At 44.3% G+C, this 70,699-nt stretch overlaps 4 protein-coding genes across 8 annotated transcripts in view; 3 read left to right on the top strand and 1 right to left on the bottom strand.

The window, feature by feature from the left end:
• Nucleotides 1–1,454: 1,454 nt before the first annotated feature.
• On the bottom strand, nt 1,455–6,545 carry LOC146348652 (uncharacterized). 2 transcript variants are annotated; one of them, XM_084853691.1, is made up of 4 exons: nt 6,055–6,545; nt 3,291–3,415; nt 3,115–3,176; nt 1,455–1,929 (listed from the first exon to the last, which is right to left on the bottom strand). In XM_084853691.1, the coding sequence occupies exons 1-4, from the start codon at nt 6,462–6,464 to the stop codon at nt 1,885–1,887; spliced, it is 642 nt and encodes a 213-aa protein (XP_084709817.1). In that variant the 5' UTR covers nt 6,465–6,545; the 3' UTR covers nt 1,455–1,884. The 2 variants fall into 2 exon arrangements, with proteins under 2 accessions (XP_084709817.1, XP_084709816.1); XM_084853690.1 differs by having other exon boundaries at nt 1,462–1,734.
• On the top strand, nt 6,243–35,881 carry KLHL12 (kelch like family member 12). Of its 3 annotated transcripts, none has more exons than XM_084853687.1 (12): nt 6,243–6,557; nt 10,231–10,470; nt 15,665–15,818; nt 17,590–17,807; nt 21,670–21,819; nt 26,898–27,012; nt 28,696–28,802; nt 29,952–30,147; nt 31,249–31,407; nt 32,397–32,495; nt 33,184–33,370; nt 34,040–35,881. In XM_084853687.1, exons 2-12 carry the CDS (start codon nt 10,288–10,290, stop codon nt 34,164–34,166), a joined length of 1,695 nt encoding a protein of 564 aa, XP_084709813.1. In that variant the 5' UTR covers nt 6,243–6,557; nt 10,231–10,287; the 3' UTR covers nt 34,167–35,881. The 3 variants fall into 3 exon arrangements, with proteins under 3 accessions (XP_084709813.1, XP_084709814.1, XP_084709815.1); XM_084853688.1 differs by having other exon boundaries at nt 6,484–6,717; XM_084853689.1 differs by lacking the exons at nt 6,243–6,557; nt 10,231–10,470 and adding an exon at nt 15,082–15,169.
• Nucleotides 35,882–45,956: 10,075 nt separating this feature from the next.
• Nucleotides 45,957–49,318, top strand: RABIF (RAB interacting factor). Of its 2 annotated transcripts, none has more exons than XM_084853694.1 (2): nt 45,957–46,247; nt 47,444–49,318. In XM_084853694.1, exons 1-2 carry the CDS (start codon nt 45,974–45,976, stop codon nt 47,485–47,487), a joined length of 318 nt encoding a protein of 105 aa, XP_084709820.1. In that variant the 5' UTR covers nt 45,957–45,973; the 3' UTR covers nt 47,488–49,318. The 2 variants fall into 2 exon arrangements, with proteins under 2 accessions (XP_084709820.1, XP_084709819.1); XM_084853693.1 differs by having other exon boundaries at nt 45,957–46,123.
• Nucleotides 49,319–68,005: 18,687 nt separating this feature from the next.
• LOC146348655 (tubulin alpha-1C chain-like) overlaps nt 68,006–70,699 on the top strand; it is an 11,313-nt gene continuing 8,619 nt past the window's right edge. Inside the window, exon 1 of the mRNA XM_084853695.1 lies at nt 68,006–68,093. Coding sequence (XP_084709821.1) covers nt 68,091–68,093 — 3 coding nt within the window. The 5' untranslated portion in view covers nt 68,006–68,090. The remainder of the gene's footprint in view (nt 68,094–70,699) is intronic.

Consider the following 70,699-nt stretch of genomic DNA (forward strand, 5'->3'; position numbering starts at 1 on the left):
ATTTTCATATATATGTATTTCATACTTATAAGTTCCTTACTTATAATTGTGAACTGTTACCCTGGGGGAGGGAGGGGGAGGTAATTAAGGGGGGAGGACTGTTGCATATGTTCCATGTCAAGCCTCTAGGCGGCTTCTGCCCTCTGTGTACATCAGAACAGAAAAAAGCAAGCAGGAAAGTAACCAGGAAAACGAACAGGGTTGGGTGGTGATGGACAGCAATGGTGGGTCTTTCTATTTTTTTGCAGTTTCTGAAAGCTGCTAAGTACCAATACAGTCTGTGCTATTTTGGCCCAGGATGGCCCAAATACACTGTGAAAAATGTTTTTGTTGAGTGGTTTCTTTGCTTTTTAATTGACTGTGCAAACTGAATTGTGCAAATGTTACATTTTGCACGCTATTTATCTTGTTAGTGTGTCAGAATAACCTGCCCTTTGAAGGAAAAAAATAAACAAAGCAAGCAGGAGACATGTTATCCTATGTTGTTAACCAGTGTCCATATAATTAGGAGAAAAGAAATTTAGGTATCTGTTGTCCTGTGCTTCATCAGTTCAAAAAATGGTTTACACAGCACTGTAAAGCATGAAATAAAGTAATCTTGTCACCAGTTGGGGGCAAGAATGAGTGGAAATTGCCACTTTGCTCTGATTTGGACTTAGTGCCCACTCTAATTTAAAAAAAAAATCTTATAATGAAGAAAAAGCACACTTACAGAGCAATCCTAACCTCCTCTGATGGCCTTCCAGATGATGTGCAAGTCTCCCTCTGCCAGTGGAGAAGAGCTCCATTGGCAGGAGTAGAAATGGGAAGGCCCGGAAAAAAACTGTAAAAAAAAAATGGGGGGGGGACACCAGTTTTTTCCCCACTTTTTCCCAGGACCGTTTTTGGGTTTTTTTACAAAACACCAAACAACTTTTGATTAGGAAGTATTTTCTTTTAGAATTTAAGGTGTTTATATTGTTACCAAGCCTCCCCCCCCCCAATGATTTCTAAAATCGATGTAATAAGAAGAGTTTTATAGAAAGATTGGGGATGTAAAATGTCTGGAAATAATGAAGGCATGGGGATTTTTTTTTAAAAAAAACTTCTCTGTAAGATTTTCAGCATAGTTACTTCTTCCATTTATCATTAAAATTATTAATGCAGTGTATCTTTTACTGATAAACATTTGGGGATGTTCCAAGTTGTGCTCAGTTTCCCAGCATGTGAATAGAATCACCTTATCATCATATGGAAGAAAATGTATATTCTTGACAGTTTGGGTTTTGTTCTACAGAGTCCTGTGTTTCTGGACTTGTCTTCCTCTGCCTTCTGCTTCTTCTGGATTCTAGGATGATTCAGATGTTTCAGGGAGTACTTGCTGAAGTTTACCTCTGATCAGACATAAACTAAGAACCTAAAACATGTTATGTATAACTTGGTTTGCTCATAAAATTAATCATGTTTAGTACATTACATTTTTAAAGTATAGTTTATTCAGACAAAAAATACAAATTTACTGAGTTCACTTTTTAAAGTACATGAAGGTAGAACATCATCAGACAGCAACAGAACTGTGACAAAACAGGCCCAGTTCGCACGAGATGACAACTCATGAGTTGTTTAAACCATGGGTTGTTGGGGTCATGCAGGAGTGAGCAAGGAAGCTGCCTCCCGCCTGCTCACCACTTCGACTTTGCATCCAGTTTCTCCAACAGCCCAGGAAACCTTTCCCTCCTTAATGGATTTTCTGTGCTTAAAAAAAACAATCAGAAGCAGTGGGAAAACACAGGCGGGTTACAAATGGAAGATGACATCATCTGGTAAAATTCTGTGAATTAAGTCAGAGTTATTGCACAATTAAAGCCTTGTCCAGAAGCACCCCCAGTCAATCATGGAAATGTTTCACCTCTCCTCTCCAATCTTCAAACACTGGGATAAGTCTGCCATCTACTGGGAGAAAGGGTTCCCTGTTTAGTAATGATACTGGACCTTACAAATGCCTAATAGCCCACATAATATGACTGCCCTTAAGGTAGTATCCTGGAATGTTAAAGTCATGGTAACACCTCAAAAAAAGAAAACAAGTACTTCAATTCTTAAAGAAGGGGAAACAGGCACAGCAAGTATTCAGGAAATGCACATGTTGATGACAGATGGTGATAAGCTCTAGAAAGACTGGATTGGCAGTGTCATGACAGAAATTACTCTGGGACATGACAGGGACTTGCCTGTTATAAATGCCTCAATGTCAATTCTTAACTCAAAACTAGACCCTTCTGGTATATCTATGATTTTTTTTATAGAATCCACTCCATATTCACCCAATCAGGATGACCCTAGCTTCAAAAGTACTTATTCATAAAGGTGCTGAGATTGGGTTAGATCCAGTGCTGGTGACCTAGCAGTAAAATGGAAACTGCTGGGAGAGCTGATTTTCCCTCCCACTGCCTCTGGAGCAGATTTGGGGGAGCGGGGAGGTACATGAGGTTGTAGTGGGAAGAGCAAGGGGAAATCCCATTACATGAGTCCACCTGTGTGACGTTGGATTTAACCCATTATACATGAAGGGGAGATAAACAAAGTGCCAAACTCATTGTTAGCTTGGTCCATTAGATCTCACTGTTACACTCTTGCATAGCTGACATGGAATGTGGAGGACATTTTGAGGCTTATGCACCCAACGAAGAGCACAGATTATTTCTCTTGCCAATCTGAGCAGGCATCTCACTAACACTGCCATTAGGTCCATCTTAATTTCAGATTATGTGCCGCCTACTCTACTAACCTACAGAGAGGCAAACACAAGTCTAGTTGGCAAATGAATGCCTCTATTTTAAGGGACACCACCAGCCTCATAAAGTCAATGAAGCTACATATCTATGATCAGCTGGAACTGGAAGTCAGCAGAGCGCTATTCTGGGACACTCTCAGGGCATACTCAAGAAGGATGATTTTGTATACTTCTTTTAAAAAGAAAGCTTGGAGTGAGGAACTTCTCAACTTAGAAGACTGACTAAAACGGGGGAAAGTGTTGCAATATAATACTTCCCCCTCCTCCTTCAGTTATAATCAGCTCCTTCGTACACAATATGGGTTGAACAAACTGCACACGCAAGAGGATTTGTTGCTCACCTGTGTAAACAATCCAATTGGGAGCCAGGCAGACAGGCTGGTATATTGCTTGCATACCACATCTCAAGCAAATAGAAAACAAGACAGTTATCTCAAGAAACACTGAGCAAAAGCACTGCCCTTAAATAGACTCAAAGAAAATCAATGAAAATCAACAGAATGACTTGATTTTAAACCTGGAATGCTATGGAGGTGATGGTGAGCAGACTCCACTGTCTGATGGGCATACAGCTTTCTTGTAAAAAAAATCCCACGGCTGTCTAAGGCCAATTGGAAATTTCTTGCTCCTCCAATAGCTGCCCTTGAAGTCAAGCAGAACATTAAATTGATGAAAGGGGGAAGCCGGAGGACCAGATGGATTTAGCATGAATTCATGGCAGAGACCCTCACATCCCTCTTAGCTGGTGTACCTGATGAGGCAGTGTTTATAGGCTCTTTGCCTAAAAGCAAGTAGAAGGCACACATAAACATTATCCCTAAGCCAAGCAGGAACACACAATTTTGTGCCAACTATGGGCCAATTTCACTAATAAGTATTGATACCAAAATCCTGACTGCCACAACTAGTCACCAGACTTAGTATATTTTGCCCCTGGCCCCTGCTGGGCTTTGTCCCTAGCTAGCAGGGATCAGATCATTTATGCTTGGCATTTGGAACCATGATGAGGATGGGACAGATCTGGGGGGTGCATTCAATATGTTATTGGACTTGGAAAAGCCCATTGACAAGGAAAACTGAGCAATAAGAGATCATTACAATGCCAAGTTGTGGGTCTTTCCTCAAAACTGTCTCCTTAATCAACCTCTTCTGAGCCAGCATACCAAGTGTGCTTCTAAAGATAAGTCATAATATGATAAAAGAGTTTCATAATGATTACCCCCTCCTGATGGAGGTCAGGTAGATTCAATCCCTAGTGAGTTTTAGATATGCAGTAAAAACTGTACTGTTTTGCCAGGACTTTGATGGATTTTAGTATTATTTGGCTTGTTTTAAATAATGTTTTATTTCTGCTTTTATGTTGAGTTCTAAGAGCTACAATGCAATGCCTTGAGGCTACTTAACTGAAATCAAAAGGGCTTAGAGCACAATCCTAGGCATATTTAGACAGATATAAGTCCTACAATTCCCAGCATCCCCCAGCCAGCTATGCTGGCTGGGGAATGTTGGGAATTGCTGGACATTTCTATTTAAATATACATAGGATTGCATCCTTAGATGTAAATATTTTGGCAATCCTTATCCACCTTCCATTCATTTCTTCATATAAGAAGCTTGCATTCAACATTCAGTGCCAGTTGAAGGGCTTCCTGGAATTAATCTATACATATCATTACTTCAATCTAAATCAACATTAAGACTGCAATCCTGTACACAGTTATTTACAAGTAAACCCAATAAACTCACTGGGACTTACTTCTGAGTAAGCATACATGGATTTCACTTACTGCTTTACACTTTGTCTTGCACTCCAGCACAACAGTTTCTATTGATATGGCTGCTTTTTGAAACACACAGAACGCCTCCCCCAACTCCACTTTAAGGCCTTTCCCACAGCAGCAACACCTTCTAAGCCACACACAGAAACACTGCCACCAAGACCTTTACCTCAGGTCCAACACCTTTATTTCTCACGATGTGACGACACACTGGCTTTTTATTCTGACATATTCTCTTTATCACTTTTACGCTTTGGTAGGCACAACTCATAGGCATGGGATTTTCAAAAGAAATATGTATTTACAGAATTAAAGTGTAAGACAGTTACTAATCATTTTACTCTCCTGCACATAAATAATTGAGGTATAGTAATTAATCACTTTAAAACCTTCTATATACAAAGATCCTACGCACTCACTGGGGATCTCTACACCTCAAGTTTATTGCGCATTCATGGTTGCTCATACACTGAATTGTGCGAGTCCATTACATGAGGTTGTCCTTGTCCGGGCATTATTCCACTATTTCCTCCCACCTATCCCGTGTTTTCCTCGATCAGAAAGAATGGGGCATTTTTCCAGAGCGCCATGTCCTCCCCGTGGATTTCTCCCCTAGCATGAATGAAGTGCTGAGCGTGGTTGCTGGTGGCGTAGTCATGATGTCGAAGGTGGTGACGAAGGTCTGATGGGCGTTCAGCCTTCCCGCGCCTGAGCCATTTTGGCTCCTCTCCATTTTCAGCTTGCTTGTTCAAAACAGCGGCAGCGAGGGGGGGCGGCGGAGGGGCTGAGAGGCAGGGTCTGGCCAAAAGCACGGAAGGAGGAAGTGGGGCCCAGGGAGATCGGGGGGGGGGCTGTCCGCGCGTCAGCCCCCATCCACCAGTAATGTGCAAGGGGAGGGAAAGGGGCAGGAGCCCAGGAGCAAGTATCGCTGAACCTGGAGCGTGAGTAATGCCTCTTCAGGGAAACATAACGCTGTGGGAACGGCCATCTACAGAGAAGGAAGCCCGTGTAAGGGGAAATCAGTTGTGATCCTGCATTTTAAACGGAGGTGGAAAGCCCCGTTTTAAATGCAGGATTTTAGGCTGGTGAAAGACTGAAGGCAAAAGGAGAAGGGGACGGCAGAGGATGAGATGGCTGGATAGCATCACCGATGCAATGAATATGGACTGGAGCACGCTCCGGGAGAGAGCGCAGGACAGGAAGGCCTGGCGTGCTGTGGTCCATGGGGTCACGAAGAGTCGGACACGACTGAACGACTGAGCAACAACAAGACATCCCCACCGTCTTCTCACCCCCCCCCCCCATCACTCTCTTCCCTACCTGAGCCAGAGCCAGGGCTCCCTGTTTACATATCACACTTTCCACCTCCCTCCGCTCATTCGGCCAGGCATCTCACATATGCAAATACCTCCTGTCACTCATACCGCTCACACGCTAGATCCACTTAATTCAGAATCAAAGCGCTACAACTAGACATGCGACGCTACATGGAGCAAAACAAACCCTTCTCCAGCACGAGAAGAGGCTGGAAGATCCCTCCCCACGCCCTGAACTGGGCTAAACAGCACCGTCTTTAGCGCGGCAACAACATCAGGAAACCGAAAGTTCAATTCCAGGCGAAGCGCTTTCCGGTTGTTTCTATCTCTATAGAAAAATGAGGAAACAAAAGAAAACGGAAGAGCCGAACGGAAGACGGGAAGCGGCCGCTCTGCACTGTGAAGTCTATTATTGGAAACGGGCGCTTCGAACGCCGCCAGCGAGAGCTCCCTCCCGTTGCTTAGTAACCCAGACGGAGCAGGGTCCATCCGCTGAGCGTTCCTCGGGCCTCCTCTCGGCCTGCGGCGTTTTTCGCGGGGGTTAAGCTGAGAAATGGTTTTCTGAAGTCTGGGGCTAGGCGTCTCTAGCGACGTCATCTACTCGCGCCTGATGCGAGGGAGGAAGGAGTCGTGTGGGCCCGAGGAGCCGGGACTCTCTCCCCGCACGGGGAGGGTGCGGCGACGGTGGCGGTGAGTTTGGGTGGAGGAGATCGCCGGGGACCAGGCGTGATGCCCCGCCTTCGGTGTGGCGGCTGCGCAGAAAATAGAGCTCCTGCGCCGCCCCGTCGGCCCGCCCGCTCGCCCGCCGCATGCCTCCAGGTGTCCACTGGCCCAGGGGCGGACCCTGGAGGTGAATAAAGCCGTAAGAAACGGGCAGGGGCGTCCCCCCTGCCTTGCGCCACCCTCCCCTCTCCCAAGAGGCTGACGCGCATCGTTTCTTTCGCGGTCGGAAGCTGGTCCTCCCGAGCCACAGTCACAGCTCTCATTTACTGCTGTATAGCTAAAAGTATAGGTACCCCATGTTGAAGACGAAAGGTCTTGCCCTAGTGTGGATGTTGGCGTCCGGACTGGCGATGTTACCTAGGCAGCTCATTCTCCTCGCTGACACAGGTGGTTGGTTCTGTGTTAGCTAGTGGGACTCCTTGCCTGAATTGGTGTGTGTGGGTGGACTTGTTAAAACAGATGACAGTACTTGCCCATAAGGAAACCATGAATGCCCATAGGGAAACACAGGCTTCTACCTGCCTATTGGGAAACCATGAAGGGCCACTGGGAAACATAGGCTTCTACCTACCCATAGGGAAATCCTGAGTGCCCATAAGGAAACTATAGGCTTCTACCTGCCTGTAGGAAACATAGGCTTCTACCTGCCCATTGGGAAATCCTGAATGTTTCCCTATGGGCATTCAGGATCTCCCTGTGGGCAGGAAGAAGCCTATGTTTCCCTATGGACATTCATGGTTTCCCTATGGGCAAGTACTTTCATTTGTTTTAGTATGTCGTGTGTGTGTGTGTGTGTGTGTGTGTAGGGGGTGATACATGTATCCCCTTTAGGGAGTACCCCAGGAACTGTAGTTCTGTGAATGGAGTAGCTGGACTGGACAGTTCAGCGCTAAGAGAATATGCCCCTCATTCCCACATTGGAGCCAGCCTGCATGAGGCAAGGAGACCCATTAGTTAACACAACAATTTGTGTCTGTGAGGAGAATTAGCTCTGAAATGGATTTTCTTTGCTCACATATTTGAGAGCAAGTGTAGGATAGAAAATAGCTAATGAAGCAAGATTTTGCAATGGGCATGCCCAGACATACATGAACAATCTTCTTGTTGTGAATGACACAATTGGGTCTGGCTATTTAGATCCTGATAATGCAAATAGAGAGGAGTAACTCTGAAGTCAACTTGCAACACCTTCAGAAAAATACAATTCTTGGGATGCCGGGGAAGGGGAAAATGTGATAGTTTAATTGCTTTAAATGAAGTTTAACTCTGTAGTGCAGATATGGGCTCATATCTGCCAATTTGCACATCTGTCTTGGAGTCACTGCTTACAGGAGTTGCAACCAAACTCCAAGTAGTGTGCACAATAAGGCCTATCTGCTTCAATACTGATAAGCTAAGCGTAAGTAGGAGGTCTGGCCTTCACCTTGTATGTTGAAAATTGTAAATGAAGTATGTGCAGTCATGAGAATAGGAAAAATTAAACTGCTAGATTCTGAGTCGACCAACCATATGCTCCATTTCTTTGGCGTAACTCCCATCAAACTGAGTGAATCATGCATAGGACCTGGCTGTTAGGCATCTGCTGTAGTAATTTCTTAATGATGTTTAAGCTTCCTTTATAAAGCAAGGGTAGGGGCTTTCATAATAGAAACCATGTTTTTAAAAATGTGGGCTGCAAGTTCATATTTGTGCGTTTAGTTTTAGAAGTACCTATTACTATGCCCAGTCTGGTAAGAGATTCATGAAGTTGTTTAGACTGCAGGTTGGCTTCCATTTCTAATTTAACTCTCTTCTTGGTTTGTGTGTGTTAACCAGAATGAGGTCTTTTGGCATGAAATCCAAGCATTTGGTTTAAGGTGGAGAAATGCTTCCTTCTCCTGTGTTCTAAATTTGATTTCTGGTATAGTGGCTAAAAGTTTGAACTATATGTCATTAAGTCCCCAGTTCCAACTGTGCTGCAGCAATAAACTGACAGGCAGGGTAATCCTATTGCTAAATTGGAGTGCTCCCACATTTCCAAAGCCCTGCTGGGCTCTTGCAGGCAGGGAGAAAGGAATTTGCCACTTGTTTCCTCCTGCTGTTTTTTCAATCTATATCTCACTTATTCTGACCAATGGGAGGGAAACATTTAGACCAACTCTTGGGCTGGTCTAAATGTTCCCTGACGTTGGGGGCATGTGAAGGTTTTGGATAGTGCATATACAGAGCTTTACTTGCTCTGCTCACATCATGCCCCTAGCTTTGATGTTGGGGAGGTAAGACCTGAAGATCTTTCTGCAGGGTCCCAGAAAGGGAAATCTGAGATCAGAGCTCCCCCTCCAAGGTTGGAACTCTGTCTCCAATCTCAAAGTGGGAAATCCAACCTATCCTATGGCCTCTGGAACTCCAGGCGCCATAGCACTTCAGCCTTAGATTCCATGCTGGCTGGGGAACGCTAGGAGTTGTAGGACTTATTTCTGTCAAAACATGTATAGGAGTGTGCGCTTAGTGGCTGTAGGCAAGCAACTATATCTTAGCCTCCCTCAGTTCCCTATCTGCAGCTTGGCATGATGATAATATTGATTTGCATTACAGGATTTTTGTAATGCTTACTGAGATAATGTCCATAAACTACTTACAATGCTTTAAAGCACTAAAAAATTTAGGTGGTACTTCACAGCAAAGTTGGCCTGAGTTCTCCAGCTGTGGGATCTGGTTATCTCTCAAGTAAGAAGATACCTACCCTTCTTCCTGCTCTCTGGCAAGCACATCCATTCTTCTGACATATTTTGGATATCTTTTGTCACTACTGCAACTTCTGAATTAAACTGAAGTAATTGATATCAGGGGGAGTTAAGTACAGTGGAAATATATGGCTAATGTTAGCCACACTGAGTGTAAATGTTCACTACTTTGGTTTCCTGGAGTAGCATTGCTCCACTTCTGTCATGCCTTGCCCTTGTACCTAATCTTTTCTTCGCTGTCTTAGTCTGTATTCTTGTATTGCTTTGATGTTCTACAATTCACTTACCACATGTTTGATAGTAAATAAATGTGTAGTAGTATGTCCTGAGACTTGTCTGTTAAAATGTTTTTTTCTAATGTAAAACTGCTCTGTTAGATAGAACTGGTAATTGGAATGCAGCTGAGTAGAACAGTCCATAAGCCTGGCTGACGCAGTTAGAAAAGAGGCAAGGTGAGCCACATCAACTGCTGCCAACCATAATGGTGCAATGGGTAGCTATCAGCAAAAGAGCCTTCTCTGTAGTGGCTACCAGTCTGTAGAATGCCCTTCCTAGGAAGATCTGCTTGACATCTTCACTGAATACATTCAGATGCCAGGTTAAGACCTTTCTCTTCCAGCACGTGTTTAATCTTTAACCTGTTGCTCTGTTTATTAACCTTACTGCTTGCTGTTTAATATTTTTAATATTTTGATATTTTAATTGTTGGATTTATTGATTTATTGTTTTGTTTTGTATTATAAACTACCCCGAGGACATCTGCCAGTTGGTGGTATATAAATTTAATAAATAAATAAACTGTATAGGTGAGAGAACTACAGCAGAGACCAAGTTCCGCATTCTCCACCATTTATCTTTGTCAAACTTGGCTATATGTTCATTAGATGCCATCAGTAAGCACATTCTTCTTTTCACAGGTTACACATACTCTGAACTTGCCATCTCAACACTCTTGTTGGCTGAAGTAACTCACTATGGCTCCTAAAGATATAATGACTAATTCTCATGCCAAATCCATTCTCAATGCAATGAATTCTCTGCGTAAAAGTAACACACTTTGTGACGTGACCCTGCGTGTGGAGCAGAAAGACTTTCCAGCCCATCGTATTGTGTTAGCTGCTTGCAGTGACTATTTCTGTGCTATGTTCACCAGTGAGGTAGGCAAGATGCACAGCATTTTTTATTCATGCAGGTTAGAAAGTTCCTTGTAATACAGCTTCAACAGTGCAAAAATGACAGTAAGGCTGCAATCCTACATGTACTTTCCTGGGGGTAAGTCACATTGACCTCAATGGAGCTTACTTCCAAGTAGATATGTTTAGGATTGCACTGCATGGCTACAGTTCTGTATCCACTTACTTAGGAGTAAAGCCATGGGACTTGCTTCTGAGTAAATATGCATAGGATTGGGCTTTAAAAATGCGTATAAAATTATTTAAATACATGAAAGCTGCCAAATAGTGAAATGAACCATCTGGAGAAACATATAAATAAAATATTGGGGCAGAAGTTAGCATTATCTGTAATGTCTTATTCACGTTCCTACTAGACTTCTTTAGCATGGAGTTGGAGGTTGCACAGTTACTTTAATTCTCATTCAACTTTACATTTTAAGTTACTATGCAACCTCCAACTTGTTGAGATAATTCTAGTAAAAATGTGAATAAGACATTATAGGTAATAGTAACTTTTTTGTCCCATGTTTTATTTAGTTATTTCTTTTTCAGCACATACCTTGGCTATTGTGAAATTCAAATATTAAATCTGGCTGGCAACTAATTTTTTTACAGGGGCTATATTCTGCTCTGCCCTCTGACTCACTACCAGTGCCTCCTTAGCCTCTCTCCTGTGTGAATAGCAGTGGAGGCTTTAACAGAGCCTTTCATTTAGGCACCCCAGTGTCCGACTTCTCTCTGTCTTGGCTTGCACACAGCGGCAAGCAGCCTAGGTGCATAAGAGCGGAACTTCCACAGTGCTTCTCTTTTGCACCTTGCTATACTTTTTTTTTTTTTTGTCCCCTTCATGGATCACTGCCTTGTTGTGGCAAAGGGGCTTGCGTAACTCAGTGAAGCCATAAGCTATGCCGTGCAGGGCCACCCAAGACTGACAGGTCATGGCAGAGAGTCCTGATAAAATGTGGTCCACTGGAGAAGGAAATGGCAACCCACTCCAGTATTCTTGCCAAGAAAACCCCATGGAACGTATCACAAGGCTAAAAGAGATGACGCCAGAAGATGAGCCCCTCAGGTTGGAAGGTGTCCAGTATACCACTGGGGAAGAGCAGAGGGAATTTCCAAGTAGTGCCAGAAAGAGTGAAGCGGCTGGGCCAAAGCCGAAAGGACACTCAGCTGTGGATGTGTCTGGTGGTGAAAAGAAAGTCCGATGCTGTAAAGAACAATATTGTTTAGGAACCTGGAATGTAAGATCAATGAAACAGGGTATGCTGGAGGTGGTCAAACATGAGATGGCAAGATTGAACATTGACATCTTGGGAATCAGCAAACTAAAATGGACACGCATGGGCGAATTTAATTCAGGTGACCATCATATCTACTACTGTGGGCAAGAATCCCTTAGAAGAAATGGAGTAGCACTCACAGTCAACAAAAGGGTGCAGCACTGGGGTATAATCTCAAAAACGATAGAATGATCTCAGTACGAATCCAAGGCAAGCCATTCATCACAGTAATTCAAGTCTATGCCCCAACCACTGATGCCAAAGAAGCTGAGGTAGGTCTTCACAGAACTGATCAACAACACCTTCTAGAACACCAAAAAAAGATGTCCTCTTCATCATAGGGGATTGGAATGCTAAAGTAGGAAGTCAAGAAATAACCAGGATAACAGGTAAGCATGGCCTTGGTGTACAAAATGAAGCAGAACAAAGGCTAATAGAGTTTTGCCAAGAGAACACGCTGATCATAGCAAACACTCTTTTCCAACAGCACAAGAGGCGACTCTACACATGGACATCACCAGATGGTCAATATCGAAATCAGATTATGTCCTTTGCAGCCAAAGATGGAGAAGCTCTATACAGTCAATAAAAACAAGACCTGGAGCTGACTGTGGCTCAGATCATGAGCTTCTTATTGCAAAAATTCAGCTTAAATTGTAGAACGTAGGGAAAACCACTAAACCATTCAGGTATGACCTAAATCATATCCCTGATGAATATACAGTGGAGGTGAGGAATAGATTTCAGGGATTAGACCTGATAGACAGAGTGCCTGAGGAACTATGGACGGAGGTCCGTAACATTGTTCAGGAGGCAGCAACTCAATCCATCCCAAAGAAAAAGAAATGCAAGAAAGCAAAGTGGCTGTCTGAGGAGGCTTTACAAGTAGCTGAGGAAAGAAGGGAAGCGAAAAGCAAGGGAGAAAGGGGAAGATATATCCAACTGAATGCAGAGTTCCAGAGAATTGCCAGGAGAGACAAGAAGGCCTTCTTAAATGAACAATGCAAAGAAATCGAGGAAAACAACAGAATGGGAAAGCCTAGAGATCTTTTCAAGAAAATTGGAGATCTCAAGGGAACGTTTTGTGCAAAGACGGGCATGATAAAGGACAAAGAAGGCAGGGACCTAACAGAAGCAGAAGAGATTAAGAAGAGGTGGCAAGAATACACAGAAGAACTATACAGGAAAGATCTTAATGTCCCTGATAGCCATGATAGTGCAGTCACTAAACTTGAGCCGGACATCCTAGAGAGTGAAGTCGAGTGGGCCTTAGGAAGCATTAGTAACAACAAAGCTAGCAGAGATGACGGTATTCCGGCTGAGCCATTTAAAATCCGAAAAGATGATGCTGTTAAAGTGCTGCACCCAATATGCCAACAAATTTGGAACACTCAGCAGTGGCCGCAAGACAGGAAAAGGTCAGTTTACATTCCAATGCCAAAGAGGGTTCAAACTACCGCACAGTTGCGCTCATTTCACATGCCATCAAGGTTATGCTCAAAATCCTACCAGCTAGGCTTCAGCAGTATGCGAACCGAGAACTACCGGAAGTACAAGCGGGGTTTCGAAGAGGCAGAGGAACTAGAGAACAAATCACCAACATTCACTGCATCATGGAGAAAGCAAGAGAATTCCAGAAAAACGTCTATTTCTGCTTCATTGACTACGCTAAAGCCTTTGATTGTGTGGATCACAACAAACTGTGGCAAATTCTTAAAGAGATGGGGGTACCAGACCACCTTACCTGTCTCCTGAGAAACCTGTACAAGGGTCAAGAAGCAACAGCAAGAACCGGACATAGAACAACCGATTGGTTCCAAATTGGGAAAGGAGTACGACAAGGCTGTATATTGTCGCCCTGCTTATTTAATTTATATGCAGAGTACATCATGAGAAACTCCAGGCTGGATGAATCACAGGTCAGAATTAAGATTGCTGGGAGAATTATCAACAACCTCAGATACGCAGACGATACCACCCTAATGGCAGAAAGCGAAGAGGATCTCAAGAGCCTCTTGCTGAGGGTGAAAGTGGAGAGTGCAAAAGCTGGTTTGAAACTCAACATTAAGAAAACTAGGATCATGGCATCTGGCCCCATCACTTCCTGGCATATAGAAGGGGAAGAAATGGAAGCAGTGACAGATTTTACTTTCTTGGGCTCCAAGATCACTGCAGATGGTGACTGCAGCCATGAAATTAAAAGACGCTTGCTCCCTGGGAGGAAAGCTATGGCAAACCTAGACAGCACAGTAAGAAGCAGAGACATCACCTTTCCGACAAAGGTTCGTATAATCAAAGCTATGGTTTTCCCAGTAGTAATGTCTCGCTGTGAGAGCTGGACTATAAGGAAGGCTGAGCGCCGAAGAATTGATGCGTTCGAACTGTGGTGCTGGAGGACTCTTACGAGTCCCCTGGACTGCAAGGAGGTCCAATCAGTCCATCCTAAAGGAAATCGACCCTGACTGCTCATTGGAAGGACAGATACTGAAGCTGAAGCTCCAATATTTTGGCCACCTAATGCGAAGAGAAAACTCCCTGGAAAAGATCCTGATGCTGGGAAAGATTGAAGGCAAAAGGAGAAGGGGACGGCAGATGATGAGATGGCTAGATAGCATCACCAATGCAATGAATATGAATTTGAGCACACTCCGGGAGAGAGCAGAGGACAGGAAGGCCTGGCGTGCTACGGTCCATGGGGTCATGAAGAGTCAGACACGACTTAACGACTGAACAACAAAATACTTTTTTGTAACACAAGAAATTTTACACATAATACAGTCAACTAATCACAGATTCCACATAGTATTATTCTATTAATAATTTAGTCTCTTCTGCAATACTTAATTTGAACCAGAGACTCACTGCCTACACTCTTATCAGCTATTGTTACGCTAACTGGTACACTAATGTGCATTTGAACTCTACTTACAGACACTTGGCTGTATCCAGTGTTAGTCCTACTTAGAGTAGGCTCGTTGAAATGAATGGGACTTAAATTATACCAGCATTGGATACAACCCCTTTTATGTGCAGTGTTTTTTAAAAATTCCTGTCCTTTGTTCACAACTCATAACCACGAGACCTTTAGAAAAGAGCTTTGATGGAAAAATAGCATATTCTACAAAAAGACTGAAATGAATAAAGAAAGACTACCTGGTACGGCTGAAAAGAAGCAAAGTTAAATCGCATACTTCTAAATTCTTCAATGTTATATACAGATTTGCTTTCCTGGATAACGGTGCATTTTTTATAATTGTTATAGTGGTTACAAATCCATGCTTGTAAATTGCCACTCATCTAGGTACCCATTGTGTGTACAGTCTTCAGATGACCAGAGAGGAAGCTTTACAAATGTTGGTGGTTCTTGCGTAGTTTTGGGCCACAAATAACTATTGCAGGTAGGTCATGGATAAGCCTACCAAAACACATTTTTGTGGACTAGTAACTTATTTGCAAAGCTATATTAATTTATCATCTCAACCCTGAATTTAGTACAGTAATAACTTTGGTGTAATTTGGATTTAAAACAGATGTGAATCTTAATTAGTTATGGTGAATGAATATTCTTGTCTCTTAAACAGATTTTAAAACATGTTATCTAAGTCTTTGCTCTGGTCTTTCAAACTGTACTTTTAGGACTATTCTCTTTGCATCAAGAAACTCTGTTGGGTATTTGTTATACATTCCATTTGCTGAAATATACTTCCTTTCTCTACCCCATTGTCTAAATTTATTTATAGTGTTTGTAGACCACCCCATAACAAAATTCTCTGGGAAGTTTAAATAAACAATTTATACTTGAGCTTTCCAGGTTAGACTTCACAACCCAGTAAAGGCCATTAATATAACTCTCAGGAAAAGAAAACAGTGCTTTTCTCATTTGTAATGTGCAGCTTTCAGAGAAGGATAAACCCTATGTGGATATCCAAGGACTAACGGCCTCAACTATGGAAATATTGCTGGACTTTGTTTACACGGAGACTGTTCATGTAACAGTGGAAAATGTTCAAGAGTTGCTCCCAGCAGCCTGTTTGCTTCAACTGAAAGGTAATGGCAAAAACTGTGTAGATCAGGGATGGAGATCTTTTTGGAGTCCTTGAGGTAGGGGTGTGTGTGTGTGTGTGTGTGTGTGAGAGAGAGAGAGAGAGAGAGAGAGATTGGGTGAGCCTTTTCAGTAGAGTGAGTTCCACAACACAGGTGATGTGGGGAATGCCCCACTGCAGATCCTCATGGCTGATACAATGGGATGGGATCTGGAGAAAGGCCTTGAATCTAGCTCTCAAAGGGTAGAGGCGTCATAAGGAAGCAGAAGGCGCTCCTAAGGAGATTCATCAAAAGTACAGCTTGGTTAACAAGGGAAATCAAGGACAGCATAAAAGGCAAGAAGGCTTCCTTTAAAACAGGGGAGCACAACCTTTTTAGCTCTCCAACATACAATTTGCTGGGTTGCGTGTCACATGTAAGCCACTTCTGCTTTGCATAATCGGCTCCTGATCGGCCAGATAGGAGGTTGTTGCGTGACGTGTGAACCCAGACGCTGTGGGTTATTCTTGGGTTAAACAACCCAAAGTTAACTTAAGAACCAATTGCAGGTTAACTTTAAGTTGTTTAATTCACAAACAACCCATTGGCCCCATTTGCATGTGCTGCTGCCATTTTGAATATGCAACCTCCGATTGGAGGTTGCTCCGTGACAGCTGAACTCCAACACTATGATCTGGTTCTCATGTAAAAATAACCCATTGGTTTAAAAAAAAATGATGGCTGGTCATGCACAAGACGTTGGCCTGCTTGCAGTGAGCCCACCTCTTCCGCTTTAGCACCCAGCCCATGGATCTTTGTAGGTTATGCAGTGTGACATGTGAACCCAGACCACTGGGTTGTTTAAGGGCTAAACAACCCAGCAGTTATCCATTGGTTTGTTTTTGGATTAACCACTGGGTTGTTTAGTCCCTAAATAACCCAGCAGTGAGGATTCACACATCATGCTGCATAACCTACAAAGGAGCTAATTGTGGGTTGTGTGGTAAAGTGGAAGAGAAGGGCACACTGCTGGTACACCACAACCCATTGGTTTTTAAACCAATGGGTTTTTTAACCGATGGGTTGTCGTTATATGTGAACAGGGCCTGTTGGTTAAGCATGGGTCTAAAAACCCACAGTTAACCTAACAACTAATTGTAGGTTAACTGGGGGTGGTTTAACCCATGATGAACCCATAGTGTCCAGATTCAGCTGTCACGGAGGAACCTCTGATTGGGCTGATTGGAGGTTTAAAATGGCTGTAGCATGCACCTGGACATGCTACAGTTAATTAACCCATGATTTGCCACTGTTACATGCAAACCAGGTCATTGTGCCCAGGTTTGCACATCACATGACAGCCTACAATCAGGCTGATTGGAGGTTGATTATGCAAGGTGGCAGCAGCTTGCAACCCGGCAAATTGTGGGTTAATTCACCCACATTTTGCTGCTGTTACGTGCAAACCTGGTCATATTCTCCCCAGCCCCACACACATACCTCTCCACACAGTGTTTAAAATAGCTTTAAAAAATGTATTTTACTAATGTCACACAGTTTCTAGAATTCATGACTGACAAAATCCAATAATGCTAACTGCCAAGTAAAATGGAAGGCTAGGGAGATGGAGAACTTTATATTTACCAGAGTTGGTGTTCACTAGAGAAACTGATTTATTTTTATTGTTGCGTGGTTTATTTTCTCACTTTCAAAGCAGAATTTGGTTCTCTGAAATACTTTTCAGAGCAGTGGCTTAGCCATCTGAAGTACAAATCATTATTTCATTTTCTCACAGGAGTGAAGCAGGCTTGCTGTGAATTCTTGGAAAGCCAGCTGGATCCATCCAACTGTTTGGGGATCCGAGATTTTGCTGAAACGCACAATTGTGTTGACTTAATGCAGGCAGCAGAGGTCTTCAGCCAGAAGCACTTCCCAGATGTAGTTCAACATGAAGAGTTCATCCTCCTAAATCAAGAAGAAGTGGAAAAGCTAATCAAATGTGATGAAATTCAGGTAAAAGCTATCTTGTTACTGCACAAAGTAATAAGGGAGTGCTACTTGGTTCTTGCATGTGACAGATTGGAACCAAACACCACCCAAGAATTAACTAGTGAAATATTGGTTGGGATTCTGAGAATCCCGGGTTTCATTTAAAAATAAAGGCACGTTTCTAATGCTCATAGTTACCATGACAAATATGCAATGACAAAAAATGCTAATATATTCCATAGTTTTGAACATGTCAACTAGTGCTGGAATATCTTTTTATCCCAACTCTACTGAGTTAGGCTTTTTTCTGCTGTAGCACTTAGTTTGAAAGCTAATGGAGAGTATTTTCTTCTATTAGAACTATGTCTTGAAGAATAAATTATCATTTCCTGTTAGATATTATAATAGTGTGCATATAAAAACAAGAAGCAGAACAAAATCTACTTTTGTCTGTGGAAGTGAGAAGTAAGATACAGTTAGTGTAAAGCAAGGAAATGTCATGTTCTGTTCTCACACTCAGCAGTATGCCTACAAGTTGAATTGGTCTTTCAGAAGGAAATTATACATCACCTGTAAGTGTAGACCTGTTTTTATATGCTTTCAAGTCAATGTAGAAAACTTACTGCTCTGTTTATTTTCTAGGTGCTACTGAAAAGAGAAATAGCAGTAAGCACTAGAGAACGTTTGGGGTCTACTGTCTAATAAGTACACTGTTTTCTCATGTACTTTAGTTTCAGAGGACACACAAACATAGAGGTTACAAACTGAAGGATTTACATATGCTTGTCAGGAATTTTGACTTTTTTTCTTCTCCCCTGCTCTTTCATGCTATAGTTGAAATTACTTTTCATATCCAAGGATTGTCTTTTTGATCAGAAGAGCTCCAGTGGAAGGGAGTGAGATCCAGTAAAGGTTCTTGCTGCAGGAAGGGAAAGTGACTTTTGCCAGTTCCCCCACCCCCTGCAGCCCCTGTACCACTTCCAGAATGGCTACAGTGGGTCCCCCAAACCTTCAGAGCAGCTTTTCAGGGGGCTGTGGAGGGAAGAAGGAATTGGCAAAAATCCCACCCATCCCAAATCCCACTCCCCAGTGGGAGTATCTCGTGAGCAGGTTTTCACTCATGGGAGCTCTGGATGCTAGTCCTAGACCTATGTTTATGGTAACATCATATGGCATTCCCTACACTCATGATTTAAACTTTTGGGGAATGCTAACTGGTATATTCCTGTTAACAACAGGGCCTCAAGAGAACCCCAAATTTCATAAGAATTCTTCAAGTGGAATTTGAAAAAAACAACAACCTTGAAGGTCAGGTTAAAATAGGCACTTAGGACAAACATGCTGGGGGATACTGTGGGAACCAGAATGCTGGAATACATGGACTATTGGTATAATCCTGCAGGGCTCTTCTTGTGACTGGATTCAGGAACTCAGACAGGCATGAAAAAGCCTGGATTAAAAACTTTCAGCATCTCATCTGGAACCAAGTAGTACTAAGAACAGAAAAAGAAGGTCCAGGAATAGAAATTCCAAAGCGGTCAGGAAGATATACTTAGGACCAAAAAGGACTAAAAGATGCGAAGCTGAAACTGAGGAGTCTGAGCAGAAGAAGGGAGAGTATGTAGGATGTACAAGATGTAGGTCAGGAACAGTCAAGGTAGATTTAGTAGAAGTGTCCTTCAAAGGCTCGAAGAAGAGCTATACCTGTCACTGCTATCAAGGGGAGATCTGGGCTTGCTTCTCCAGGTGGGATAAAAGGCAGAGAGAAGCTTAGGAAAAGTACTATGCAGTGACAAATGCAAACAAGGGCCAAAAAAATGTTGAAATGAAGGTCAGAGCAATCCTAACTGGGCTGGGGGAGCAGAGTGTTGGATCATCTGCCACATCCAAAGTCCTGCCAGCTCATGCTGGCAAGGGTGGAAACGGGGCAGTTTTTCTGGACTTTTTAGCCTTCCAGATCTTTATCTTTTGAAATACCACCCTCATTGAAACCAATGGGGGAGGGCAATTGACTGTGCCAGCTCCAGGCTGGTGTAGTTGAAGGACCCAATGCTTGGGCTTCTGAGGGGAACAGAAGGTCTTTGGTTATAAAGTCGCTCCCAAAACACCCTGTTTTAGGGCATACTCTTGGAGAAACATCCATGGGCATAACTGGGACATCTGGGGCAGACATGCCCACCCCATCCCCTGTGCATACACAGAGCTCCTCTTCGCCATGGGAGGGGCACCTCAACCCCATCTTGAAATCCTCCAGTTGACAGACCTGAGGAATAGGATTGTGCTGAAATAGGATTGTGCTTTTCTTTTAAAGGTTTTTTCTCTTCTGAACTAATCAGTCAACAAGGAACATATATCACCTCCTTGAAGGTGCATTACAAGCATGTAAGAGCTATCATTCAAAACCTCTCCAGCATTTTGCCCAGTTCAAAGCACTATGTTAAATGCACCAGTAATTCATGGATGGAGCTTACTGAAATTCCCAGGAATCTCTGTGATCTCTTAATGTAATAATGCATAACCAAAGTTGGCAGCATTTCAAATTAATATGGACCTGAAAATGTATTTCGGCGGTGGAGTCTTCACTGTAAGCCTAGCGAGAAAGAAAAAATTACTGGAAGAAACATAGGAATTGGTTTAAGGAGGGAAGTCTGGAGTACTATTCCTGAGTCTTCCTGATTATTTATGGAAGAATGTGATTGCTTAAGAGTTGGTGAAATTAATTAACCCAGCCTTCCCAAACCTGGTGCTCTCCAGATGTTTTGGATCAGCTTCCAACAGCCCCAGCCAGCATGGCCAGTGGTGAGGAATGCTCAGAGTTGTAGGCCTAAACATCTAGAGGACACCTGGTTGGGGAAGGCCGAACTAACCCATCTGGATGAAACTGTGAGGCAAGGTTTTCTTGAAAGTAGTCAGCCAGTGCTCATGAGAGTTATGAATGGATATTTATTTTTGTGCTACAAAATCATTATTGCGAGTAAATGAGTGAGTTAAAAGTTGTGGAAGTTGTTGAAAATAGTCAAAGTGAAAAAGACGGTAGCAGCTAAGAAAGTATCATTTTGCTATTTACTTTAAAAGCTTTAGAAGCATTTCGTACGCACTGGAGCATCATTTAAAAACTGTCATTGCTAAGGCTACAATCTTAAGCACACTTAGGGTTTGTACAGATGATCTTTTTCTGAGTAATGGGAGAGAGTCCCCTTTGCACTATGGTCAGGCTAGTTCTATCTTGTTAATGCCTTCCCTAACCATGTGCCCTCCAGATGTTTTGGATTACAACTCCCATCTTGCCTGACAATGGGCCATGCTGGTTGGAATTGATGGGAGTTCTAGTCCAGCAGTCAGGAGGGCACAATGTTGGGCAAGGTTGGCTTAGGTTAACGTCATGGGAGATCTTTTTTTCATGACCAAAGTCCTTTTTGTCCTTCTGTTTTAGGAGGGTGGGTGGGGAGAGAACAAAGAGGTTGTGTGCTTCAGTGCCTAAGAGGAGTGTGCATTCTTTAAATATGTATTTTTTAAAAAACAAAAGTTCTTCAAATGGTTAATTGTTGCTTTAGTGGAACAGGTAGCATATGTTCACCCTTTAGAGAGGTTCTTTAAAAGAGCCAAAATTACACTGTTGTGATAGGGATTATGTCTGTTGTCTTCAGTTATACCACATCTTGGGCATTACACACTAGGTTCTTGTGGCAATCACACAACAAAGTTACAACTTCCCTCACTAGAGAGATCCTTCTACTAGCTTTGAAGAGAATCGTGTTTTCCCAGCAACCATTGCTTGCCGAGCAAAGGCAGCTTCCTCACACCAGAGGCACGATCTGTGCTTGGACCTAAAGAAGTCTTTCCTCAGTTTTCCAAAAACTGATTAGTGTTATGCCTTCTCTTATAGGTGGATTCTGAAGAGCCTGTCTTTGAGGCAGTTATTAATTGGGTAAAGCACTCAAAGAAAGAACGGGAAGCATCCCTGCCAGAGCTTCTGCAATATGTGCGCATGCCACTTCTCACCCCGCGCTACATCACTGATGTCATAGACACTGAGGTAGGGCCAGTTGCCTTATTAAGCAGCTCATGGAATTGGTCTAATTTAATACTACAACTGCTGTATTATAAATTACGTACATTTAGAATATGGGAACATTTCTCCTGGTTCTTCTCAGAAATGCCTGTCATTCAGAGTGTTAACATGTATTGAGGAATATGACTTAGTACTTATAAAGCATTTGTTTCACCCAGTGAGATCAGTGGTCTCACTGATGTCCCAGTGGGTTGGGGCATCAAAGTGGAATGGGCCACAGGTGTTTATACACTGTTCCCCTTCTGCCCCCCTCCTCTAGCTCTTATGTGCCTGGTAGCTCATCGACTGAGCCCTCCTGTCTTGTGGTGCTGCTATTTAATGCCAGGCCAGTCCGTAATCATGGATGAGAAAGCTGACCTGGCATGTATTACTGAGACTTGGGTGGGTGAGCTGGGTGGGGTTGACCTGACTCAGCTATGCCCACCTGGGTACTTGGTGCAGCACCAACATAGGTTGGAGGGCCGGGGGTGGGGAGTCACTGTGGTTCATAGAACCTCCATCTCTATCACCAGGAAACAACTCCACCTTGGAGCAGGCCTTGGGTTTCCCCTGGTGTTGGGCCATAGAGACAGATTAGGGTGTACTGCTGGTGTACCCTCCACCTTGCTGCCCAGCATCCTCTGACTGAGCTGGCAGAAGCAGTATCGAGTGTGGTATTAGAGGAACCCAGGACGATGGTTCTGGGTGACTTCAGCTTCCATGCTGAGGCTATCTCTGGAGTTCCAGCTTGGGACTTCATGGCCTCCATGACAACCATGGGACTGTCTCAGTTTGTCATTGGCCCAACATATGAAGCAGGGCATACCCTTGATTTGGTTTTTGCTCCATGTTGTGAGTTGGGTAGTCTGAAGATGGGGTGTGTGTGTGTCCAGGTAACCCCATTGTCATGGTCAGACCATTTCCTGGTGAGATTTGAACTCACAGTGCTACTTCCCTCCTGCAGGGGGGGGGACCCATTCAGATGGTTTGACCCAGGAGACTGATGGAACCCAATGAATTTCTGAATGCTCTTGGGAATTTTCCAGTGGAGAGAGTTGGTGATCCAGCCTAGGCCATAGCCTCACTGTGGAATAGTGAGATGCGGAGGGCCATTGACTTGATTGCACCTGAGTGCCTTCTCCAGCGCTGTAGAGCCCGCTCCGTTCCTTGGTATACTGGGAGTTGCAGTCAATGAAACAAGCTGGACATTGGCTAGAGCGCAAATGGCGTAAGACTCAAAGCGAAGATGACCAAGCATGTTCTAGAGCACATAATCATGCCTGTTACTTGGCAGTGCAGGTAGCAAAGAAGGCTTGTTTTGCTGCCTCCATTACATCCTCGAGTAGCCATCCAGTGGAACTCTTCTGGGTGGTCCGGAGTTGTTAACACCCTCCCCAGCAAATGGGGCCTCGGCCCTGGCAAGGACCTGCTGTGACCTTTTTGCATTGCACTTTGAGGACAAAATCGCTTGTTTCCGCAGCAAACTTGATGCTGTTGTTAGTGCAGTTCCAGTCGAGGTGTCTGATGCCCCCATCTGCCCAATTTTGTGGGATCAGTTTCAGTTACTGCAGCCTAATGATGCGGACAAGGTGCTTGTAGCAATGCAGCCGACCACGTGCCCTCTTGATCCCTGCCCCTCTTGGTTAATAAAAGCTAGCTGAGGGGGTATGACTGGGTGGGTTCAGGGAATGATAAATGCTTCCCTGCTGTAAGGGGTGATTCCTGCTGTTCTTAAGGAGGCAGTCGTACGACCACTGCTGAAGAAGCCCACTCTGGACCCAACAGTATTAGATAGTTACCGCCCAGTCGGAAATACCCCTTTCTTAGGGAAGGTACTTGAGAGGGTTGTGGCGGAGCAACTGCAGGTGCTCTTGGAGGATACTGATGATCTAAACCCATTCCAGTCTGGGTTTCGATCTGGTTATGGGACTGAATCAGCCTTAGTCATCCTGATGGGTGACCTTTATTGAGAGAGGGACAGGGAGAGTGTAACCCTGTTCATTCTGCTTGACCTCTCATCAGCTTTTGATACCGTCGGCCATGGTATCCTCCTGGATCGACTCCATGGGATGGGTATCGGAGGCACTGTGTTACAGTGGTTCTGGTCCTACTTACAGGGCCCATTTCAGAGAGTAACATTGGGTGACTATTCCTCAGTCCCTTGGCAATTGAGCCACGGGGTGCTGCAGGGTACCATCTTGTCCCCAATGTTGTTTAACTTCTATATGAAGTTGCTGGGAGCTGTCATTAGGCGATTTGGAGCTAAATGCCATCAGTATGCTGATGACACACAGCTCTGTCTCCCTGTGACAGTTGAATCAGGAGAGGCTGTGCAAGTCCTGGACCAGTGCTTAGACTCAGTAATGGGTTAGATGAAGGCCAATAAACTGAAGCTGAATCCTGGCAAGACAGAAGCCCTGTGGGTGAGTAGTTCCCGGGTCTGAGAGATAGGCTCATTGCCTCTTCTGGATGCGATTGCACTCCCTCTGAAAGATCAGGTTCGTAGTCTGGGGGTACTCCTAGATCCATCATTGTCGCTGGAGGTCCAAGCGGCTGCAGTAGCTTGGAGTGCCTTTTACCAGCTTTGGCTAGTTTGCCAGCTACGGTCTCTCCAGGACAAGGATAGCTTGGCCACAGTGGTACAGGCATTAGTAACTTCAAGACTGGATTACTGCAATGCACTCTATGTGGGACTGCCCTTAAGGCTGGTCTGGAAGCTGGAGCTCATGCAGAATGCAGCAGCTTGGCTGTCGTCGGAGCTGCCCCTTTTCAGCATGTAACTCCTTTGCTGAGGGAACTGCACTGGCTGCCTATTCGCTTCCAGGGTAGGTTTAAGATATTAGTACTAGTGTACAAAGCCCTAAACAACTTGGGACCAGGATACCTGAGAGAGCACTTTCTTCTTTACCAACCTGCCCAGTCACTGAGGTAATCAGAGGGCATGTTCCTGGTGGTTCCACATGGACCCATGGCCCGGCTGGAGTCCACCAGGAAAAGAGCCTTCAGCATGGTGGCCCCCTTCCTGTAGAACTCCCTGCCTTTGGAGGTCAGGCAGGCACCAACGCTGTGTTGCTTTCGGCGCCTCCTGAAGACATTGTTATTTCGAGAGGCCTTCCTTGAGTGACCAGCTGCAGTTTATTAAATTCAGCATCTGTTTCTTTTAAAATGTTTTAATTGTTTTAATATGGTATTTTATTCTTTATCTTTGTTCACTGCTCTGAAATCTTTTCATGTGGAACGGTATATAAATATATTGTAAATAAATAATAAATAAATGGTAATTTTTTAAATTCACCTACAGTAAGTACAGATTAATTTGTGTGCAAGTGTTCCTTAAGAGTAATCATAACCCTATCTACTTCACTGTGTTGTATATGAACTCATAAAATATTTGAAATCAGTGAACTGAAACAAATGCCCTTATAACCTAACCACTCCTCATCCTCTGCACCCCATAAGAATGCACATTAACAGTGGAGGTAAGCAATGAATCCTGTGAATCCCAAATGCAGAAATCACAAAGACATTCCAGTTCAGGGATTTCTAGATACTAAGAGAGCTGGTCTACGCTTTGTGGAGAAAGTGGGGAAAGTCTTCTGAACTGTACTAAATTGGTTTTATTTTTTTAAATCTCATATAAAATACTTACTGTTTGTAGTTCTAAATTAGGGCACAGTCCTATGGAGATAGTTGGCCGCCTCCAAACTTGGAGGCGGCCAACTATCCAGTGCAGGGTGGATGGAGCATGGAGAGGATACTCCCCTGTGCACTCCGGCTACCCTGCATTTGCGGCTAGACAGCCATTTTTTGCTGTCTAGCCGAGGCGCGTTGGAGCAGAGGGGAAGGCCAGATGGTGCAAAGGAAGCATCATAATGATGCTTCTGCAGTCTCCTCCCCGCCCCTGGGAATGCCCCTTTTCAGCCGTTCCGTGCTACAATTACAAGCGCGGAGATGGGAATGAACCCCACCACCTATGAGGTGAGGGGGAGGGGCAAGGAATGAGGTTTCTGGGAACCCAGCTCGGAGCTGGGATTGCTAGCAGCCATATCTAGCAGCCATAGGATTGCTCCCTTATTTGTTTTGGCAATAGGCCCTAAGTCTGAATATAACAAAATAACAGCATTATAATAAACATAGAACATATGTCCAATTTTCAGTCTACTACACAAGTATCAAAATACTCTGCAGCTGCCATAGCAAAGTTGGGCTACTTTCAGAGTAACTTCCCTACTATTAGCAAGTAGGTAATCAAGTTTTTAGTAAAATTTCTGTCTCGGCTCCTCAGAAAATAAGATGTACTGTCTCGTGTTCTGAGAACTGTGAGTGGAAAGAAACTCATGGAAAGAGATTTTCCCATCCCTTTCTCTCCCCCGCTCCCACAAGTATATGGGGAGGGTTGGAGGACCCGAATGGTTTCTGATGGGGTATGGAGTACTGCTGAAGGAGCAGGGAATTAGCCAAGTCAAATTAACAAATCAATATCCATAGTATAGTTTTAAGTTCAAACTAATTAAGCTAATAAAAAGACCCCCTGGAAACAGTGTTAAATGTTCAGCCAGGAGAGTTGCACTTAAATTAAGGTTTTTTCTGCATACCTTGCCAGCATGAAGTGCCTTTTCTATATGATTTATACTACAGCATTATACATATTTAATCTTTTTAAATTAGTTCTTTCCTTCAATGCTGTCTTTCTTAATATGTGTTTAATTTGGCCTAGAGTTCATGAAATAGATGTATATGAATGTTAAAAGTATTATTTTATAAAACTTAGCAATGGTGTTAAGGAATGATTTAAAACTGGTTCCCTCCAGCTGGCATAACGAGCTTGGAACCTCCTGTATTGCATATTGTATTGGTCTCTCTTCTAACTAGAAGAATTAGAATTAGAGTTCAGAATTAGATACTACTTGAGTACAGGCAAGAAGGTATTCAGTTGCTTCTTGCAGCAGGTCACTATGCTAGGTACTATTTTCAGTGTACTATTTGTTACAGAATTGTTTTGAGGAACTGTAAAACTTGTATAAATTGCAAAAAATTGTACAATGCCCATATGTCTTCCCCAGCCTTTCATTCGATGTAGTTTACAATGCAGAGACCTTGTAGACGAAGCTAAGAAATTTCACCTAAGACCTGAGCTTCGGAGCCAAATGCAAGGTCCAAGAACTAGAGCACGTTTGGGTAAGCAGCAGAGGAATACATATCAAAATGACTGGAAAATTGTAAGGTATTAGGAAATGGTGATGTTCCATTCCTATGTTTAATGTCTTCTGTTGTCTGGCAAGCTCAAAATGTTTAACCCACAAAACAGGGGAGAAGATCTTCTCAAGTGCCTGAAAATGCTTTAATAAGCCCGATGCATTTTGGAAAGATATTTCCTTCCTCACAGACCACTCGTCTTTCTCTGCATGTATTTTGAAAAATCTGACACTTCCTCTGTTTCTGACAAAAGGGCTGCTTGTTTTTCTATGCATATATATTCAAAAATCATACTTCCTCTGTTTCTAACTACTTGAGTAAAGGAAGTATCAGTAAGGTTTTTCAAAATATACGCAAAGACGAGTGGGCCATGCGGAAGGAAATAACTTTCTGAAATGTGTCAATCTTATGAGGGTGTTTCCAGGCACTTGAGTTTATTTTCTCTCCTGTTTTTTGACCTAATTTGTGCCTTTCCCTCTTGTTTTTTTCTGAAATGTTTAACAGAATCATTACGTTATGTTGCACTGGTGCAACATATTTGAGGACTTGGTAGATTAAAGGGTATGTGTTTTTCTAAAGGGCGGCTGTGTTTTTCTAAAGGATAAACCTTATCTTATATGGATAAGTTGTACATCCTATGCTCCATGCATGGTTAGAAAGTGAAATGGCCATAATTGTTGTAAGTTGCTCGTTTTCTGCCCTCAAAGTCTGGGGTGTAGGCTCCTGATCCAAACCACGTAATAGTTCAAGAGTCATAGAAAACAAGCAGTTAGGTGCCAACTATGATGTTGCAAAACATTTGAAAAATACAATATTCTCAGGATGTTCTAGAAGTAAGCAAAATGACATCTGTTGTATGTCAAAAGTTGCTACTAGTTCCTGAAAGATCCTTGTAGCTTCAAAATTTACTTCCTAATTGAAGCAATTAAGTGGAAATAATAGCATGAACTCACCAAGTGCAAGCATAGAACATAGCAGCTAGATTTATATGGCACAAGCTAAACATGAGGGAAAAAAGCAAGGATCATTTGGCTTGGATTAACAGATATGGAAGTTTAATTTTTGCTTTTCAATTTTGCATTAAGCTATAATTGTATTTTTATTACCACGCTGATCTAGCCTTGAAAATGTCAGTATGGGTGGAGGGTAGAATTTTCAAAACGTTAAATGACTCTTGATATAGGGTTCACTATTTTCCACAATCATAAGAAGAATGAAATGCAGTGGCACACTCCAGTGCTTAGTTATGCTCGCTTATGTTCTACTGAAATAAATGGGACTAGCATGCTTTAGCTTAATGATTTGCTGAATGGTATCCTGCGTGTTTTAAATAGAAGCAGTGCAGATTTAGGCAGAATTCATGGGAGGGGGGCATGGAAATAAATTGCTTAGCGAAATAATCAAGTCTCTTGCTTGGGCAGTCTGTCAGGATTGGTTTAAGACTAATATATTACTCAACTCTACAGTTCTAGACTAGCTACTTAGGTTTAAGGAAAACATTTGAAATGCCAATAAGGAAAGTTAAAAAAATGTACTCTGAGATTCTGTTGTTCATGCTTAGGGCCCCCTCTTCCCCTCTTCAAAATAGAGTATACAAACTTGGCAGAGGATTTCTTCTGATGACCTACTGGAGTATTAACATTATGGTGTTCCATCTTCATTCAGGTGCCAATGAGGTTCTCTTAGTAATTGGGGGCTTTGGAAGTCAGCAGTCACCTATTGATGTGGTGGAGAAATATGACCCGAAGACACAGGAGTGGAGTTTCCTACCAGTATGTAATTGTCTGCTTTGTCACATTTTTGCAATAATAATAATATACCAATTACATGTTAAAGTATGCTTGTCTTGTCTGATTATGCATACTAAGGGTCTAACTGCACGTTACTAACTAATGTATATAACAGTGCCTCAGCACCTCTTTTTAAAAAGTGAAGCTGCCAGAGGAACAGCTTCACAAAGTTGTTTTATTACACATCCCCTCTACGTAAGAAAAAATATGAAATCTGTACACCATTATTTGTGCACAATGAACCATGTTTCTCTCTCTCCTTCTGTAATCATCACAGAGAGTGGAATGGTGACTTCCCACTGATTGTGTGGGTGGCAGTCCATGTGTGCATGCTTTAGGGTAATGATTAAAAGAATGAACTGCAGGTTAGGAAGTCCCCAGTTCAAATCTCAATTCGCCCATGAATTTACAGGGTGTCTCTGAAGCCCTCCCAAGTTTCCTAAATCCTCCCTCAAAACTAAAATATTGAAATAATGCTAGTCTTGCCTTCTGGGGAACATGTGGCTCTCCAGATATTGTTGGACTGCAGCATCCATCAGCCATAGCCAGCGTAGCCAATGGTGAGGGATGATGGGAGTTACGGTCCAACAACCTTTAGAGAGCCACATGTTCTCCACTGCTGTTTTACAGGACTATTATAAGGGTTACTGAGAACGCATGTGAAATGGGTTGAAAACATTTTATTCATACAAGTACCCATGTAGGAAAGACATCTTATGTATAGCAACCTGAGATGAAGAATCAGAAATATTCCAGATGAAATTTCAACTTGCTTATACCCCCAACACCATCCAAAAGTCACATTAATGCTTTCTAAATCTCCTAGCGAGCCATGCCCTTTCTGTGTGTCAAAAGCTGTTGATATTTATTCACTGCTTTCATTGAGGCCATTTTTGTCTTGTGTAGGAGAACTGAAATGTGTGCTGCATCTTAAAGGGAGAGCATGTGAAATTGAATACTTCTGTCATCATTGAACTGGATACTTAGAGATGATCAGCTTTGTTACATTAGTTCATTATGACTTGCAGCACCTTATCTGTATTAATAGTTCTTTCTCTATCTGGTAGCACTTGATACTTAGAGACACCAAAATTTATTGGTTCCTTTTTTTCTGTCTTTTAACATGTGTAGAGCATCAGCCGTAAAAGACGCTATGTTGCCACAGTTTCCTTGCATGATCGGATATATGTAATAGGTGGCTATGATGGTCGTTCCCGTCTCAGCTCTGTAGAATGCTTGGATTACACATCTGATGAAGACAGTATCTGGTATTCCGTAGCTCCCATGAATGTTCGACGGGGCCTAGCAGGGGCTACTACTCTGGGAGGTATGTATTGGTTAATGAATTGTCATCTTCCTACCGATGATCCTTGTTGTAAAAAATATAGGTACATTGAAGAACTGGTTATTCCCTGTTATTTGGCCAAGATACATAGATACTGCTAAAATATGAATTGTAAATACTGTGATTTGTTTCAGTTCACCATGATATGATATATAGGCAGGGGATCTTGTGTATCTGCCTCAAGAAATCTAGCTCTTAGCATCAGCATATGTTCACTTAATAGGACATCTGCTATCTTTAACTGTAAATTGGAGTCCCATCTCAGTCTATGCTTCCCATACTGTACGTAGGGGGATCTTGCCACATTCCCTTCTTAATCTCTTGAAACCCTACTAACTCCAAAACCAGTGGCTGATGGTCACTCACTGGCTGTTCTCCAACCGAAAATTTCTTTACATAGGCAGCACTGAAAGAGTTTAATAAAAAATAATCTATGACACAACCTTTTCAAGGAGCAATACGTAAAGTTGCCTGTGGATTCGTCTGGGCCAGTACCATTACATAGAAGCACTGTAAGCTTATAGAACTACTGTAATATGCTCTACATGGGGCTACCATTCAAATGTGTTTGGAAACTACAGCAGCCAGAGATGTGACTTGGAGCCAGTATTTTGGGGCATGTAATTCCATTCTTGTGTCAGCTTCAGTTGTAATTCTGTTCTTCTGTCAGCTTTTCTGGCACTTTTAAAGCTCTAAACACTTTGGGCTCACAATACTTGAACTACTGTCTTACACATATGACATTGCTGGACTCCTTAGATCATTGGGAGGTGCTCTGCTCCAAAGCCTCCATCATCAGACGTGCAGCTGGGCATTTCAGGAGGCATATGACATCTGGCGTAGCTGGTTGGTTTTGTATTCCCCTTTGTTTGCTTTTTTGCTGTTTCTTCTGTACTTCTATTACCTTGGGGAGGTGTTAATTAATTTTTATATTTCTAATGAGGTAAGGTACCTTGGGTGCTTTAGAAATAAAGAAAAATGGCAAGATATAAATATTTTAACAAAAAAATAAAGATGATCATGGCAAACACAGCCCTTGTTGTTGAAATGTCTGACTCCAGTTCATAACCTGGTGTGTTTCAGACATGATCTATGTTTCTGGAGGTTTTGATGGAAGCCGGCGCCACACCAGTATGGAGAGATATGATCCCAACATTGATCAGTGGAGCATGTTGGGAGATATGCAGACAGCTCGAGAAGGAGCAGGACTGGTTGTCGCTAACAATGTTATCTACTGTCTTGGTGGGTAACGTTTGTGTCTTCTGATTTGTGTATACTAGTGTACCAACCACGTTCTGGTAAAAAGGCTATGCAAGGAGTAAGTCTTCCAGTATTTTCAAGTTTTATTTACCTCTGTCCTGGGGTGTCCATTAAGTATGAACATGTTCTTCCCTAGAATGTCTATAGATTCAGAATTCCAATATCTGAGAGCAGTAACCTGTAAGTATAAAAGTAAAAATGGAGCAAAGATGGGAAGTTTTGCAGGACAGAGTTCAGGAATTGTTGATCACACCAGTCCTCTTAGTTTTTGTATTTAAGAGGTGACTTGGTTACATTTTAAGAAATACTGTCCTAAACAAATGCTTAAGAGTTCATTAGCATAAACATGGGGCTGATAGCTAAAGATGGGAATACCCAAATTAGATTCTTTATTTCATATGAATAAATATTGAAATGGGTTTTATGAAGTTACATTAATTTTCATTGAACTTCTCAAAGCAATTGATCTAAAATATTCTGACACTAGTGAGGTAGTAAGAGTAGCATTACTTATTCTGTACGATAATGTAAGAAGCAAAACGCATTGAAGTGTCGTCTTCTGGGGTAACCCTGGTCTGTGCTCACTGCAGCATTAAGAACTTTGCAGCTTTACCTAGTAAAGCATAAACTTTGCGCTCACACATACTACCTTCCTCTTGTGCCTAGTGCCCCCAAATATTCCCAGGTCTTTTTTACAGAGATACCTTAATTCTGTTTCAGAAGCCAAATCATCTGGAGGAAGCTGGTAAAGGACTGGGCCCATTGTCTACTTTTATAAATGTAGAAAATGGCAATAGAGTTTTAAAAGTTTATCCCATTTCCTTTGTGGCTCAAAGCCCTTTCCTCTTTACCTATTCTAAGCCATTTAGAATGAGGGATCCTTCTTTTTTATGAGTGTTGCTCATCCTGAGCCTTTGACCTCTAAATAGAAGTAATAAATTAATTTGTTGGGTTCTTCTGTGTGTTTTCAGGTGGTTATGATGGTCTGAACATCTTAAACTCCGTGGAGAGATATGATCCCCACACTGGGCATTGGACAAATGTCACTCCAATGGCCACCAAACGCTCAGGTGAGATTTCTGATCATAGGTAGAAAGCTGTGGAATGAAATTTATAACCTGATTTCTAGCAAGTCTTGGTCAGCATTAATAAATTGTAGTGTAGCTGCAGTGATTCTATCACTGCCACCTTGACAACCATGGGTGGAAAAGTGGAATATACATTTAATAAATAAAATAGATATCAGTAATCTTTAAGTAACATTCATGGTGGTTTAATAGAAAATTTGTTTAGCAAAAAAAAAATCTTCCATGCAGTTCTGTTCCTTAAAAAGCAGTGAAGGCCTCAAGTGATATATCCAGAATTTACCAAGCATACCAGCGACCAACACGTTTTCTGGCACCTCTTGTACTATCATAATATCTGAATAATCTTCATAATATGTAAACCATCTACTCTCTCTCACTCCTTCATGCCACTGAAGCAACACTTTGGTGGGGCATTTTAAATGTATATTTTCTTTGAGATCTTTAAGCAATCATTCACACATTATGGTTTAGGGAATAGTTTGCACCAGCTTTCCTCTGACACCTTAGCACTGGTAACCTGTGAATACTAAAGAGGCAGGCATTATAACTGCACACAACTTAGTATTTGTTTATAGACAGCAAGAGGTATGATCTCATATTGTTTCCAGATATGGCTAATTGTAGGAAGCTCACTTATCTTGGCGTCACATTTCATGGTTTCTCTTTGTAGGAGCTGGAGTAGCCTTGCTGAATGATCATATTTATGTGGTTGGAGGGTTTGATGGAACGGCACATCTCTCCTCTGTGGAAGCATATAACATTCGCACCGATTCCTGGACAACAGTGACCAGTATGACAACGCCCCGCTGTTATGTGGGTGCAACAGTCCTGAGGGGAAGGCTTTATGCCATAGCAGGGTAAGCAGGCCGGGCCCCCTGTACTGGAAAAACTGGATGCCCTAGGCATACCTGAGACTTTCTCTGCTTTATGGCTATACCGGCATGTTAAATCTGTCCCATCCTTTTTAACTGTGCCCTTCCACCCTCCCCATATACAGTTTGTTGGAGGTATGGGTCAACATAAGAACATGGGAAGCTGCCTTATATTGGGTCAGACCCTTGGTCCATCTTGCCCAGTATTGTTGACTCTGACTGGCAGTGGCTCTCTAGGGTTTCAGGCAGGAATTTGTCCAGCCTTACCTGGGGATTGAACCTGGGACCTTCTGCATGCAAAGCATGTGCTCTACCCACTGAGCCATGATCCTGGCCTCTTGTCATCTTATCCAACCTCTTCAGTCTATGATCTCTGTTTTGAGGTTTGCCAAGCCTCCATCCAGTTTGGCACATGCCCTGAAGACACTCATTAGACTCATGTCACACACTCCCTGTACATCCATATTGCTGCATTCAGACTGCTTGCATGTTTCCCACTCCCAGTTCATCAGCTCATGGGGCTGCAGCTCCACACCCCTGTGGAGGAAAGGAAAAGAGCTGGAGGGACTGGCTAACTGATATAATTAATCTCTCCTACCTCCAAGAGTTCTAGGCTTCAATATATTTTCATCTGTAACCTTCTACCATGTGTAGGTATGATGGGAACTCACTCCTGAGCAGTATTGAGTGCTACGACCCTATCATTGACAACTGGGAAGTGGTGACATCACTGGGGACCCAACGCTGTGATGCTGGCGTTTGTGTGCTGCGGGAGAAGTGACTTCAGGGAAAGGCCTTGTGAGAGCACTTCCATGGTACAGAGAGGCTATAGGATAAAGCACTGGCTGACTTGGAGTTCTTGATCTTGCAGCTGTGGATGCAGTGACCATTGCTATCTGGCCTTGCTGCACACCCTCCGGCTCATCTTCAAAGCTACTGATTCATTTTTAAAAAACACACACACACAAGGCACTTCGAGCTGAAAATTACATGCTCGTGTAGGCGACCCCTGTAAAAGTGAGTTGTCAGAGCAGCAAGGTTGTTTATGTCTTCCAGCCTTCTGAACACCTGAGATTAAGCAGCTCATCTTGGTCATCTCCAAAGCATCAGCATATGCAAGGAGTTGTGAGCATAGGTCCAAGGCTTGGTTTGTGCCTGAATGTTTCCATGTACCAAATATGCTGCAGTGCGGACATACTGTTAGTGAACATTGTGTGGGCGTAGGGTGCTTTCTGGATGGTTTTTCAGGTTCTGCACACACTTGCACATGATGCTGGGAAGAAGAGCCACATGTAGGCTGATTGCGTATAACTGAAAGACTCAGTATGTTGGTGTAAGGAATCTGACCTTCACCTTAATAACTGAAGAGGAGGAAACGGGAGACTACTGCCTACTGCACTATTTAGCCTGTCTGCTGGGGAGAATGACAAGCAGGTAGGAAGAGAACATTACATTTTATGTTTACTGCCAGACATTGGATACCAATATTTCCTGGAGAGAGAGAGGTTGTGTTCTAGTACTTGTGAATAAAAACCTGGTTGTAGTTTACATCTATCTTCTAAGCTAGAAGTTCTTAGCGTTAGCAGAGCAATGAAGTAATAAGTCTTGACAGTGTGTTATTGAGTGCCTGAGCATAATGGATGGGTACAAACATACGCTTTCAAAAAGGGTACATCGGCCCAGGCTACTTTTCAGTTGTTGGATGTGCACTTTCACTGCAGCCTATTCCAACAAGTCACAAAGCACCTCTTAACTTACACTGGTCATCTCGGAGCCTGCACTGCAGATAACGTTGAAATCTGATAACCTATGCAGGGCTTGCGGTCTGTATGTCCCGCATGAGCAATGTCAGCCCAAGTTTTCTCATATATCATCATCTCTGCTTTTATTAAGACTGTTTCTTGTGTTCCTGCTTTAGCATTGAAGCACCAAAGTTAGGAGCTTGAGAAGTTATATACCCTTAAGAGTGTACATATGTTGCCAATACATTGTTGTTTTATCTGCTGACCATCCAGATCCATTTACAGCAAGTATTTTGAGCGATCATCTATAACGTGAACTGGAACTCTTAACTTTTGCTCAAGGCATCTCTCTAGCGACATTTAGGATTCCCTTTTGTCCTGCCTATTTAATACTCCTCTGGTGTGTAATGCAGCTTGTATTAGATGTGTGAAAATAAGTCACACTGCCGAAGTGCACACCTGAGCCTGTGGATAATGCGGCCCTGTCCCTCAATTATGTGCCCTACACTTTCAGCATGACCCTGGAGCAATCTCCCATAACCTACTGAGCTTCTTCCTGTGTTGCCCAATCAGGAACCAAGGGGTGAATGTATTTATTTTCTTGGGTGCTGTTGACTCCTTGCTTTGGGGATGTGGTAGCATGGGATAAAGATGCACTTTCAAACAACACTGAGTTTATAAATTCTCTCCTGTCACACCAGTGTTTGATTCATTTCTTATGTATTTTGTAATAAAAGTATCTCGGGTACATGTGAATGTTTTGTCTTTTCAAGTAGGTTGGTTTTATATTTGCACTGTTGCACTCCAGCATGTTTTTAAAAGCCAAACATGGTGTTGATCAAAAGCACCTTTACAGCTCCTCAAAGGCCTACACAGGCTTCTAGTTGGAGTTGCCAATTAAATAACAATTACCAGCTCCTGCCAGGGGAAAGCCAACAGGGGCTGGGAAGCATCCAGTTCAGGCTGAATCATCCCTAGGAGATGAAGGTGGAAATGTTTCTTATGGCCCAAATGGGGATGGGGAGGAAATAGGTCATGAACATATGGTGAAACATGAGCGCCAGTCAAAGAGGCCTAAGGGCCAGAGCAGACGATACACATACCATAGACATCTGGGGAGGGACACCATGTGTAAGTGTTTCTGTGCTAATGTTTAGAGGCCTCTGAGCCAAAATGGGAGAGTTGGAGTGCCTAGTTTTAAAGGAGTATCAGATATACTGGGCATAACAGTAACCTGGTGGAATGGAGAGGACCAGTGGGATATGATCATCTCTGGATGTAAACTATAGGAAGGACAGGCCGTACTGGAGGAGGTGTTGCTTTGTATGTCAAAGATGGCATAGTATCAAGCAGAACAGAAAACCTAAAAGGGGCAGACACCTCCACAGAAGCACTGGGCGTGACAATACCAGGCTCCAAAAAGTAATTTAGTACTGGACTGCAAGGAGGTCAAATCAGTCCATCCTAAAGGAAATCAACCCTGACTGCTCATTGGAAGGACAGATACTGAAGCTGAAGCTCAAATATTTTGGCCACCAAATGTGAAGAGAAAAGTCACTGATGCTGTGAAAGATTGAAGGCCAAAGGAGAAGGGGACGGCAGAGGATGAGATGGCTAGATAGCATCACCGATGCAATGAATATGAACTTGAGCACGCTCCGGGAGAGAGCGCAGGACAGGAAGGCCTGGCGTGCTATGGTCCATGGGGTCACGAAGAGTCGGACACGACTTAACGACTGAACAACAAGTAGGAACATGCTATTATCCCCGGACCAGAACACTCAGGGTGATCTTGATGGAAAATGAGATCAGGGAGGTATCCAAATGAGGAAGTGCTGTAATAACTGAGTGACTTCAAGGACACCCACACTGACTGGATAAATGCATGTTCTAGCCATGACAAAGAGGTTCAAGTTCTCGATGCCCTAAATAACTGTTCCCTAAAACAGTTGGTCATGGAACCAACCAGAGGGGAGGCAACCCTGGATTTAATGTTAAGTGGTGCCACCCAGGACCTAGTGTGAGTGTTGTCAAACCAATTGGAAACAGCGATCACAGTGCTAGCAAGATTTAATATATATTTAAGTGGAAAATTGCCAAGGAAGTCCAATACAGTCACATTTGACTTGAGGGGATTTCTCTAAAATGAAGGAACTCATAAAAAGGGAGTTGAAAGAGGGAGTCAAGAGGGTTCAATCCCTTCCAAAATGATTGGAGGTTACTCAGAACCACAATAGAAGCTCAGCTAGAATCTCCATAGGAAAGGTAGCACCAAGCCCAAGAGGTCACCAGCATGGTTAACAAGCAGGGTCAATGAAGTTGTTAGAGAAAAGTCTTCAAAACAAAAACGGGACACAAATTTGCACAAAGGAGATGCAAGCAGACAATAAATGCAAAAACATGTTGAGGAGCATATCACTAACAACATCAAGGACAATAATAAATCTTATATCAGAAGCAGGAAACCAGATAGGGAGGCAGGTGGACCATTGGATGTACTAAAGGAGGATAAGGCAGCTGCGGAGAAGCTAAATGAATTCTTTTTATCTGTATTTACTGTAGAAGATACAGGACAGATACCTGTGCCTGAAGTGATGTTTTCAGGAAGGAAGCCTGAGAAACTGAGGCAAATAGTGGTGACAGAAGGTGAAGTTCTCAACCTTATTGACAAACTGAAAATCTATAAATCACTGGGCCCAGATGGTGTCCATCCTAGAGTTCTTAAAGAACTTAAATGTGAATCATAGAATAGCAGGGTTGGAAGGGGCCTACAAGGCCATCGAGTCCAACCCCCTGCTCAATGCAGGAATCCAAGTCAGAGCATCCCTGACAAATGGCTGTCCAGCCTCGTCTTGAACACCTCCAGGGTGGGAGAGCCCACTACCTCCCTAGGTAATTGGTTCCATTGTCGTATTGCTCTAACAGTCAGGACGTTTTTCCTGATGTTCAGCCAGAATCTGGCTTCCTGTCACTTGAGCCCATTATTCTGTGTCCTGCACTCTGGGATGATCGAGAAGAGATCCTGGCCTTCCTCTCTGTGACAACCTTTCAAGTACTTGAAGAGCGCTATCATATCTCCCCTCAGTCTTCTCTTCTCAAGGCTAAACATGCCCAGTTCTTTCAGTCTCTCTTCATAGGACTTTGTTTCCAGTCCCCTGATCATCTTTGTTGCCCTCCTCTGAACCCTCTCCAGTTTGTCTGCATCTTTCTTAAAGTGCGGTGCCCAGAACTGGACACAGTACTCCAGATGAGGCCTAACCAGTGCTGAGTAGAGGGGAACTAGTACTTCCCGGGATTTGGAAGCTATATGCAGCCCAAAAGAGCATTTGCCTTTTTTGCTGCCACATCACATTGTTGGCTCATATTCAGCTTGTGACCTACAACAATTCCACGATCCTTCTCGCTTGTAATGTTGTTAAGCCAAGTATCCCCTATCTTGTAACTGTGTGTTTCGTTTCTTTTTCCTCAGTGCAGAACTTGGCATTTATCCCTATTAAATGTCATTCTGTTGTTTTCTGCCCAGCACTCCAGTCTATCAAGATCACTTTGAATTTTGTTTCTGTCTTCCAAGGTATTAGCTACCCTGCCCAATTTTGTGTCATCTGCAAATGTGATCAGCATTCCTTGCACCTCCTCCTCCAAGCCATTAATAAAAATGTTGAAGAGTACTGGGCCCAGGACTGAGCCCTGTGGTACCCCACTCGTTAGCTCTCGCCAGTTTGAGAAGGTCCCATTGATAAGCACTCTTTGAGTCCGATGCTTAGGGATGTACAAAAGTTCCACCACGGATCTCAGGGAGGCCGAATGCCAGCGCATTCGGCCCCCCGAAATCGGTGGCGGAACGGCCCGCCACACCCCCCCGCCACCACCACCCCCGGACGAGACTTACCTTGGGCGGATCTTCCTGGCGGCGGCAGCTCCGGCGGCGGTTCGGCGGCCGGTCTTCCGACCAGCTGCCACTGCTGCCGCCATTTCCAGGTTAAAAAAAACAAACGTGATAGGCTACGTAAAGATTTACATAGCCTATCACGGCTAGATTTTTAAAAAACACTGTGATAGGCTACGTAAACATTTACGTAGCCTATCACGGCTGACTGCAGGGATGCAAATGGCGGCGGCTACGGCCGCCGCCCTTTGCGTCCCTGCTAGCCAGCGGCTGGATGTCCAGCTGCTGGCGGAGCCAGCCGGCAGCTCCGCAGAATCACTGCGGATCACAGCCGGCCAGCCAAGATTCCGGGGGGGAGGAACAGAGCGCCTCCCCCCCCGGCCAGGATTCCGGGGGGAGGGACGGAACGTCTCCCGTTCCGTCCCTCCCCCCGTTAAAAACAACAAAAAGGCTTTCTTCAGCTACGTGCATAGTAAAAGGCAGAGGAAAGAAATGGTTGTTCAGCTATTAAATAAGGATGGCAAAATGATAACAGATGACAAAGAAAAGGCAGAAGTGCTCAATTCCTACTTTGGCTCAGTCTTCTCCCAAAAGAGGGTCTATGACCCCCCTGGCAAAGGCGAAGTACAGGCTGAAGGGGCAGGATTGCAGCTTGAGATCGACAGGCATATGGTCAAGGAACACCTCATTACTTTGAATGAGTTCAAATCTCCAGGGCCAGATGAACTGCATCCTAGAGTAATAAAGGAACTGGCAGAAGAACTCTCAGAACCGCTGTCTATTCTCTTTGAGAAATCATGGAGGACCGGGGAAGTGCCAGATGACTGGAGGAGGGCTAACATTGTCCCTATCTTCAAAAAGGGTAAAAAGGAGGAACCTGGGAACTACAGACCAGTCAGTCTGACATCAATCCCTGGGAAAATTCTGGAGCAGATCATAAAGCAATCCATCTGGAAGCACCTTGACATCAATGCCGTGATTACTCGAAGCCAACATGGATTTGTCAAAAACAAGTCCTGCCAGACAAATCTGATCTCATTTTTTGATCAAGTCACCTCCCTTGTAGACCGTGGGAATGCTGTAGACATCATATACCTCGACTTCAGCAAAGCTTTCGACAAAGTGCCCCATGATATCCTGATGAGCAAACTAGCTCAAAGTGGGCTAGATGAAACAACGATCATGTGGATCCACAGTTGGCTACAGAATCGGACTCAAAGAGTGCTTATCAATGGGACCTTCTCAAGCTGGGGAGAGGTAACGAGTGGGGTACCGCAGGGCTCAGTCCTGGGCCCAGTGCTCTTCAACATTTTTATTAATGACTTGGAGGAGGAGGTGCAGGGAATGCTGATCAAATTTGCAGATGACACAAAATTGGGAGGGATAGCTAATACTTTGGAAGACAGAAACAAAATTCAAAGTGATCTGGATAGACTGGAGTGCTGGGCAGAAAACAACAGAATGGCATTTAATAGGGACAAATGCCAAGTTCTGCACCTAGGAAAAAGAAACCAAATGCACAGTTACAAGATGGGGGATACGTGGCTCAACCACACTACGAGCGAGAAGGATCTTGGAATTGTCGTCGATCACAAGCTGAATATGAGCCAACAATGTGATGTGGCTGCAAAAAAGGCAAATGCTATTTTGGGCTGCATTAATAGAAGCATCGCTTCCAAATCCCGGGAAGTACTAGTTCCCCTCTACTCAGCACTGGTTAGGCCTCATCTGGAGTACTGTGTCCAGTTCTGGGCACCACACTTTAAGAAGGATGCAGACAAGCTGGAGAGGGTTCAAAGGAGGGCAACAAAGATGATCAGGGGACTGGAAACAAAGCCCTATGAAGAGAGACTGAAAGAACTGGGCATGTTTAGCCTTGAGAAGAGAAGACTGAGGGGAGATATGATAGCACTCTTCAAGTACTTGAAAGGTTGTCACAGAGAAGAAGGCCAGGATCTCTTCTTGATCATCCCAGAGTGCAGGACACGGAATAATGGGCTCAAGTGACAGGAAGCCAGATTCCGGCTGAACATCAGGAAAAACTTCCTGAGTGTCAGAGCAATACGGCAATGGAACCAATTACCTGGGGAGGTGGTGGGCTCTCCCACACTGGAGGCCTTTAAGACGAGGCTGGACAGCCATTTGTCAGGGATGCTCTGACTTGGATTCCTGCATTGAGCAGGGGGTTGGACTCGATGGCCTTGTAGGCCCCTTCCAACCCTACTATTCTATGATTCTATGATTCTATACTGACAGCTTTGGCTGTCCCCTTGAACCAACAGCCTGAAACCAGCCCTTTGGTACCAATGGTCGAGACCGAACAATGGTCGAGTCCCCAAACAAATGCTCCACTAACCCCCGGGCTCCAGGACCGAAGCTGGTTGGCCACTGTGCGAACAGAGTGCTGGACTAGATGGACCTTGGTCCCCTGCTCCGGGCCTGTCCAGAGCCAAAGGATGGCTGGGGGAGGCGTGACCCCATCTTCTGGCCTTCGTTTGCTGCTCTGCAATGCCAGGTCTGTTACCCAGAAAACCTCCCTCATCCATGACATGATCCTGGATGAGGGTGCAGACCTGGCATGTATTACGGAGACCTGGCTGGCCGAGGCTGCTGCTCCAACCCTTGCAGCCATGTGTCCAGCTGGATTTTCGTATGCACAGCAGCCGAGGGCTGGGGATCGGGGAGGGGGAGTGGCTGTTATCTACCGAGAGTCCTTGGTCTTCACCAGAACCCCTCTCCGGGAGACCAAGGTTGTTGAGTGCATGTACTGGAGGTTGGGCCCGAAGGGCAGTCTGGGGATTCTGCTCGTGTACCGTCCACCCCGCTGCACGACTGACTCCCTGGCCGAGGTGCTTGAGGTGGTCTCTGATGTGCGTGTACAGTCCCCTAACTTACTGGTGTTGGGGGACTTCAACGTACATTCGGAGGCCATCCTCACAGGAGCACCTCGGGACTTCATGGAGACCATGGCCTCCTGGGAGCTGCACCATATTCTAACTGGGCCCACCCATGTAGCCGGTCATGCACTAGATCTTGTGTTTGTTTCTGGAGAAGCGGGGAGTGATCTGGAAGTCGGGGGTATATCCACCACCCCCTTGTCATGGTCAGATCACTATCTGGTGATGTTGGACTTCTCGGTTCCACAACCCCTCCGCAGGGGTGGAGGACCCATTAAAATGGTCCGCCCCAGGCGTCTTATGGATCCAAATGGATTCCTGAACGCGCTTGGGGATTCTCTGGGGCATGCCAACGGCCACTCGGTCGAGACCCTGGTGGGTGGCTGGAATGCCGCAATCACTGGGGCATTAGATCGGGTGGCTCCGAAACGCCCTCTCCCCCTGAACAGGGCTCGGACTGCACCATGGTTCAATCCGCGGTTACGAGCTCTGAAACAGGAGGTGAGACGGCTAGAGCGCCGGTGGCGGAAGTCTCGCTCCAAAGACGATCAGACACGGGCTAGAGCTATATCTTCAGCCTATCACGTGGCGGTGAAGGCAGCAAAAAAGGAATATTATGCTGCCTCCATCGCGTCTGCAGAGTGCTGCCCCAGGAGGCTGTTCCAAGTGGTCCGGAGCCTGGCCGGTCCTGTGGCTCCGGAACCACTGGAGCATTCTAAGGCCTCCTGTGAGGCTTTGGCAAGGCACTTTGCAGATAAAATTGATCAGATTAGGTGTGTTACTCTGCACACTGTGGATACAGTTAGTGAGCAAGAGGCGGCCTGTGGCAAACGGGTTTTGTGGGATCGGTTCCAGCCTCCTCCTCCTGATGAAGTGGACAAGGTGCTTTCATCTGTAAGGCCGACCACCTGCTTACTTGATCCTTGCCCATCTTGGCTCATTATGAGCTGCAGAGAGAGACTGGGTGAGGGGATCAAGGCGGTGGTGAACGCCTCCCTTGAGGAGGGAGTGATGCCATCAGCCCTCAAGGAGGCAGTGATAAGACCGCTCTTAAAGAAGGCCTCCTTGGATCCTCAAGTTCTGAACAACTTTCGCCCAGTCTCAAATCTGCCATTTTTGGGCAAGGTGATTGAGCGGGTGGTGGCGGTGCAGTTGAAGGCACACTTGGAAGAAACTGATTATCTAGACCCATTTCAGTCGGGCTTCAGGCCTGGGCATGGGACAGAAATGGCCTTGGTCGCCTTGGTGGATGATATGAGGAGGGCTCTGGATAGGGGTGAATGCTCCTTCCTTGTTCTCCTTGACCTCTCAGCGGCTTTTGATACCGTTGACCACGGTATCCTCCTGGACCGCCTGGAGGGGTTGGGCATTGGAGACACTGTATTGCGGTGGTTCCGATCCTTCCTCTCCGGCAGGTACCAGAGGGTAGCACTGGGAGAGGAGGTTTCGGACCCGTGGCCACTTACTTGTGGGGTGCCACAGGGTTCCATCCTCTCCCCGATGCTATTTAACATCTATGTGAAGCCACTGGGGGCTATCATCAGGAGGTTTGGGGTGCAGTGTCATCAATATGCGGATGACACGCAGCTCTACCTCTCATTCAAATCTTCACCAAGGTTGGCCGTAGAATCCCTGTCCAAATGTCTGGAGACGGTGAGTGGCTGGATGGGGAGGAATAAGCTGAAGCTCAACCCTGACAAGACCGAGGTACTTTTGGTGGGAGACAAGAGGAGGCTGGGGGATGTTGACCTGGTGTTGAATGGGGTACAGCTACCCTTGAAAGACCAGGTCCGCAGCCTGGGGGTCATTTTGGACTCCCAGCTGTCCATGGAGGCTCAGGTGTCAGCTGTGAGCCAGACAGCGCTGTATCAACTCCATCTGATACGGCGGCTGCGCCCCTTCCTTCCCGACCATCTGCTCCCATCGGTAGTACATGCCCTGGTCTCCTCTCGTTTAGACTACTGTAATGCGCTCTACGTGGGGTTACCCTTGAAGACGGTTCGGAAACTGCAGCTGGTACAGAACGCGGCGGCTTGCCTGATTAAAGGCAGCCGCCGGCGAGATCACATCACTCCAGTGCTGAAGGAGTTGCACTGGTTACCAGTTGTTTTCCGGGCCAAATTCAAGGTGTTGGTTTTGACCTTTAAAACCCTATATGGTTCCGGCCCAGCCTATCTTAAGGAGTGTCTCCAGCAACACCAGACAGGCCACTTAACAAGATCAGCCTCGGATGGCCTTCTCTCTGTCCCATCAGCCAGGACAGCTAGACTGGTGGGGACGAGGGAGAGGGCCTTCTCTGTGGTGGCCCCCACTCTGTGGAACTCCCTCCCTAGGGAACTCCGTCATGCTCCCTCTTTAATGAGCTTCCGTCGTGCATTAAAAACATGGTTGTTCAGGCAGGCATTTGGGGTGGGTTAGGGTATTTTAAAAAAAAAAAAATTATGGTAAAATTTTATTGTTTTAAATTGTTTTATGGTGTGTTGTACATCGCCCAGAGTGGCTGGGTGACCAGTCAGATGGGCGATTAATAAATTTAATAAATAAATAAATAAATAAAATAATCCAGCACAGCTCTTCCTATGTTCTTAACCGGGAGTCTTGCATTTGCCCTTTGCAACTTATTCCTTAAAGGCAGTGACGTATTACTATCATAACACCATACTATTCTAAAGAAAGATGAGAACTCTAAATCTTTGTCACATGGACATTAAAAATAGCTCATCATGAGATCAGCTAACTAGTGTATTAATTACAGCTATTAACAATGCGACACTACTACTGCAGCCTTCATTGCATATCCTAAATTACTGGTGGGCAAATGCAGAACAAAAATGTCTAGTCTGTTTACCCTGAAAATCAGCAAACTGCCAAATAAGTAATAGAAAGACACACACCCCGCCCCCATCTCCATGCAGGTACTTGTGACCTGATGCCCAAACGGCATTCCTGGCTTTCTTAACCAGCCAACTGCCCATCTTGAAACTACCTTTTCTGTTCTTGCATACATTGTATGACTTAGCTGCTCATTCCTGATAGGGAACATACTATCACCTTGGGTGCAGAATGGGAGAAGAAAGTAATGCAAGTTGTTTGGTAATTTTAAGTACCAGGCAGTAGTAGAGATTTGGAAAGTTTAACCAGGTAATCTTCCTGTCTAATGGGGCAGCCATAATATTCCTCACTTTAAGAATTCATAGAAACTCAAAGTGAAGAAAGATATGGCCGGGGACGATAAGTGGGAAAACAGTGATCGGCACATTGCAATGAGAACCCTTGCACAGAATGGAACGCAGGTACAGTCGGTGAATTAAAGCCATGTTGCCACTTGTTGTTTTCGGGGGATTCACTCGAAACTGATTTCGCGCATCCCCCTGCCCCCCAAACCCCAACCCAGCTGGCGCCTGTGCCAGCCTGCCCACATTTCCTGGTAGCAGGCAGGGACGGATTTCAGGCAGTCCTGCCGAAGCAGCCCTCGCACACAAAGCTGAAGCGGGGTGTGCAATACAGTACCACCGTAAGCGGCATCACAGAAAGCTGCCATGAATGCCGACGCGTTCGAGAAGCGCGGTGGCAGCTTCCAGCCCAGAGTTAACAGCGCGCAGAGTTGTTCGGTCAAGCTGTGCACTAGCCTCGCAATCCGGTTGATTAACTCTGCTAATACCTATGGAGCCATCCACAACGCATCTGTTTCAGGATCTACTTTTACAGTTCGTCTGGGCTCGCTTTCTTCCCATGCGAGTCCGGTCCGGTCTTGCGTTATCAGCCTTGTTTCACCAAATCGGTGCAACGGCAGGGTTGCGAAACACGCACACAGAAACGGCGCGTTAGCGTTGAGGACCGCGAAGACTGGTGACCGTGGAAGTCAGTCTGTTCCCCCGCCCTTTCGATGAGCCGCTGCCTAATTTACGCACGTGCGTGCCCACAGCCCCGCGCGCTCGCAGAGAACCGGGAAGGAAAACACGGGGGCGGGCAGGGGGAGCGCAGCGCGCGGGGACGCCTGCAGCCACGGCCCCGCCTACCTCGCGGCCTCTCCCCGCCCTCGTCCCGTTGCGCTTGCGTGGCTATGGCGGCGCCCGGTCCGGAGATGGAGGCGGCCGCGGCGGGGCCGGAGGAGCTGGTGTGCGCGCAGGGCCGGAACCGCAAGGCTGTGCTGTGCCGGCGCTGCAGCTCGCGCGTCCTTTTGCCTGGGGCCGCCACCTTCGCCCGCAGAGAGGTCAGGCGCGCCGGAGGGGTTGTGCCGCCGCCCCGCGTCTGGGGTGTCGCAGAGCGTGGTGGTCGAAGCGGCGCGGGGGCCGGGGCAACTCCCACAACTCTCCCTGGCGTCGGGCAGCGCTTAAGTAAGACGCAGCGTGGGGTAGCGGTTACCGCAGCCTTCCCCACGCGGTGGCCTTGCAGATGTGTGGGACCACAATTCCCATTCAGCGCATCTGGAGGGCGCCAGGTTGGAGAAGCCTGCGTCAGCGTGTCGGACTAGGACCGGAGACGCCCAGGTTCGAATCCCTGCTTCGCTGTGAAGATCACTGCCTCGCTTCAGCTATTCTCTCTCACGCACGCACCGTGGGGCAGTGAACTCGCTTCCGGGTTTTAGTCAGAACTCAGCAGAACTCTGATGGAGCTACCCAAGGTGCTGAACCTATTTTGGGGATCATAGAATAGGAGGGCTGGAAGGGGCCTACAAGGCCATCGAGTCCAACCCCCTGCTCAATGCAGGAATCTAAGTCAGAGCATCCCTGACAGGTGGCTGTCCAGCCTCGTCTTGAAGGCCTCCAGTGTGGGAGAGCCCACCACCTCCCTAGGGAATTGGTTCCATTGTCGTATTGCTCTAACAGTCAGGAAGTTTTTCCTGATGTTCAGCCGGAATCTGGCTGGATAAGGCTCAGCACCTTGGATTGCTCCTTTAGAATTCCGGCTGAACATTGCCCCACTGACATTGGAGCCACCAGCCTCCATTGCTTTCGTAGCCTCACCTCCTTCATAGAATGGTTGTGGAGTGCGAGGAGAACCATGTATACCACTTCCTTGAAAGAAACGTGGGATATAAATAAAAATAATTATTTGGGGGATGAGAGGTTTTCCTTTGGAGTCTACACTTTCTTCCCTGAAAGCCTTTTCTTCCTATGGCTGGGGTCTGTTTATGGCTACTGAGTGGGGTGACTAATGCTTGGAAGCGTATCAGTCTTTGCCTATTCCACAAACCTTGTAACAGAGCCCTGACGTTAAAAGCAGATTGTAGTGTTGAGCTGCATCTCAAATTAAGCCTTGGGTCTAGGGGGAGGGCCTACTTTGTGGCTAGGCATCACTGTACCCAGAAATTCAATCCCTAGGTTTATGTAAATATTCAAGGCAATAGTGAGGGGGAAAGGCATTCTGTGTATTCATGTGTGTATGTGTGCTGTTTTGCTAACAGGCGCCTGCTCCACTTTTGTGTTTGGGAAAGGGTAGAGAGCTCCCCAAACTGTGCCCCAGATGGTGCCAGTCATATTGCTGTTTTCACAATAACAGCACATGTCTTGCTTGTCTTGTCATTTGACAGCTCTTCCTTCCTGCCATGAAGAAGAAGACCGCACTGGTGGGTAACAGTGATCTGGACGGTGATGTCCTTCAGGACCACTGGCTGGTCGATGACATGTTCTCTTTTGAAAACGTTGGCTTCACCAAGGATGTTGGAAATATAAAGTTCCTGATCTGTGCAGACTGTGAAATTGGTCCTATTGGCTGGCACTGCTTGGATGACAAAAAGAGTTTCTACGTGGCCTTGGATCGTGTGTCTCATGAATGACACGCAGACTGGTGACCCAAAGACTAATGAGCCTCCTGTCAAGCCAGTTAGGCCATCCTAAAGATATCCTGCTTCCCTCTAGTGAACTGATGTCAACTCTATAATGCCAACATGCAGCCTTGAAAAAGGCACCGGAATGGTGCCCTAACATGGTGTGTCAAAAGAAGTATCTGTTTATATTGATTGTCAACTCTCCTTCCAATTTAAGTTTTCCCGTGACTCCTTTCCTGTGTAATATCTTGCAGATTGATGTGGGTATATTTTGAAACAAAGGCCTACCTGTGCAAATTGGTGGTTCACCTTGTTTAAATACTGAGTGAAAGAAAATATTGAGATATACTGAATGGTTTGTCCTGTGAAAAATGACCATATAATGCATCTGGGCATGAGCCTTCTAGACATTGCTTTTTGCAGCATCATATGGGGATTTAAGGTTTTCTGCTGTATTTTGGACCAAAGGGTGCATACTTTTGATTTTAATGTTCACAGGCGTGAGAGCTGTATCTGTCAATTTCCACTTTATGATGATAATCTATTATTGAAAGCCAGGTCCTAGTTGCAAGAGGACATTTTAATTGGGGGAATCTGACGTTTTTGAGGGTGCAAAAAAAAGGCATTATAAAACTGCTAGAAGAGAATGTCACTGGGTACTCTAAATCTTTATGAATATTTGTATTTAATTAAACTTAAACCAAGCTTCTCAGGTTGTGTACTGTGATCTTTCTATAAATATGATGACAGAGAGCGATAAACCTAGTGAATCTTGGCTAATAATTAAAATAAGTTGGCAAATCTGAACAAAGAGGGATTGCTTCAGTGGGATATAGTCCCCCATTTCTGTGTGAATGTTTTCAGTTTTAACCATTTTATTTCCAGTGATGAGCAATTCTAAGGAAACAAAACCCTGATGTTAAAAAGTGGCCAGGAATGCCTTCTACCAGCTTGAGCTTGTATGGCCCTTACAGCCCTCTCTGGAGTGGCAGGACCTGGCATCAGTTATCCATGCTCTAGGTATCTCCAAACTGGACAACTGCAATATCCTTTTCATGGGGCTGACTCTGAAAACAGTTTAGAAACTTCAATTGGTGCAAAATGTGGCTGCCTGGATGTGTAACACCGCTCTTGTGCTAGTTCCACTGGCTCCCAGTGCATTTCTGGGCCCAATTCAAAGCGTTGGTATTAATCTTTAAGGCCCCTAAACAGTTTGGAACCAGGTTAAGGACCATATGCATCTATATGTAATCTAAGATCGATGTGTGCTTGCCAGAGAAATTGGGTAGGTTGCCAAGCACACCAGATGGCCTTGGTGGTGGCCATGTGAAACTTTCTTCCCATTAACATTTGCTTATCCCCTTCACTTCTCATTTTCAAGAAGGCCTTAAAATTTATATTTTTATTACTGCATTTCCTTAGTGAATTTTTTGATCTGAAGGAATTCTGTTAATGCATATATTTAATTGTGTCCACTGTACGCTTACTACTTCTGTCTGGTGTTCCATTTGTGTGTGTGTGTGTGTGTGTGTGTGTCTGTACATGTACACATTGCTTTGTGAGGACTTGGTCCTGAATAGTGACTAATAAATAACTGGAATAAATAAAATACTTTAGGGCTGCAATCCTACACCTGGGAGAAAGCCTCAGTGGGGTTTATTTCTATAGGATTCTACTGTGAATGTATATCTCACCAATTTTGTGGAATTGAGGATTGTGTACAATAAGAATATTAATGGTTCAGTAATCATAAAAAGTAACACACATGGAAATACAGAGCAGAAGGACCATTTATAAATCAGAACTACAAAATATTGCTGGAGGCTTGCGTGAAGATAAATGTTTTACGGTGCTTGTCACAAGTCAAAATTTCTAGACTATAATGGGCATCCCTCTGTAGAAGTGCTGAAAATTAACCTTTTTAAAAAAGTAACCATCTAACATGACTCTTAGCTGAGACTATAGGCCGGTTCGCACAACACGGCAGCTTACCATGGTTAATTAACCCATGATTAGGTGGGGTGCATGTGGCCGCCATTTTGAATATATGATCTTCACTTGGTGCAATCAGAGGTTGTGTCATGTCATGTCATGCAAACCTGGCCACTTAAACAACCCACGCTTATCCCAACTACTAATTGAGGTTTGTGTGGGTTGTTTAACCCACAATGACTGGACCAGCATTTATGGGTTCCGTCAACATATTTCAAGCCAATACATGTTCTGTGGCCAAATTAGTTGTCTAAATCATGGGTGGCCAGAGTGTGGCATGCCTGCAGGGCCCATAGACTGGCTCATAGCATAATAAAGCACATGTTCCTATCTGTTCTCCAGCGCTCCATTGCTGCCTGCCCTGTAAGGGAAGCCCTCCCAAAGAGTGGGTGTGTTGCTTCTGTACTATAATGTGACTGGGGTGGTCTCTGGCAATGGGTGACAAGTTTGTACGTATGTGAAACCTGGGGCCTAATCCACTGAGGACCCTCACCAACCAAATTCAGAGGTAACAACATGACTCAAGTCCACTTGTGCGAAAGAATGATACAGTTTATTGCTGGAAAATGGATGCAGATAATAAAAGCAAAGAAAAGCTTCCACACGCCTCTCAGCTCGCAGTTGCAGTTGCTCCGGTTCCCTTGAAGGAACAGGTGTTGTCCTGTTTATCTGAGCAGGTGGGACACCTCCCCACCACTCAGATGAGAACAGGTAACAAGCCAGTCTGCCCAGAATTTTATAGGGCTTGTCTCATCTAGTTTCAGACTGTAAGAAGGCACACACACACCTCCCTCCTTTCACCAAGGAGAAGGGGGGGGGGGCTTCTTGGCAGGAAAGAATGTTTCTCACAACAGAGAAAAGAATATTCTTATCAACTGAAAAGTACAAACCATGCAAGACAGCTACTGTCCAGACCTAGAGTGTCTCGAACAGTTGGTTGTCCAGCCTCTGCTTGACGACTTCCAGTAAGGGAGAGCTGTTATTATCATCAAAATGTTTCTTCTGATGCTCAACCAAAACCTGCCCCCTGTAACTTAAAACACATTATATCTACTCCAGGAAGCAAAGAATAAGTCTTTGCACCCGTAGACATGTATCTCAAATGGCCTGGAAAGTAAAATCTCTGGAATGGGATTTTTATTTTGTCTTGTGAGAGGGCCTGATGACTTTTCCATTTCAAATGTCCACCTCATGGTGGCACCACTGTTCTAGGATTGCAATGTTTCTTTGCTGTGGGATCCAGTATTAGATAGCTCTGCAGAGAGGAGAACATGGGAGAAATACAAGCATCAACAGCTTCCTTTCTGTTCCTTTGCTACCTTTACTTACATTGCTAATCACTCTGTAGGAAGTACAGATAGTATTCCACATGCCACTCTAAAGGAACTATGGATTTTATCTTTTTCTGTCTGGATCGTCCATCTTTCTTCAATTCTATAGGAAGGAACAGAAAGGCCCAAATCCAAAAAAGTGCACAGCATGCTTATAGCTGTCCAACAGATGATCGGTGCTATCAGTTCTTATAATACCTATAGCTTGATTGGAAAGGAACAAGGCCCTGAAGCCAAGACCCCATTCCCAACATGGAAAGAAGGGTCCCCTCTCCTAGAAAAGAGGGGTTGGTGAACTGAGTTCCTACACTGCTAACCATCTGTTCAGCACTGAGCATATTGTTCCCACCCCAGTTTTGGGAACTGTACATTCCCACCCCTAGTGTCACATGCAGAAATTTAGCACTAGGACAGCATTGTGCATGTTGATCCCAAGGCTGCTTCTCACTGGAGTGGAGCAACAGCCATTGTCCACACAATAGTAGGCCTTGACTGTTACTTCACAGGACACAGTATGCTGACCACCTAGAAAGTCATGCCTTTGTTTCTTTCTGGAGTGAGTACTTTTTCTTCAAACTACAGCAGTCTTTTTAAGAGGTGAATGGTGTGGAAGGGCTTCAGGAATTACAATAGGTAAAACAGAGTTGATGGATAGTGTAATAACTCTAGACATATGTGGTTTTTAATTCATATTACACCATGATTATTTCTGCATTTTGCTGATCCAGCAAAAGTTGAAACTAATAGAGTAAGTTAATCACCAGTAACTTAATTCCCATTATTCAATGGGCTTCTTGGTGGAAGCTCTCATCACATCCCTGTTCCTATTTACACCATACTCAATCTGCCCCTATATAAGCTACATTATATTTAATATATAAACTATATTAAATTATGACTGTAAAAAGACACACTGACTATGATCAAGCTGGTATCAATTACAAAGAACAAACTGCTTTACAACATAACAAGGCAACATTACAGATCAAATAGAAAAACTATATTATTATTATTAACAATATTTACACACTGCTACTCATTTTAAACAAATTCTGAAGCAGTTTACAAAAGAACAAAAAACAACAAAACAAAACAAAAAACTGTCCAAACACACAGACATACACACACCAATAGTACCATGAGGCTGATACAAAGATAGCTCATGGCTGGGGGGGAAGCCAAAGCAAACATGTTTTCAATAAGAATCCTTTGGTCTAATAAACCATTTCCAGTAAGGTTAGTTATGCAATGGAGCCAGGATCACAGTTCAACTGATATGACCTATCGTGCCATGGTTTGTCTGTTTCAGTCCAAGAGCTAGGAATATCAAAAGCTGCACTGAGGTGCACTAGGAAATGGGATGCCACGTCAGCACTTTCAGCACAAGCATCTTTCCCCTGTTAAGAGAAGGCTTCTGGAGGCAACACCTTCCTGAGATGGAACAAAAGGCTGTGCTGGTGTCTGGTGACCAGGGCAGGCTACTGTTTCATGCCAGATGGAGAGCATTACTTCGCACGAAACAATATGCTAAGTGCCAAGAAATTCTTGCCTTTCCTTCCTTATGAAGTGATCCGTTTTTTTATATTTTTGTGCAAGCCATTATTTGATTCATTCTGCCAGCACTGGCTGCAGAGGCTGGAGTACTGACAGTCAGGTGGTGAATATCATAGCAGAACTTTGGGAATTATTATAGAGAAGTCTGCGTTGAAGAATATTACAATATCTCCAGCCATGATACACTGATTCGTATTCATATCACATTATTACTGTTTCTAAATTGGGGCTCTGATCCAGCAAAAGTTAATCCTGACTAACAAAGGAAACCTATGCATGTCTACTCAGAAGTAAGTCCCATGGTGTTCAAGTGGACTCACTCACAGATTGCACCCTAAATCCCACTGAAATCAATTCAACAGATTACAGCACAGTCCTAACCATGAATGCTCAGAAATAGGTCCCTCTACATTCAGTGGGATGTTGTTCAGTCGTTAAGTCATGTCCGACTCTTCGTGACCCCATGGACCATAGCACGCCAGGCCTTCCTGTCCTCCGCTCTCTCCCGGAGTGTGCTCAAGTTCATATTCATTGCATCGGTGATGCTATCTAGCCATCTCATCCTCTGCCGTCCCCTTCTCCTTTTGCCTTCAATCTTTCCCAGCATCAGGGTCTTTTCCAGTGACTTTTCTCTTCGCATTAGGTGGCCAAATATTTGAGCTTCAGCTTCAGTATCTGTCCTTCCAATGAGCAGTCGGTTGATTTCCTTTAGGATGGACTGATTTGACCTCCTTGCAGTCCAGGGGACTCGTAAGAGTCTTCTCCAGCACCACCGTTCGAACGCATCAATTCTTTGGCGCTCAGCCTTCCTTATAGTCCAGCTCTCACAGCCATACATTACTACTGGGAAAACCATAGCTTTGATTAGACGGACCTTTGTCAACAAGGTGATGTCTCTGCTTCTTATACTGTCTAGGTGTGCCATAGCTTTCCTCCCAAGGAGCAAGCGTCTTTTAATTTCATGGCTACAGTCACCGTCTGCTGTGATCTTGGAGCCCAAGAAAATAAAATCTGTCACTGCTTCCATTTCTTCCCCTTCCATATGCCAGGAAGTGATGGGGCCAGATGCCATGATCTTAGTTTTTTTTAATGTTGAGTTTCAAACCAGCTTTTGCACTCTCCACTTTCACCCTCAACAAGAGGCTCTTTAGATCCTCTTCGCTTTCTGCCATTAGGGTGGTATCGTCTGCATATCTGAGGTTGTTGATAATTCTCCTGGCAATCTTAATTCCAACCTGAGATTCATCCAAGCTGGCATTTCTCGTGATGTACTCTGCATATAAATTAAATAAGCAGGGCGACAATATACAGCCTTGTCGTACTCCTTTCCCAATTTGGAACCAATCAGTTGTTCCATGTCCGGTCCTTACTGTTGCTTCTTGACCCAAGTACAGGTTTCTCAGGAGACAGGTAAGGTGGTCTGGTACCCCCATCCCTTTAAGAATTTGCCAGAGTTTGTTGTGATCCACACATTCAAAGGCTTTAGCGTAGTCAATGAAGCAGAAATAGACGTTTTTCTGGAATTCTCTTGCTTTCTCCATGATGCAGTGAATGTTGGCGATTTGATCTCTAGTTCCTCTGCCTCTTCGAAACCCCGCTTGTACTTCCAGTAGTTCTCGGTTCACATACTGCTGATGCCTAGGTTGTAGGATTTTGAGCATAACCTTGCTGGCATGTGAAATGAGCGCAATTATGCGGTAGTTTGAACAGTCTTTGGCATTGCCCTTCTTTAGCACTGGAATGTAAACTGACCCTTTCCAGTCTTGTGGCCACTGTTGAGTGTTCCAAATGTGTTGGCATATTGAGTGCAGCACTTTAACAGCATCATCTTTTAGGATTTTAAATAGCTCAGCTGGAATACTGTCATCTCCGATAGCTTTGTTGTTAGTAATGCTTCCTAAGGCCCACTCGACTTCACTCTCTAGGATGTCCAGCTCAAGTTCAGTGACCGCACTATCATGGCTATCAGGGACATTCAGATCTTTCCTGTATAGTTCTTCTGTGTATTCTTTCCACCTCTTCTTAATCTCATCTGCTTCTGTTAGGTCCCTGCCTTCTTTGTCCTTTATCATGCCCATCTTTGCACAAAACGTTCCCTTGAGATCTCTGATTTTCTTGAAAAGATCTCTAGTCTTTCCCATTCTATTGTTTTCCTCGATTTCTTTGCACTGTTCATCTAAGAAGGCCTTCTTGTCTCTCCTTTCTGTTCTCTGGAACTCTGCATTCAGTTGGATATATCTTCCCCTTTCTCCCTTGCTTTTCACTTCCCTTCTTTCCTCAGCTACTTGTAAAACCTCATCAGACAGCCACTTGGCTTTCTTGCATTTCTTTTTCTTTGGGATGGATTTCGTTGCTGCCTCCTGAACAATGTTACGGACCTCCGTCCATAGTTCCTTAGGCACTCTATCAACTCTAATCCCTTAAATCTATCCATCACCTCCACTGTATATTCATAAGGGATATGATTTAGGTCATACCTGAATGGTTTAGTGGTTTTCCCTATGTTCTTCAATTTAAGCCGAAATTTTGCAATAAGAAGCTCATGATCTGAGCCACAGTCAGCTCCAGGTCTTGTTTTTATTGACTGTATAGAGCTTCTCCATCTTTGGCTGCAAAGTACATAATCTGATTTTGATATTGACCATCTGGTGATGTCAATGTGTAGAGTCGCCTCTTGTGCTGTTGGAAAAGAGTGTTTGCTATGATCAGCATGTTCTCTGGGCAAAACTCTTAGCCTTTGTCCTGCTTCATTTTGTACACCAAGGCCATGCTTGCCTGTTATCCCGGTGATTTCTTGACTTCCTACTTTAGCATTCCAATCCCCTATGATGAAGAGGACATCTTTTTTTGGTGTGTTTGGGATCACAGTTTTAGTCGCAACCAACTTAATTTTCCTTGTTTTCAATGAGACTAACTCATAACTACAGCTGTTGTTGTTTATTCGTTCAGTTGCTTCTGACTCTTCATGACTTCATGGACCAGCCCACGCCAGAGCTTCCTATAGCTAGATTGGAGCTATTAAAAAAAAAATCAAATGTACAGCCTTAGTTCTCCTTTAATTATTATTTTGCCATAATTATAAAATATATTTTATTAGCAAACTGTGGTGTTGGAGGAAAATTCTGAGAGTGCCTTGGACTGCAAGATCAAATCATACTCCAGGAAATAAAGCCAGACTGCTCACTTGAGGGAAGGATATTAAAGGCAAAACTGAAGTACTTTGGCCACATAATGAGAAGACAGGATACCCTGGAGAAGACGCTGATGCTAGGGAAAGTGGAAGGCAAAAGGAAGAGGGGTCGACCAAGGGCAAGACGGATGGATGATATTCTGGAGGTAATGGACTCGACCTTGGGGGAGCTGGGGGTGGCGATGGCCAACAGGAAGCTCTAGCGTGGGCTGGTCCATGAAGTCATGAAGTGTCGGAAGCGAACGGATAAACAACAACAATTGTTTTTATATCTTGCTGAAACATTTCCTATAATCGGTTCATGACAGAATACAATCCTCCTCCTCATACTTACTTAGAAGTAAGTCCTACTGAAATCAGTGGGAGTTATTTTTGAGTAAACTTATTTAGGATGTAAATCTGCCCAGTTAAAAAAATAGGTATTCAGTTTACCAAGTTAATATTCTGATACTATTGTTCAAAATTCTTCATAGTCCATTCATGAAAATTGTGCCTCATAAAAATTACAATGATCAATTGACTTGCAAGACTATATTTGTATTTATTAAACACCTATAAACCAGTTCACTAGGTGTCATACAATCATTTTAAAATAGAGAAAGATTGCAATAAAATCTGACAACGTATCTAAAAGATGCAACAATACAAAAGCCAACACAATAAAAATACAATCCAAAACATAGGGCTAAAAACCAATTTCTAACTACAGGAACTAAAATTATAATATCTATAACCTTTTCTCATGAAAAAAATCATGAAAAAAGGAGTTCATATATATAAGAAGGAAGGACTAATATATATCATGGAATGTATCTGGTATGGATTCCTGAAACCTATTTTAAAAAACTACAGGCCCCGTTCTGACATGACAAATTCAAAATATATTTAAAAGGTTAAGCCCTGACATGTCTCCATCGTTAAATATACCAAAGAATTACACACACACCTCTGCTGTCAATCTTCCTTCAAACTCAGAATATCTGGTTGAGCAGAAGTATGCTTTACAACACTTCACAACAAATTATAATACTGTAGAATAGGGGCAGGCAACTTGTGGCCTTCCATTATGTTTTGGCCTACAACTCCCATCAGCCCTAGCCAACATACCACATTCAAGTGCAAATGTGTGGTAAAATGGTCATTTATAGCCCTTTCCTTACACATACACACATGAGTTTGGTTTGACAAACTGAAAGGAAAATAGGAAAACTCAGATTGTACTGTTAGTGTTAAGGTCGCTCTAGCCCAATATAAGCATGATAACTTGTCCCCATGCAACTGAAAGGGGACATGGTAGGTTGCTGCATGAGGAAATAATGGTGCTTCAGCAGGGTTGTCTTTCTGCTGTTTTTATTAAAGGAAGTAGATGTCTACTCTCCCAGAAGGGAGAATACAAAGTATTGTTAAAGAAAGAAAGAAAGAAAGAAAGAAAGAAAGAAAGGAAGGAAGGAAGGAAGGAAGGAAGGAAGGAAAGAGAAAAGAAAAAGTGTTCACAAAATGATGCAGTGCTATTTTGTTATGTTTTCAAAATTTTTAAAGTTTGCATGAAGACTCCCTGTGGATCTATAGCACTTAGGACAGCCAGTGTGGTGTAGTGGTGAGAGTGTTGAACTGGAAACCTGGAGATCTGGGTTCTAGTCCCCACTCAGCCTTGGAAGCTCACTGGGTGACTTTGGGCCAGTCACTGACTCTCAGCCCAGCCTACCTCACAGGGTTGTTGTTGTGAGGATAAAATGGAGAAAAGGAGGATAATGTAAGCTGCCTTGGGTTCCTTGCAAGAGGAAAAAAGCTGGGATATAAATGCCATAAATAAATTAGTGCTTCTTCTATAAAATATCAGAAAATGCATTTTTAAAAACTCTAGATGTTCTCCAAAGTGTTGCAGGATTGCGGATGGAGAATGTGCCGCTGCTCACCAGTACTCCCTCAGGCATGAAGCAATCGATTCACATGACACTGCCACATTCCACACAGCAGTCCAAACAGCAATAGAAGCACTAACTGGGGCTAGAATCATATTTTCCTGGTGAGAAAATATTGTGAGCTGCATACCTGGAGAATGTGATTTTTCTCACAACAAACACACAATCAAGGCAAACACACAATCAAGGATCACCCATAACAACTGAGTAGCAATGTAGCTTTCCTTCAGGAACAAAACAATCATCTGATAAGTTTTTAATTTTGCAATTGATTCCAAATTGTGGTCAACAAATTGTTGTATGGAGTGAGACACTACTGGAACAGATTCTTCAGAATGCATTTGATGGAGCTGGAATTTTTATTTGATTGGATGAAACACTAAAAAGAGATTTGCTAATGAACAGATTAAAAATTATGATGATGGTATTAGACCCAACTTGTCCCTAACAGTATAAACAAGGTTGTATGCAATGTTAGTTCTACTTGGAGTGGATTCATTGAAATGAATGGGACTTGGGTTAGACTAACATTGGATACAACCCTCTATATTCAGAGAGGAAATGTCCACATGGAATTACCATCATCTTGCTTTTACCTGCTACTTAGCACAACAGAACAGTGGCTTACTCCAGTGGCCCAAAGCCTTAAGTGCAGGACAAATTAAGTGAATTTGATTTGGTTGCTGCCTTGTAGAATTTGCAGGGACAAAGGTTAAGAAATGAAATTAAAGAGGGCTTTTCAAAAGCTTTAAAGTTGTATTTTACCTTTTATCTTATTTAACTTATTTTATACCTATGTTGCTTTGGATTTTAGCATATTATTGAAGACTGGAGTTGGATAGGAGAGGGTTAATGGATCCAGGTGTACTGCCTTAATAGTCCTGGGAAATTTGCCAAGTATCTCCTTTGTTAGGGAAATTACAGGTAAATAGCCCACATGAGGAGGAAATAGTTGGAGACTCTTCTGAAAGGTGGGGGCCATTTTGGCAAAAGGTCATGTCTTTTCTCCCTCTTCCCAACTGATGTGATCTAGGGTATTTGTGCATTGAACATGGTGGTCGAGTTTAGTACCTGCCACACAATCAAGGAGAAGATGAGGATGAAACTTTTGAAAAGCAAATAGCCAATGTTTCAAGGAAGCATGATGTAGTAGTAATGGGGGACTTCAATTTCCCCGATATTTGTTGGAAGACAAAGTCTGTAAAACATGGCCCCTCCAAGAAATTCCTGACTTGTGTTGCTGATAATTTCCTCCTACAGAAAGTAGAGGAATCCTAACCAACAGAGATGACTTAGTGGATAAAGTAGCAGTTACAGGAATTCTGGGGGAAAGTAACCATGTTATACCTGAGTTCTTGGTTCTAAAGGAAGCAAAAGCCGAGTGTAGCCAAATGCATACCCTGGATTTTAGGAAAGCCAATTTTAATACACTCAGAACAATGATAAGTAAGGTCCCATGGCAAGTGACTCTAATGAGAAAAGGAGTCCAAGATGGGTGGGAGTTTTAAAAAAAATTCTAAAGGCACAATTACAAACAATTCCAACAAGGAAAAAAGGCGGAAGACAACAGAAGAAGGCAATGTGGCTTCACAAAAAGCTTAGAGATGACCTGAAAACAAAAAAGGACACATATAGGAAGTGGAAGGAAGGCCAAGCTACAAAGGAAGAGTACAGGCAGGTAGCACAGAATTGCAGGGCTGGCATCAGGAAGGCTAAAGCTGAGAATGAGCTGAGGTTAGCGAGGGATGCTAAAAGCAACAAAAAGGCTTTCTTCAGATATGTGCATAGTAAAAGACAGAGGAAAGAAATGGTGGTTCAGCTATTAAGTAAGGATGGCAAAATGGTAACAGATGACAAGGAAAAGGCAGAAGTGCTCAATACCTTCTTTGGCTCAGTCTTCTCCTAAAAGAGGGTCTATGAACCCCCCTGGCAAAGGCGAAGTACAGGCTGGAGGGGCAGGATTGCAGCTTGAGATCGATAGGCATATGGTCAAGAAACACCTAATTACTTTGAATGAGTTCAAATCTCCAGGGCCAGATGAACTGCATCCTAAAGTAATAAAGAAAATGGCAGAAGAACTCTCAGAACCACTGTCTATTCTCTTTGAGAAATCATGGAGGACGGGTGAAATGCCAGATGACTGGAGGAGGGCTAATGTTGTCCCTATCATCAAAAAGGGCAAAAAGGAGGAACCTGGGAACTACAGACCAGTTAGTCTGACATCAATCCCTGGGAAAATTCTGGAGCAGATTATCAAGCAATCCATCTGTAAGCACCTTGAAAACAATGCAGTGATTGCTTGAAACCAACATGGATTTGTCAAGAACAAATCCTGCCAGATGAATCCGATCTCATTTTTTGATCAGGTAACCTCCCTTGTGGACTGTGAGAATGCTGTAGACATCATATACCTTGACTTCAGCAAAGCTTTTGACAAAGTGCCCCATGATATCCTGATGAGCAAACTAGCTCAAAGTGGGCTAGATGAAAGAACGATCAGGTGGATCCACAGTTGGCTACAGGATCGGACTCAAAGAGTGCTTATCAGTGGGATCTTCTCAAACTGGTGAGAGGTAACAAGCGGGTTAATGCAGGTCTCATTCTTGGGCCCAGTGCTCTTCAATAGTTTTATTAATGACTTGGATGAGAAGGTGCAGGGAATGCTGATCAAATTTGCAGATGACACAGAATTGGGCAGGATAGCTAATACCCTGGAAGACAGAAACAAAATTCAAACCGATCTTGATAGGCTAGAGCGCTGGGCAGAAAACAACAGAATTACATTTAATAGGGATAAATGCCAAGTTCTGCACCTAGGGAAAAGAAACTAAATGCACAGTTGCAAGATGGGGGATACTTGGCTCAACAACACTACAAGCGCGAAGGATCTTGAAATTGTTGTAGATCACAAGCTGAACATGAGCCAACAATATGATATGGCAGCAAAAAAGGCAAATGCTATTTGGGGCTGCATTAAGAGAAGTATAGCTTCCAAATCATGTGAAGTACTAGTTCCCCTCTACTCAGCACTGGTTAGGCCTCATCTGGAGTACTGTGTCCAGTTCTGGGCACCGTACTTTAAGAAGGATGCAGACAAACTGGAGAGGGTTCAGAGGAGGGCAACAAAGATGATCAGCGGACTGGAAACAAAGCCCTGTGAGGAGAGACTGAAAGAACTGGGCGTGTTTAGCCTTGAGAAGAGAAGACTTGAGGGGAGATATGATAGTGCTCTTCAAGTACATGAAAGGTTGTCACAGACAGGAAGGCCAGATTCTGGCTGAACATCAGGAAAAACGTCCTGACTGTTAGAGCAATACGACAATGGAACCAATTACCTAGGGAGGTAGTGGGCTCTCCCACACTGGAGGCATTCAAGATGAAGCTGGACAGCCATCTGTCAGGGATGCTTTGACTTGGATTCTTGCATCAAGCAGGGGGTTGGACTTAATGGTGTTATAGGCCCCTTCCAACCCTACTATTCTATGATTCTATGAAGAGAGACCACACTTTTGAATTAGACAAAGAAAAGCACAGAGTTTGGGCATGGTAAGCATTAATAGGATGCTGGCTGTCTTCCTAGAGATCTGATGTGGGAACTGTGGACTTTGGCTGTCTTTGGCTTTTTTTAAGTTGTGCTTCCAGCAATGCTCGACCTATTTGTTTAAAAAAAAAAAACACTCAAAAATTACAAAATGCCAATATAAACCTCCAATCACCTCCATTCCTATGTAAGCACTGTGCCCCTGGAATGTCTCACCTTCCAGAGAAGTGGGAGTGAGCATAATTTATAAATTTGTATCTTGATCATCTCTTATAGAATAATTGTTTGAAGACAAATTCACATGAACATTTGGACAGTCCCAGTGGCCTGGATTGGACCATTGTTCTGGTTTTTGCTGACACCAAGTGTTCCAATCGCCTTAAATGTGCTTCATCAACACAAACATCCTAAATACTGTGTAGTGATGAAAGAGTTCCACAGGGAAGGCAGCTGCTCTGGCTGGGTATAATGGCTCCAACTATATGTGCCACAAAATACAGTTCTTTATATCTCTCCTCATAAATCAGCTCCTTTTCATCTGCTGAGACACCTCCCTAATCACTAGCTAGCATACTAGCTCACAGCATGCATCTGGATCTGGGACTCCTTCCAAAAGCAGATGTTTCCCTCGGAGTTGGTGAGATCCTGTCAAGACAAGAGCTGAAAAACACGTGTGCTTGAATAACGTTTTCAGTTTTTCATTCCTATAACCAATTCTCAAACAATTTACAATCTCAGAGAAGTCACTGATAATAAAGAGTGAATTAAAATTTTAATGAACAGCTAGGAAAGTCAGATATTTCTGTACTACTTGCACATCACACATTTATTGACTATGAAGTCTACTCTATTTGCTTTTATATTTATCAACACTTGTAAAGATTTAATATTATGCAAACCTATTAGATCCACGTCTATATTTGAGAGTGTACCATCTTTGTGAATGATTCCCAGTTAAAAGTGTCATCTTACCTATGCAGCATTTCTGAGAGACATATAATGAATAACACTCCAAACTATAATTTCTTGACAACATACCCAGATTTCTATTATTTGCAAAATAAAATCCAGGAGATTGAATTTAAAGCCCTGTGCAGTTCAGTAAAGAATGTCTGCCATTTAGAATCACAACAAAAAAGACACATGTCATCCCTTAGAGGTGTACAACATGTACGGAAGAAATCTGCTCTTTGCAGCCATACTGACATATGAGCATATGTGAAGTTTATACTGCCTCATCCTGGGACTCTTCAACCCAAACCCAGAAATATTGATGGATCATTCAGGACTGATTTTGATAGAAACCAGGTTCCCCCAAGAGTGCCCTAGGACCCTATTTTGTCTCAGGAAACATCTCAAGTTTGAACTGGATACAGCCTAATGCAAGTGTAAAGTTCACATAAGAGTACCAGAGACAGATCAAGTGTGAAAAGGGAGCCCAGTTCAGCACCAATATAACCCAGTGTTTCATGGCCACTATAGCAAAAGTAGGAAGAAGCATTAAGGCTGCAATCCTATACACCTGGGACTAAGTCCCATTGAACTCCATGCGACATGCTTCCCAGTAGATGTGCATAAGATTGCACTGTAAGGAAGGTGCCTTTGGTAAGCATATGGGAGGGGTACGCAACCTTTTTGGGTCTGTGACCAGATTTGGCAATTTGACAACTGTCCTGGGCATCACCACAACATGGATGCCATGGCAGGCATGGCTGTTCAGAAACTACAAGTAACCTGCCCAAAAGATTGAGTACAGACAGAGGTGGAGCCTGAGCCCCAACACACTAAATAACTCCTTTGACCACACAGTTCAAAGTCCCTTTTTCTTGTTGCCCTTCTATTTCTTGGTGGCTGGGTGTACTGCAGAGGAAAGCACTGGCCTGCTGCCACCCCTGTCTTCATTTCCTAACAGTGTCCCAGAGACATTCAGGGGGAAAGAAGATGGGAGCAGCTAGAGGCTTAACTTTGCTTCGTAGGAATTCCAGCTGCTGGTAAGAAAATGTGTTAATTAAGGGTGCAATCCTATGGGGATAGTCAGCAGCCTCCAAAGCTGGAGGGTGCTGACTATCCAGCACAGGACAGCCAGAGCACAGAGGTGATCCTTGCCTATGTGCTCGGCCCGCCCACGGTGCATTTTTGCTAGATGGGTTATTTCTAGCTGAGGCTCAGCCCAGCAGGAGGGAAGGAGGCTGGGACAAGCATAGGAAGCTTTGTAATGCAGCTTCCCTGGTCTCCTCCCCTCCCCGCCCCCGGGGACTGCCCCCTTTCCCCCATCTCCACCCTTTGTTTCTCAGAGCAGAGACATGGCCAGAACCAGCCTGGCTATGAGGAGGATGGGGAGCGCTGAGGGGGAGCCTGGTTTCTGGGCTCCGAGGTCAGTCCTGTTTCTGACCTTGAAGCCCAGAAACCGAACAATCCTATGTGTCCCCCCCCCCAGACACTGTCTAGGAGGCATAGGATTGCTCTCTTTGAAAAGTAGGAGGGGTAGGGCACCTCAGCAGGTGCTAAGAAAGGTTTCTGGGGGCAATCTGGTGCCTGCAGGCACCATGTTGCCTACCCCTAGTATAACACATGCATTTCATAAATCAATGCCTACTCTCAATTGCACCTTCTCACCCACAGATATTCTTTGAGCCCAAAACAAGCACACCAATTATCTATACACATGGTGAACCTCCTACTCATATAAACAGTTACCACATCCAAAGTCAAGCAGAGTCATAATTAGAGGTTACTGCTAAAAAGCGGCCGAAGTTAGTTAAATTGCCATTAAAAAAAAAAGATTTGACATTCACCCAATGGCCCTGAAACCATGATGGACCCTCATGCTATGTGTATTGCTCCTGAGCAATAGCAAAAAATAAAAATAAACTACTAGGTGTGTTATGTGGGTATTTAGAGGCCCTCAGCCTTACCTAACTAATTCAAGAATGTGAAAGAATCCCTAGTCTATCTTGCCTGGCCTGCATGACTGGTTAATAAATAAGTCACAAACAGCAATTAGAGCAGGCAGGCAACTCCCAAACTAGTAAATACTCCTCCTGTGTCTTGCCAGTCCCCACCCTCACCCCACCATGTTCATACCTGGCCAAGTTCATGCCTTCCACAAACCATCCATGAAGAAGGAATTAAATTCTTCATGAGGATAGTTTTGTACTGGCAAATGTACAAGTTGCCAGTATGAGATGGTGATGGTTATGTGGCTGCTTTAAAAAGAGAAAGAGGTTCTGATGGATTCAGAAATACCCTAAGCCTAAGGCATCACAATACTGCTGACTGCTTTGGTTTCTTCTGGGCTTGCTCACAAAAACCAAAGCAGATCAGATCTCATGGTCCATGGCCAAAGTAGTGGGCTTGAATCTGGAAATCAGGCTCTGCCATGAGCTCATTAGATGATCTTAAACAATCCATTCTTATCTTGGTCTCAGTCTGCAATATAAGAATAAGAGTACTGATTTACTTTATAGAGTTATTACAAGAAGGATTATGGAGATAATGTGAAGCTCTCTAAACACTAAACAAGTGATATTATAAATACTGCTTTTATTAAGTTATCACCATTAGAGAAGCAGCTATCATTATCTCTCCCATTAATTTGGAATGGGAACAGCCCCCACTTGTCAATTATAAATCCAGTGTACTTTTTCTTATTTATAAAATGTTGGAGAGTATATGGGCTACATATAGTTGTAGCCATTCAAAGAAAGGAACTGAAAAAAGTAATGGATAGATACTGTGAAACGAGGTATTATTACATTGTAATGAATAAGCCATACACTGCACGAGTAGCTAGCTGTAGTGGATATTTTAGTGAGGTCAGTGGATCATTCTGTGTTTCAAGATTGTCTGCACCTACTGGCAGCCATCAAACAAAAAGGACGGATAAAATTCTGATAAATGTTTGTGGACTAGACATTTTATCTGTCCAGGAAAAGGGGAAGTGGAGGAAGAAAGAAAAATCTGGGGACACTGGTACTGTAGTATTTTGTGCAACAGTACTGTTGAATACCTACAGAAAGATATGGTAGAGTATCAGTGCCAAGGCTTAGCCCTGGAGTCAGTTTTCAGTACCAGGTCTGAGTGCTGGAATGTTTGACATAATCATTGTAAAAGTGCCTATGAACACTAACAGCCACCTTGAGTGCCATTTTTTCTACAACGGCAGGGTCTAAATCAATCAATCAATCAATCAATCAAATAAATAAATAACAAGATGCCTCTCTTGCTCCACTGAGCAACAAACTCTGTCCCTACAGACTAAGGTAAGCACTACAAAACAACTATGGAAAGATCGTTCCATGTAGGAAGTAGCAGGTAACCCACATATACATAGATCAGCAAAGGTGATGGATTCATATTTGCATTTGCTACATGTACACATGCTGGGAAGCCTCAATTGGCTGTACTTTTCCAGCATGTATGCCCTGTGCATGCAGCTAGCAAAATACATGTTCATGTAATGGTCATATGCGGCAATCTACTCACACAGGTTCCATGTGATTCCTGCAGCAGCCTTCTCCTACCTGGGTCCTCAGGGATGGGGAACCTCCAGCCTGTGGGGCCTTGGGTGAGATCTTCCCCAAAGCCCCACCCCCTGAAGGGTAGTGGGGAGGGAATCCCCACTGTTAACTCCAACCAGTGATCAGAGATAACAGCAGGGAGTCCACAACTGAGAGGGCAAGTAGTGCTCACTAAGTGCTTCACCTGCCCTGTAGCCTCCCCAGTGGGAGGCCAGGGAAAGCCCACATGCAGCAAAGCCAGTTCCCTGACCCAGGTGCCAGCTTGAAGCCGTGCTCCTCCAGCTGGGGCCTCAGCCAGAGTGGCTTTGCTGTGCATGGGCTTTCCCCAGTCCAGGAAAGCCTGGATGCAGTGAAGCACTGGCTGGAGGAGCTCCAGCTGGCACTTCGGCCAGGAACAGGACGTCAACATTTGGCCCGCAGATGGCTCATGTGGGCTCACCTGGCCTCACCCACTTTCACTTCCTCACTCCTGCTAGAGATGTTTTGGGGAACATCTCCCATTAATGCAATGGGGCCACCCATGCCCATGGTCAAGGATGATGGGAGTTGTAGGACAAAACATCTGGAGGGACCCAGACTGGGGAAGCCTATCCTACACAGAAACATTATTCTAGCAGGAACCATGTAACACAGAGCTCCCTGAGCAGGTGGCACAGTGTCTTCCCAGGCAACATGAGCCCAGGCACCTCTTTTTTATTTGGAAATTAAGCATTAATTACAGACATCCCAACAAACATCTCTGTTCCCTCAGAAACACCCCACCTATTAATAAAAACTGGAGAAAGCAGTTTCTCTATGATCTTCCTGTTTACTTAGAAGTAAGTCCCATTCAGTTTGATGGAACTTGCTAGCTACTAAGTGTGCTTAGAGCTATATTAGCACAAGCTTTATTAAACTGAATTATTATTATTACATTACATTATTATTAATGTATTATTACAGTCACAGACAAGCCACAAACTTAATTATATGAAATGCTGCTTTCTCCTACTGATTAAATGTTGAGTAGTTTCCAGGACTGCCTGGGGTGGGGGGTGGAGCAACTAAACAAATTTGCCCCATGCCCCTAGAAAGCAGGGGGGGCCTCCGCTCCTGCACATACCATTGGCCCAGACTGAGCCACATTGCTCACTGCTAGAGCCCCACATGCACACGGGTCATTGTAGGGGGTGGTAGCAGGACTCCCAAAGTCACATCTGCTCCAGGCCTCATAAACCCTCAAGGTGGGCCTGGTAGTTTCCCCTGAAGATTGCCAAGGTCCAAAAGAAGCTGGGGCTTAGTTTTTTGCTTCCAAACTGCACTCTGCACTTGGTGACGACTCCAGGCCTAGATCTACACTAGTGCTTTTTATCAGCATTGAAGTGGACTGATAACTGTTGGGGCACATTACGCATTCTGTATACCACTTTTCTAGCATTATATCCCGCTTTTTATTGCATATCATCCAAAGTACCACAACAGATGTCATTGTGTGTGCTATGAGGCATAACTGTGCAAGAAGTATATGGCATCACCATGATGGAATCATATCAATATGGCACAAAGTGTAGATCTGACTCAGGATACACATAGAAAAAAGCAGCCAAAATATTACCACAATGTTCTCAGGCAAGGGCTACTACCTCCTCATTGCAAAACACAAAGCGAAACATGGTGAGATGTGCAGAAGCAACAATGTACTGCATTCCCTCTCCCTTTTCCCCCAGAAGGAAGTCAACGCAATTAGAAACAGCATTTCAAAACTCAGGCAAGCATCTCCTTGGGTAACCCACCTGCGTCTCAAGGCCCCACACAAGCCCAGGCATAAAGCAGCTTCTCCTGAGGGTGGAAGTATGCGAGTAAGAGGTGGTAGCTCTGGGGAGGGGTGGGGAGGGGAGATTTCCCAGCCTTCCCCAGCCTGGTGTCCTCCAGATGTGTTGGACTACAACTTCCATAACCCCCCAGCCCGCATGGCCATGCCGGCTGGGAAGGATGGGAGTTGCCGGACACATCTGGAGGGCACCACGTTGGGGAAGTTATCCGGGCATCTTTTGATTTGGCGGGAATATCTAACTCAGCTTTGCCCCATTACGAATTACCCTATGGCTGTCCGCAAATGGACACATTCATATCTGCTGCCCAATGACGGCGGCGGGAGGGTGTCTCCCTTTCGCTTCCTATTCAATGGCGCGCAAGGGGAGGCGCAAGGAGACCGAGGCGATGTCCAATACACTGCAAGGAGAGAAGCGCTCGTTTGGGCTTCCTATATAAGGACTGTCCCGGCTGCGAAGCAGCTGTTTTTGCGGTGCTGCTCAGACCCGTAGCGCGTCTGCTGTCGCCAGAGCACCGACAACCTCCTAGACTCGTAGCCTGCCGGAGACATGGTAAGGGCCACTTGCCTTCTTTCTCCCCTCCGGGTTGGGGCTTGCGTTTGGCGTCGAAGCCTTCGCTCGTTTGCCGCTTTCTGTGCCGCGCTAGCGAAGTTCACGCGTGTACGCAAAGGGGGTGTGTGGAGACTTTATTTTTTTCCCCCGTTAGTGCTCTGCGTGTGCCCTTGGCTGTGAGGGAAGGAGGACGGGGAAAACCTTGTTCGCTTTGCGTGTAGAGCCTGCTCCGTAGAGGACGCGCCAGGCCGGCTGCAGGAGCTGAGAACGGAAAGCTTTGACGAAGTTGCTTACCGAAAGCTTTCGTAGCAGGGATGTAATTGCGAACCACACCAATATGACCCGGGACGGGGTCGGGGGCCCCTTTCCCAAGTGGCTGTCAGTATCATGCTGGCTGGGGGAAGCTGGGAGTTGTAGTCCAGCACACCTGGAGGGCACCAAGTTGGAGAAGGCTGCGTTAAACTGAATGGCGCCTTTCCTCCTTACCCGCCCAGGTGTGGAGGATGAGTTGGGGGTGATCTAAAGAGTTCGGCGTCTAAAGTCCTGCGCGGGAGTCGAACCAACTGCGGTTGCACTTGGACCGCCTCCTCGGTTTTGCCGTGGCGTTTGCCACGGCCGCGAGTTGCCGCTCGTGGTCCGCCTCGCGCGCTTCTCTTGAAGCCCCCACCCGCACCCCACTGAGGTTCTCGGTCTTTTTCGTCTTCCAAGCGTATCTGGACCTCCTGTTAGCAGAAAGGCGCCTGGCAATATGTAAAATATCGCCTGCATGTCCTGAAATCAAAGGACAAATAAAGAGCCAAGAAGCTGAGACTTAAAAATGTCTTGGGCGTGACTCATTATCTGGGACACTTAGAGCTGACATCTTCCCCCCGCCCCCAACCTTCCCTTTGTCTTGACTGCGGGGCGGGGGCAGCAGAGGTAGGGGAAAGTTTTTGATCCCCCCCACCCTGACTCCTGCCTGCTTCCATTTTAAGTCCCTCAAGCCCTACTGACTTTTCACCAGCTAGCAGTTTTTCTTAGGAGTCCTGGCATCTTATTTGTGGTTGTACAACTGGTTGGTGCAGTTTTGGCCACTTGGATTTTCCTCCTTTCATAAGTTTGTATAGGAGCATCGCTGCAAAATGGTGGGACGTTTTCTAAAGAAGATGGCTGCCTCTCAGAGTTCTTCTCTGATGTTTCAATATCCTATGCCAACTCCTAGTAAAAAGGGTGTTTTCATTCTCTTGGCACAAAGTTCACCTTAACCAGTTATCCTTTAATTCTCATTGCTTCACTCTGTGACAAATTATATTGCACTAGAGATCTTTTAAACTGGTCCTAGGACTTTCCTGTTAATGTTCTATCCCTTATTTTTGCTTCAAATACAGCTTCTCAAGGACAAAAAAGCAAGGAAATCTTGCTTTAATAGAGGCAGTCAGTGAATCTAGAAATGACCAGAATTTTGCCTTCGCAGGCATTTTGTAACATCTGGCTAAAATACTGCACTCAATCTGACCCTTAAAATGGCATTTGAATTATAAGTGAAGGGTGACTTTTCTACAAAAAATACCTAAGTTGTGCCACAGAAGCACAAATGTATTCCAATTATGCAGATTAAATTATTGCAGTTAAGGTATTTGATTTCTCTGTAGACTCTAGATACTTAAAGGCACTGCAACAGGTTGTAGAAATGATTTCTTTCCTCACCCTGACTCCTGGGGCAAAGTAGACACTGATCAATGGCTTGAAATTTCTTTGTCCAAATACTCTTCCAAGATTCTTCCATTATGAGGTAAAGAGGTATGCAGTCCATTTTGTGGACTGCAGTTTTGATGTAATACTGCAATCAAACCAATGTTGGTAGCTTTACATTATTACGTAATAGGTCAGCCTCCCCCCAACCTGGTACTCTCCAGATGTGTTGAACTACAACATCCAAAACCCCCTAGCCAGCAAGCCATTGGTTGTGCTGGCTGGGGATGCTGGGAGTTGTCCAATACATCTAACGTGTACTGGGCTGGGAAGGCTGACATAGGTCAATGGGTGATCAAATGTTTTCCTCACTTTCATTAGGGAGTTGATTAGGTCTTTCTGCCTGTGCTTCCTTTCTGTTCTGGCTTAGTTGACTAAGGGATGTGTTTCATCCACAGTTATCCCTGTTTTGGGAGTACTGGGGTATGCGTATATCTGAGAGAACCACACCCCATATCTTAGTTGCAGATGTGAAACCTGACTGGGTGGTTGGAGTGTCCTGGAAGCCATGGTAAGGCTTCCAGGTGGTCCACTGAAATGCACTGTGTTCAGTCTTCTTCAACCTGGTGCCCTCCAGATGTTCTGGACTAAAACTATCAGCCCCAGCTAGCATTGCCAATGGTGAGGAATAATGGGAGCTGTGGTCCAAAGCACCAGGAGGGCACCAAGTTGGGAAAGAAAGGGGGCAGTGGTAGAACTGTGAATGGGGCATGAAGCTGATGTTTTCTTAGTGTGGGGAGCCATGTCCTTGACATTCCTGCTCTATGCCTCTCAGCTCACTAAGGAAAAGATTCACAGCAAGCAATTACACAGCTGTAAAGGTGGATGAACTTGCAAGGCCCCGGGCTATTAAAATAGGACCTACCCTTGACCAT

The sequence above is a fragment of the Heloderma suspectum genome, chromosome 4, assembly GCF_057233095.1.
Source record: "Heloderma suspectum isolate Gila_16-S chromosome 4, 16-S_ref, whole genome shotgun sequence".
In the NCBI taxonomy this organism is placed as follows: Eukaryota; Metazoa; Chordata; class Lepidosauria; order Squamata; family Helodermatidae; genus Heloderma; species Heloderma suspectum.

What these genes read in the sequence shown, in the direction of transcription:
- KLHL12 (XM_084853687.1), top strand. Translation starts at nt 10,288, where the DNA reads ATGGCTCCTAAAGATATAATGACTAATTCTCATGCCAAATCCATTCTC. An exon ending in GTGCTATGTTCACCAGTGAG is followed by an intron (nt 10,471 to 15,664) that starts GTAGGCAAGATG and finishes TGTAATGTGCAG; the next exon opens with CTTTCAGAGAAGGATAAACC. An exon ending in AATGGCCACCAAACGCTCAG is followed by an intron (nt 32,496 to 33,183) that starts GTGAGATTTCTG and finishes TTCTCTTTGTAG; the next exon opens with GAGCTGGAGTAGCCTTGCTG.
- RABIF (XM_084853693.1), top strand. Translation starts at nt 45,974, where the DNA reads ATGGCGGCGCCCGGTCCGGAGATGGAGGCGGCCGCGGCGGGGCCGGAG. An exon ending in CCACCTTCGCCCGCAGAGAG is followed by an intron (nt 46,124 to 47,443) that starts GTCAGGCGCGCC and finishes GTCATTTGACAG; the next exon opens with CTCTTCCTTCCTGCCATGAA.
- LOC146348652 (XM_084853690.1), bottom strand. Translation starts at nt 6,464, where the DNA reads ATGACGTCGCTAGAGACGCCTAGCCCCAGACTTCAGAAAACCATTTCT. An exon ending in TCTTCTCGTGCTGGAGAAGG is followed by an intron (nt 3,416 to 6,054) that starts GTTTGTTTTGCT and finishes CTTGACTTCAAG; the next exon opens with GGCAGCTATTGGAGGAGCAA. An exon ending in CAATTGGATTGTTTACACAG is followed by an intron (nt 1,735 to 3,114) that starts GTGAGCAACAAA and finishes GTTTTTTTTAAG; the next exon opens with CACAGAAAATCCATTAAGGA.